This window comes from Setaria viridis, chromosome 7 (assembly GCF_005286985.2).
Source record: "Setaria viridis chromosome 7, Setaria_viridis_v4.0, whole genome shotgun sequence".
Taxonomy (NCBI): domain Eukaryota; kingdom Viridiplantae; phylum Streptophyta; class Magnoliopsida; order Poales; family Poaceae; genus Setaria; species Setaria viridis.
In genome coordinates, this window is record NC_048269.2 from 1,946,964 (window position 1) to 2,019,052 (window position 72,089).

At 46.9% G+C, this 72,089-nt stretch overlaps 2 protein-coding genes and 1 non-coding gene across 3 annotated transcripts; 1 reads left to right on the plus strand and 2 right to left on the minus strand.

The window, feature by feature from the left end:
• The first annotated feature begins 7,070 nt into the window (after window positions 1-7,070).
• LOC117864216 (uncharacterized) lies at window positions 7,071-13,999 on the plus strand. The gene is made up of 7 exons (XM_034748241.2): window positions 7,071-7,409; window positions 8,357-8,594; window positions 9,368-9,486; window positions 9,869-9,968; window positions 11,325-11,765; window positions 12,456-12,793; window positions 13,578-13,999. Exons 2-7 carry the CDS (start codon window positions 8,441-8,443, stop codon window positions 13,776-13,778), a joined length of 1,353 nt encoding a protein of 450 aa, XP_034604132.1. The 5' UTR covers window positions 7,071-7,409; window positions 8,357-8,440; the 3' UTR covers window positions 13,779-13,999.
• Window positions 14,000-28,113: 14,114 nt separating this feature from the next.
• On the minus strand, window positions 28,114-30,452 carry LOC117864986 (desmethyl-deoxy-podophyllotoxin synthase). Its single transcript, XM_034749050.2, has 2 exons — window positions 29,489-30,452; window positions 28,114-28,988 (listed from the first exon to the last, which is right to left on the minus strand). The coding sequence occupies exons 1-2, from the start codon at window positions 30,395-30,397 to the stop codon at window positions 28,362-28,364; spliced, it is 1,536 nt and encodes a 511-aa protein (XP_034604941.1). The 5' UTR covers window positions 30,398-30,452; the 3' UTR covers window positions 28,114-28,361.
• An 8,100-nt stretch (window positions 30,453-38,552) lies between these two features.
• On the minus strand, window positions 38,553-38,658 carry LOC117866060 (small nucleolar RNA R71). The gene has a single exon (XR_004642754.1). It is a non-coding gene; the product is annotated as a small nucleolar RNA R71 (small nucleolar RNA).
• Window positions 38,659-72,089: the final 33,431 nt, after the last annotated feature.

Here is a 72,089-nt window from a genome sequence, read left to right on the forward strand (position 1 = left end):
CGGTCATATCGGTCACTTCTGCTCCCCAGACGATCATGTACTGGAGGGCGCCGGTCTTCTTGGTCGCGCCAGTTCCTGCTGATCGGCTCTGATTTCCCATCTCTGGAGCGAGACCTTCTGAACGACCGATTGTTACGATACGGGCCGTTGCACTCAGGGCAATTATCGGCCGATGGCAACCTGAGGTTGCTTTCCCAACAGTGGATGAAGAACGGACATCGCCAGTGATCTTCATTTCGCCGCATCGCCTCTTCCCGGGATCTCGAGCGTTCATGTTGCCGCCGATACTTATTGAGCAGAAATTTGGAAGTGATGGGCTTACATGGTCCTCCCATTCCATCATCAACATCTTCCATTCGCCGTTTTCCCTTGACGTCTTCAGGTGTTGCTTGATTCCTAGGGTCCACGGCGCCGCTTTGCTTAGCCGATTCGGACGTCAGTACCTTTGTTTGAAGCGAATTCCTCCCCATATCAACCATGTTGGTGGGGAAGGGGTGCTGGTCGATCTTCATCGGCTTGGCTGGTTTTGTTGGAACTTCAAATTTGAGTCTGCCTTGCTCGATGGCCGACTGTATCTGCTGCCGGAAGATTTTGCATTCATTCGTATCATGGGAGGTGGCGTTATGCCACTTGCAATATTTCATCTTCTTCAGCTGTTCGGCAGACGGAATCGTATGGTACGGCGAGAGTTTAATCTGTCCTTCCTGGAGGAGAAGATCGAAGATTTTATCGGCCTTTGACGTGTCAAATCCGAACGTTTCCGGCTCCTTCTTTCCGAATGGACACGATATCGGCTTTTTCCCTTTAATCCATTCTGCAAGGCCGATCTCTGTTTCTTCTTCCATTTCAAACTCTTCTAAGTATGCCACCTTCTTCTGGAAGTTCCTCCGTGGATCAAAAGGGCGTACTTCTTGACCAGAAAGTCGATGGACGATTTGGCTTAAGCTCTCAAACTCTTGCGAAGCGTACTTTTCTTTGATATGAGGCAGGAGACCCTGGAAGGCTATATCGGCCAATTGCGCATCGGTCAGGGCTAGGGAGTAGCATTTGTTCTTGATTTCCCTGAACCTTTGCACATATGAGGAAATCGGCTCGTCGCTTCTCTGTCTGAGGCTGGTTAAATCGGACAGCTTCATCTCATGTATTCCGACGTAGAAGTATTTATGAAATTGCCTTTCCAGATCGGCCCATGTAATTATCGAGTTGGGCGGTAATGTGGTGAACCACTGAAAGGCCGACCCAGATAGGGATGACGAGAAAAGGCGCACCCGTAGAGCATCTTGCGCCGCGGCTTCCCCGCATTGGATGATGAATCTGTTCACGTGTTCCACAATTGAAGTGTCATCCAGCCCCAAGAACTTAGTGAAATCGGGAACTTTATACCGATGGGGAAACAGCAGTGAGTCATATGTAGGCGGGTACGGTGTCCTGTATGTGTAAGTCTGCACCTTCGGTTTTAAGCCGAATTGCTCTTGAATCACCTCTGCTATGCGTGCCGACCAGTCCGTCTGTTGCTGGTGTACCGTCGGCTGGGGAACTGGTACATGCTGGTATATTGGCGGCGGGATGACTTGATGACGAGTGAAAGCGTGTGGCATCTGGTGTGTCATAGCCGGCTGCGTAGTCAGGGTTGGCTGTTTGAATAAGCCGCCTGCTTCGTCATACAGTACGAGCGGCGTAACGCCCCGAAGTACTTCCGTTGATTCTGCCGCCCTGCTCATCTCCGGTGCGACAGGCTGATACTGCGGCATGATTGGCCTAGCGGCCGCCTGGAAAGATGCCTGGAGTTGAGGACTTCCATGGTTGGCCGGTTGATCCTGGGCGGCCGTCACTGATGGTGCCCCCCAAGGCGCTGGATTTAACGAAGGAAACTGCGAGGAGGACAACTGAATGGGACGCGGCTGGAGATATTGCGCGCCATTAAACCCCATAGGGATCAATGATAAGGAAGCGCCAGAACCTCCAACTGGAATTTGGGTCAGCTGATAAGCCGAATAAGGTGTATTTGAATAACTCTTGTTCGGAGCCGTAATTGGCGGAGCATATGCCGGCCCCTGGTACCCTTGAGATACGCCGCTAGCTAAGGAGCTGATGACGGCATTGTATACCGTATTAGAAATCACCGGGGATTGATCGATGAAAGCTTGATATACAGATTGTTGAACCATCTCGGACATCTTGTCCGAGTCCTCGGTGATTGTGATCTAGCAGGGAGTTGGAAACGGAGTCTTTTTGACAGTCTCTCCGCTCCTGGTGCGACTGAAGGACTGCAGACATGTCTTGCGGTAGTATGCCGTCTGCTTCTCTAATTCTTCCCTCTGGTCGTCCCTGAGGTCTGCTTCTGTCACCTCGATGATATTATCTTCCGAGACTTCAGCAGCTTTCAACATAGTGGTGGTTGTATTTGTCCCACTGGGCGTGCCAAAAGTGTGTTGGCGCTAGAAATCGGCTGATCGAATTCTCAGCGTCGGACACACGACCCGGGAGAATCTGCTTAGCTCCTGTTCGGGTGATCGCCCTGGTGCGGTTCGCGCGGCGTGCCAGCCAATCTGACCTGTTGATTGGCAAGGAAAGAAACGTGTCAGCTCCCAAAGGTTGCGATCGGCTAAGGTTCCAATCTCGAGATAGCTTATCAGCGAATCGGCCGATTTGCTGTGATAAAGAAATCGGCTATAATGCAGCCGATTACCGAGCAGCGTTAATAAAGAAGACTGCTGGAATAATCTAAACAACGCTACAGTAACAACACTAGGAACAGATCTAAATCGGCTATGCATGAAACGAATAGATTGAATACAAGAAAGCCGAAAGTTCCAATTCCTAGCTGGATAACTGGTGATAAAACTAGAACAACAGGTAAAACCTAGAATTCTAGTGAATATCGATAACTTGTGAATAAATCTAAACGAAACGACAGCGATGTGCCCGAAGTTAAAGCTTAGATATTACTCGATAAACGGAACTTACAGAGATCGGCTGGAGATCAAGTTGATGCAGCCCCGCCAACCCGTATGAACTCGTGAAAAGAAGAAAAGTATTGGCGAAGTCGCCTGCTTGAAAGTAAGTACGAGGAAATAGTAGTTTGTTGTATTGATTTGATGATGATTACAGATCTACAAGGGTGGCTATTTATAGCCCATTACAAACGACTTCTTATCCGATTAGAACTCTATCCCTAAATTTAAACAGAAAATGAATATTTACAAGTACGATTCGTACTAGGTCGATTATCGCGCTCTTCATGGGCTGATTCCCTCTTCGTCTTCACAATCCTCTTTAGGCCCAACCGGCTCAATTATTCCAGCCTCCTAATCGGCCGATTTCTATTCACCTCATCGGCAAGGGACAACCGATTAGGACCCACGTGTCGAGGGCTCAGACTACTCCGACCCTGGGATCTAAGGTCGGGCGAGGCGGAGATCCTCCCTTGGAGGGTTGGGCGCATCCGATCCCAGTCCTCAGGGGTCGGGCAAGGCGGAACTCCAAAGGTCAATCGGCCGATCCATAACTGTAGCACCAATCGGCCGATTTCTAACCGCCATCCCTGTGTCTCGCCGTTTCTTCCTATTTCTTCTTTCCCTGACGCCGATTATACACGTGTCAAAATCTGGCGTCAATAGGCTCGTAACACTTCTGGTGTGCGGGTTTTCAAATTAAACCGCAAGTTAATGTGCTTGATGTCGTTACATTTAATTACAAATTTGGCGGTTGTTGTTGGAAAATTAGGCAATTCTGTGATTAAATACCGAACTATATTTCTCATAAAAAGAATTAAACCTAGAATGCAAGACTCTAACATACTAGGCAACACCAAGAACGACATCATGTTCTCATAAAACATGCTGAAATTATAGATCAAATCACATCATACGTACTGAGCGGGCGCAGCCGTGATGGGAAGCGGTGCCGACGGAACGACGATGGTGTTGCGGATGGAGCGCAGTAGACGACGCTGAAGACAACGAGCCGTCGTAACGCCGGACTAGTACGGAAGACGAGCCGTGGTGAAGACCTTGAGCAGTCGCGCAGAGAGCTTCCCAAAAACCTTATTCGCCCTCTCCCGGTGCAGGATCACAAGAGCAAGAGGTTCCGAAGACCTACTCTCCCGTTCGCCGGTGCACGCCGACGCTCGAGATGGAGTAGATTACGGTAGCGGCGCAATAGCGAGAAGAGACAAAAACCTAACTCGTACAGACCACCTTAGGAATACCCTAACTTGGGTCCTTCCCGTATAGTAGTCTATATAGCGTCTGTTCTATGAGGGAGGTGGTCCATATATATAGGGAGGAAAAGCCACAACACCCTCATCTATTAGCAATATGGGACTAATAGATGGTGTACCCCCTCTTACACTAATGGACCTTTGAGATTTATTCACAATTATCATTTATATGAGCCAAGTCCATATATTTAACAGTTGAACCATTAAGATGGCCAAGGGTAAGTTAATCGCAAGTTCCCCTAATCAACCACTAATCAGCTTCTAGACATGCTAGTGACTTTCCATATCCTAAATGTTGAATCAATCTCGAAGGATGGGCGCCTCATAGCAATGATAGACGGTTTCACTTGCGACCGTGCTACAGATCGCGACGAGGTGCCAACGTCTTTGACCCGCCGCCCGTGAGGTTAAGAGTTGTCGACTGGCCCCGTTTGGTACAGCTCTAGCTCGATGAAAAAACAGCTCTGGTTCTGGCTCGTATGGAAAAGCAGCTTTTTCTGGCTCTGGCTTATTTTGTACGAAACCATTTGGCAAAACAGCTTCTCCTAGTGTAAAGAAGATGTCAAATGTCCAAAATACCCTTATATTTTTTTCTCTTTTCTTTTTCTTTTTTCTCTTCATTTTTCTTTTCTTTTTCTTTCCTTTATTTTTTTCTTTCCTTATCCCCTTCTTTTCTTTTTCCTTCCCGTCTCCTTATCCGATCGGACACTCCTCTCCTATCCACTCACCCGCTCCCCCAACCCTCTCCCTCTCTCTCGGGCGGAGCAGGAGGCTAGCCGTGGAGCTGGCGGGGTGGCATAGGAGGCTGCCGGTGGGGCGGAGCCAGAGGCCGGCGGGGCGGAGCAGGGAGTCTAGCTGCCCCGATCGCGCCTGCGCGCCGCTGCGCTGCAGTTGCCCCGACCGCACCTGGCCCCATGGCCGCCACCGCATTGCGCCGTCTGCGGCAGTTGCTGCCCCACAACGGCGCCGTCCACTACTCCTCCTCCCGGGACAAAGATGAAAAATGAGCTGTTGGGATGAGGAGAAGCCGGTATGAGCCGCTATTTTTAGCTTCTCCCCGATGGAGATATGTAGAGATCGAGATTTTAGAGGCTTTTGCCGGCTTCCTCTTGTGAGCCGTTTTGGTTTTATCCGTTTGGCACGGCTTCATCAAAAGCCGCTCGAGAAGTTGCTCGATGAGCCGTGCCAAAGGAGCCTAAGTGATTGGTGCCGTCTCGCCATCTCATCGAGTACGGAGTAAGTCATGCCTTCCTGCGCTCTCAATCTCTCATCTTATAATTTCTCATTTTGTCAGTTGAGGTTTGGCCATAGGCAGAGCTCCCCATACAGCAGGATGGGGCAGCTGCCCCAGCAGCTCAAAACTCCTATTTCCCCTTCTTATCCATGGCGTCCTGTAGCTCACGGGTACATAACGGATGGTACCTGCACCGTCCCTTCCATTAAGGCGAGGTAAGGAGGTTGCCCCTGCCGACATGGAGATCCCCCACCCAACCTGCTAGCCACCCTGTCGCCCTAGCGAGTGAATCCCAGTCACAAGCAGGTAGGCGGCGGACAGCCATGGTTGAGTCGAAGAAGCTGGCAGCTGTGACGATTTCATGATTTGGAGAAGACGACTAGAGAGATACGGGCCTACAAAGGCCGAGATAGTTATGTTTTGGGCCATTCATTCGGAGAAAAAAGCCCAAGAAGCTATATACCCATTTTCCTTTTCCTTTCTTTGGAGATTGTATATAAGTGTATACTTCTACGTGTATACGGAGTATTTGGAAGACGCTCTGCAGCTGATGTAGCGTCGGCAGGCACGATCGCTACTGGCCGTTCTGCCCCACCAATTTTGGTCCAGCTCCGCCATTGGGTTTGGCATGGTGTGTTAGTGTGCAAGTGGATCCATGGATGCTTGATCATCGGTTTTATTAAACCTGGTCATTGTATTTCACAAGAGGTGTTTGGATCCCCGGGCTAAATTTTAGGAGTATTAAATATAGGCTAATTACAAAACCAATTTCACAACCCCTAGACTAAATTGCGAGTCGAATCTATTAAACCTAATTAGTCCATGATTTGACAATATGGTGCTACAGTAAACATTCGCTAATGATGGATTAATTAGGCTTAATAGATTCGTCTCGCGATTTAGCCTAGGGGTTCTGCAATTAGTTTTGTAATTACCTTATGTTTAGTCCTTTTAATTAGCATCCGAATATCCGATGTGACACGGACTAAACTTTAGCGCCAGTATCCAAACACCCCCTAAGATTTGTTCATAAGAAAATAATCTTCATTTATCGATTACCATAACCTTCATATAGAGGCTCATTTTACGTTTCACACAGCCTCAAAAACTTTTGCGCAGCCCTGGTAATCACCGATGAATGCCGAGATGACGTGTTGTGAAGGAGTAGGCAGTAAAGAGGAAATGTCACCGAAGATGGCGACGGCGAGAACGGAGAAAAATAAAAGCTGGGAGAGGAAAATAAAGAAGGCAGGCGCGGCACTTTTTAAACCCTCTTTCTTCATGCTGTTTGTCCTCGTAAATCTTTTCTATGAGAAAAAATAATTCGTGGGTATAAATAAAAAGCGACCGGGCTTCGTTTCAAGAAACGAAAAGAAAGTCAAGACATTCAAAACAGGATTGCGCCATTGTGGAAGGATGATCCGGACACGTCAGCGGTGCCCGACCCACGCAGCAGAACGCGTGTCCCCCACCGTCCTTGAGACCTCCACGTGGGTCCCACCAGTCAGTGAGAACCGCCGGCTGGTATGGTAAGCTGGTTGGCACTGAATGACCTGGGCAGTGGGCGAGTGAGCGTGCACTCCTCCCTCTGATTCCTCGCCCTCCCCTCCCCCGCAAAACCCCCCCGCGTCGGCCATGTCTCTCTCCGGAGGCGACCGCTAGGGTTTCAATCCCCCCATCTCCCCCTGGGACTCGCCGCACCTCGAGCTCCCCCCCCGCCGCACCGGATCCCGGCACCCGCGCTCCGCCCACAGCCTTCGCCGCCTCGCCCCGGTCGCCGACGCCGCTCTCCGCCGCCCGGCACCTCCTCCCCCGTCGCCTGCAGCTCCGCGTCGGCGCCGGATTGGTTAGGGTTTGGGTTTTCGGCGGTCGGCGCCGAGCCCCCCCTCTCCGCAGGGCTCGCGCCGGAGGGTACGAGCTCGCGGGGCTCCCCTCCTCCTTCGCCGCTCCAGGGTAAGAGAGGCTCCCCTCCCCGTTCCTGGAGACCGCGCTCTCCTCGATTCGGTCCGTTTCCCCCGATTTGTTTGGTGGTCTCGAGCAATGCTGCTGGTTTAGGGGTTGCTCCTTCCCGTATTTTCTCTTGTCCCCCATGCGCGATTTCAGCTGTGCTGGGGGGCGCGGGTTGGGAGATTGAAATGGTGAGCTGCTTTGAGGGGTGCGCGCGTCGGTGCGGCGGATTTTGTGGGAATCGAGCATTTCGAGGTAGAAATGTTAGGGTTTTTTTTCACTAGTACAGTATGTTCCTTCTTGCACAAATGCCGCGTTCCGTGGTCTGCGTGAACGTCTAGTGCTGTACCTGGGAATTGGCTGAATTTTAGGCTCGTTTTTTGCATCGGGGCTTAGTGGGTGGTGTACAGCTTAAGAGAAAACGATGTCAGTGTCTATTCAGGGCTCGCCAATCGTGCACCACTGGATGCTTCTAGTGAGGCTTTGTTAGGTTTGTTCACCCCTCTATAGATCTCTGTTTGCTGTGCAGGGTACTTGCAATTTGTTGAGGGGTCTTGTTTAGGTGCCCATTTAGGCAAAATGATAAATTTCCAGTCCATTTCCTTGCTTCATGAGCATTCCAAGTTATGTGGGGTCAATCTGTCCTTGCAAATGTACTCAGTCCAAAATCAAGCCCTTGGTTTTTTTCCTGATTTCAGTTGCATGTCTGTTCCAAACAGAGACTGTTATGACTAAACTGTAGGGCATGTTGCCTCCATTTGAAATTTTTTATTATCAATTAATATTTTGTGTCTGATTTTCTGGTTTCATTATGCTTGTTGTTGACCATTAATTCTAGTCCTTTCTGTTACATCTGATGTTAGGACGCCACTAAATATGAAATTCATTTTCTTGCATTGGTGGTCCGAGGAAATTCCATGATTAACTTGTTTATACTCTCTTATTGGTTTCAGTTGGAAGTTGTCAAGGGAACTTGTTCTATAGTGTCTTTTCAGTGCATGAGTCAGTTGCTTCTGAGGTAGCGCTCATAGTTAACAATGCATACAAGAAAAAAGGGTGCTGCGAGATCTGCAGATGGGGATCATGCCAATCTTAAAACAAGCAGGGCATCACGAAGATCAACTCAGCCTCCAGTTGCTGAAAAGAAAGTAACAGATCTCATTACGTCTTCTTCCAGGAAGCAGAAGCCTGGTAAGGTTCCATCTTGCATGTGGAATTGCTAGCTAGGAACAAGCTTATTATCGTACTGTATAATGTGGACTGTAGAAACAATGGTTGCTATGTTTTATTCTCATTGTATTTGATTTGTAGGATGATATTGTTAACCTGATGAAATATCTTGTGTGCAAACTCTCCTTTTCTTTGTGAATCAACTTGTGTCCAAACTAAAGAAAGCCATTGTACAACAAGTACTCATTTATCCACTAAAATTATTTTGGCACTGCTTCGAGAAAAGGTTGTTTTTACTCATATCATTAGCTTGTTAGATGTAATTCTGCTTCCTCTCTGGTTGCAAATATATGCATTTGCACTGTTGCTTCTGATGTTCTATGATGTGCAAACTCTTCTGATGTTATATATCGTACTGTATAATGTGGACTGTAGAAACAATGGTTGCTATGTTTTATTCTCATTGTATTTGATTTGTAGGATGATATTGTTAACCTGATGAAATATCTTGTGTGCAAACTCTCCTTTTCTTTGTGAATCAACTTGTGTCCAAACTAAAGAAAGCCATTGTACAACAAGTACTCATTTATCCACTAAAATTATTTTGGCACTGCTTCGAGAAAAGGTTGTTTTTACTCATATCATTAGCTTGTTAGATGTAATTCTGCTTCCTCTCTGGTTGCAAATATATGCATTTGCACTGTTGCTTCTGATGTTCTATGATTAAGTTGATTAACTATTACGACGTGGGATTGGTTGAATTTGATTGCTACAATTGTACTGTTACCATGCAGTTGGCGTTACTTCCAAGAAACATTCTAAAGGAGGAAGGAAGCTCTTAGCTGCATGTGACAGCGCTGATACTGAAAATGATGCACCTCAAGTGGCCCCTAGTATTCCCGCTGATCAGCAGGTATGGTGCTTGGTTAAATTAAACTAACCTTTTAGCTGTACTCTCGTTACTTAATATCACTATTGTTAATTTCTGCCGAGCAAAACTGAAGGGTAGTGAAATGCTGATAATCTGATATGCACTAAGTTTGCTTACTTCTGTTAGGCAAGTGTTAGATAAGGATCGGCTAACTATGAATTGCTCACTTTGGGCCAACTGTTTAATTTGCTGTTGTGCATTGGTGTACACTGTACACCCTTTCTCTAGTAATAATTTTATATTAGCATGTACCTGCCAATGGTGTTAGGTATTTTTTTAACCAAGAAATAACAGAGGACAAACATTTCTCTTACGTTTTTATTAGCATGCATACTCATGATTTTGTATTTATTTCCTGGTCCAGCACTCTGATGGCGGTGGTGCAGATGATCGTCCGAACAATTCCATTTTCTCCCCTACATACCATCATCACAAGGATGGTGGTCTGAATAACCTCTCAAAAGGTATATAAATAGTAGATCAGATTCTTAGCTGCTTATCCTTTTCTGGTACAAGCTGACCATCTTAATGTCCTGTTATTTCTTTTGTTGAGATTAGATGTGTTTTTAGGCAGTGCCATCTTAAATACATTGCTAACTTTTTCATTTAAAAAGTTGATGCCCGTACCATTGTAGGATTTTACATAGTTTTTCTTTGTTTAACTTATGGGTCTTTTAGGCAGTGACTTAAGTATACATCAGGCTGTCAACATCTTCCATAAAATGCTTTCAATTTAATATCAAAATAAATAGTTCTTTCTGTTATCGACAATGTTGTGAGTTTTCATTCATTAAATTGAGGATGACAAACATACTGTGATAATTTTGTATTACCTGGCAGCTCACACCACTTCAAAACTGTTGCTGTTGGATCCTGTTCTGTTTTTTCTTTTAGCCTTTTAGAAGTTTCAAGTTGTTCGAGTTGTTTTACTTTAATTCTATTATGAAGTTAAATATTAAAATTATATCTTTTGCAATCTGTTTCTGAACTGGTTTGCAAAGTTGGGGATCAACTTTACGAATGATTTATTTTCAAGGGAATAATTTGATATCCAGCTTTTGTCATAGGAGATTTATAACTGGGCTGCCATGGGCATACTTTAGATGACCCTTAACCCAAAAATACATGACCATGCTGATGAACAGCGGCCACACCACAAGGCAGGATAGAGGGAGATAGGAATTCTTGTTCTATTTCTTGCTTAATCAAAAGAGATACTAATCCCATCCGTATATAAATGAAAGGCTTGACCGTTATGAAACTAATCTCTAGAATTAAGGAAACAAACCAATCTAATCATGTCTCTAAATAACAACCAAACCCTGAGGCTACTATTCCGTGTGAATAGTGCGTCGACTTTAGGGAATCCTGGTTCTGTTGCTCCCTCTCATGCTCCCCTAATGAGTTGCAATTTCAATCTTATCTGTTCATTGAACAATTGGATATCTCAATCTCCCTCGAACTGGAAGTCTGTGTCTACATAGGATCACTTTGAAATAATTCAGAATATCAACTTTTAAGTTGGTTCTATAAAGTGCTGCTGTTTCGTTTTGAATAATTTAATGATTATGCATTCACTGGTGCTCCTTGATTTGTTCATGTCTTTGCGTGTTTAGTTTTTTCTTGTGTAACTGAGTTGCTGTGTTACTGAAGCCAGGTTTTATCTAGATAATTTTTGTAGTGTTGACACTTTATGCATCATGCTGTTTTGACACAATGGCACCCACATCTGTTATTCATATTCTTTTTCAGTCCGTGTTTCTTCATTACTTGATTGTTGATGCTTGGCTTAGATGATTAATGTGCTTCATTTGGTTCAGCCGGCTCATTAGAAGAACAGACAGCACCTGTTCATGGTTGTAACGAAGCTACCCAAAAATCCGGGTCAAACATTGCACGTAACACTTGTGATGGGGCAAGTGACCACTCATGCACGCTCAATTTGCAATCTACTGGGCAGAGCACATTGCTTGAAGTGGATGAGTACAGTGAACTGGGAAACCTTTCTTCAGAAGTGTCAGCAATATATCTTGCTATGCAGCAGTCTAAGCTGGAGTGCATTGATGAACAGAGTCAAGATTCTACCTCAACGGAAGGTTATTGTGATGCTGAGGAGACTGAGGAGTATGATGAGTTTGATCCATATTCTTTTATCAAAGATTTACCTGATTTATCTATGGTGGTTCCCAAGTTTCGCCCTGTTCTCCTTCCAAAGCAGACACGGAGTTGCCCAACAACTACACTTGTACTTGATCTGGATGGTAAGACCTACTGGCTATATAAGTACATACTTAACAATCTTCAATTCTGTGTTGGCAAAATATATTGGCAAAGAAAGCTGGTCATTGGTATTATTTTGTTGTTCAGAACTGCAAATTTCTGCTGACTCTAGTCTAGAATGCAAAATTTTAAAACGAGAAGTTAAGAATACTAATTAGCAAAAGAATGAAATTAGCAAGATCTGTCTGATGTTGTGTTGTAACTTGGAACAATTTTCTTGCAGCTAGGGTTTGGTGTGTGTGATAACAAGATGAATTCCAAATGTTTCTCTAAAAGTTCTGAATCTGGTAGACTATACCAGTATCATTGGCACTCTGATGAGTTTGTGCCATGATTATATCACCATCTAAATCTGGTAGAAAGCCATTAAAGTTATCATTTGCACACTGGTGAATTTGCACCATGCTTCTAGCACAATCAATCATTCAGAATTCAGGTTCAAATGTAGTCATAGATCTGGTTATTAGATTTAAATTGGCATGTTCATGCTGTGTGTCAGTAATCCTGCACTTAGTATAGTTGTTCCCTGAAACTTGCGTAAACCGTGCTTCAGACCAAAGCCATTTTGTTTTGCTTGCCTGTGCTGTGTTATGTCAATTGGACATAAGTCCGGAATTGTCATCCCTTTCCCAATTTGATGTTAATTTTGTGTTTGTCTTGCTAAAATGCAGAAACTCTTGTCCATTCAACTCTTGAACACTGTGAGGATGCTGATTTCACATTTCCAGTTCATTTTAACTTTAGAGAGCACACAATATATGTTCGATGCCGCCCCTATCTCAAAGAGTTCTTGGAGAGGGTTGCCAGCTTGTTTGAGACGATTATTTTCACTGCTAGTCAAAGCATTTATGCAGAGCAACTTCTCAATGTTCTTGATCCCAAAAGAAAGTTGTTCCGTCATCGTGTTTATCGCGAGTCTTGTGTTTATGTGGAGGGCAACTACCTAAAGGATCTGACAGTTCTTGGACGAGACTTAACCCGTGTAATGATTGTTGATAATTCTCCACAGGTATGCACAATCATCTCCTTTTCCTTTCTGCAGAGTTTTGTTTTTTCAATTCAATCTTCATTTCTGTAAGCATCTTATCCCAGTGATGGCCATTTGTTTTCACCACTGACATGTGTGTTTTATCCTTCCCATTAGCATCTGCATTTGCAACATCGTCCTTGCAAGATTCTGATTGAAACTGTTCACAATAGTATAGACTGATAGGAAATGCATGGTTAATGTAGTTTCCTGTGCATTGCATAGCTTCACAGAATTATGTGGAGTGCTGATATATGCTAATAATTAGAATCTTGTTGAACACATAAGTAAAATTTGTTTTACTGGTCCATGCTGCTATGGAGTTGTATCTAGTCCTTAGGAGCACTTGATAACAAATCATCCTCAGGACCTAAGAGGTGCTGAAAAGAGTGTAATACCTTTAGAGTAGCAGAAACCTTTGTTGTTCTGGGATTATCTTGTTGAACTAATGAGTAAAATTTGTCTTACTGGTCCGTGCTATTATAAGAATTGAAGCTAGCCCCTGGGAGCACTTGATAACAAATCATGTTCCGGACCTAAGGGATACTGTTGATGCTGAACAGAGTGTAGTGTATGTCTTTAGAGCAGCAGGATCCTTTGTAGTTCTGAGATTTATCCCATTTTTCCTTATTTTGGTTGATCATCAGTTATTATCGGTATATCTTATCTGCACTATTTATGTTGAATTAGCTTGCTTGCAACTGTTGCCTATTTTGGGACCTGGTAGGATTTGGATTTGAATCTTGAATTGCTTTCCTACTTTCAGGCCTTTGGGTTCCAGTTAGACAATGGCATTCCTATAGAGAGCTGGTTCGATGATCCCAATGATACTGAACTACTGAAATTACTCCCCTTCCTAGAAAGCTTGGTTGGCGTTGATGATGTCCGGCCTTATATAGCAAGGAAGTTCAACCTTCAGGAGAAGGTAGCCACTGCAGCTTCTCTCACAATGGACATGCAGATGTGATCCATCCACTGATGTGCCACCGCATCGTGGTGGCAGTGGTGATAAATGTAGAAGAGAAGCTGATATGGTGATTCTGTAGAATGTAGTAGTATATCAGGGTCCCTGCATGTGGCAATGTTGTATGTTTTCTCAGCTGCCATGTACAATTTGCTGAAGTTCAGCAGGTGTAAAACTGTACTTTCTAGGAATAAACCATCGTCATATGTGAAGGTCTTGTCGAAGGTCTTGTCGCGCATTCTGTCACCCTGTTAACACCATCTATGATGGTCAATATGTTATATCAGCAATTTGTGCAGGGAGTGAAGCAAATCGAAGTCCCTGCATTATCTGCAACATGTGAAAGCGAGGGAGCGACCCTGAGGCAGGTGCAGATGGCGCTTGAAGGCACTCAAGCAAAGGTACAATGATGCATGCTTCCGATGATGCCATGGCTGAGAATTTTGGTATTTGGTCAGAACTCAGAACAATATCAGAATGAACTTTTCATGAGTGAAGAAGCATGAAGGCCATGTCTAGTTTGGAAGAAGGGTTGCTGCTGGCCGAAAGGTAGTTTCGTTTATGTAAGCTAAACAGTTAAAATTGTCGTGATGTATGTGTATTTTTGCAGCCTCAGCGACAATGTGTCATGTTCTGCTGAAGAGTTGCCTTCTTTCGTGACAGTAATCTTGGACTAGGGAATTTCAAAATCACTTCCTAATATCATTTGGTTTAAGAGTGAAGATTAAAACTGAACATCACACTTGAACCGAGAAATTTACATCCTTCCATTCGTCATAAGAATATTTCGTGTCTATCCAACGAAACATACGGAGATTTGTGCATTTATATGACAAAACATCTCAAGCTTATGAAGTTTGAACAACAAATGTTCTAGACAATTTTGCTAGTAAGTTATTCTTTCAGTCAAGTGTACATCTATTTGGTATGTTGTCAATGAGCATCATCCTCTCATTGACATGACGGTCATCCATGATCTATGTACCTGTGGAGGTTCGTTGGCAAGGCTGTGACCGCATTGTAAAGATGGACTGCAGGCTGGCTGGGGCTGCCGGGCTGGTATTGCGGTTCTTCAGAAGATGGAGATTGATTCCCAAGGACTGATATTTGGACAAAGCACTACCATTACAATGTACGGCAGCCTATACAGGATGTAGATGGAAGAGGCTGTGTGGGTAGTGGCGATACTTGACCCCAAGTATTTGGAGCACATCGAGATCCTATCATTGATCACACATGTGGCGCAGCTGACTCGAAGTATGCTGCTCCGTTCTAGGTATTGAGTTCAATGCACCTTGAAGTGGATAGGAAAGCTTACGGTTTCCAGAAAAGAATGAAACTATTATTTGTATCGAAAGGCCTTGAAGGTGCCCAGCTCACTACACAAACTGTAGAGCAACCATCTATGAAATATATGGCCTCCAGTTCTTTCCACCGTACAAACACGAAATAATGTCTCAGAAACTTGGAGTGAAGATACTATTCTTTTATACTTCTGTAAAAGATGTCATTTGAAAATTGCAATTATGCTATTTTCCTGTATCAGAGTATTCAATTATTTTTCGTGAGATTTCACCGTACATATTTTAAATTTGGCAGTAGGCATAAGGCTTCCATTCTTGAATTTATATATGGTTTCATGACACATTGTTGGTTTAGTGTTGCTATATGCACAACCTTTGTACACGCAGGTTACAACCATGAGATCAAATGGTTAAAATTATCTGATTGTGATACATACTGTCAGCACCAAGGGAACTAGGGTCCCTAGTCACCGACCAATAGGTCTCAACAAACTTAACATGGCAAAACCCAAAGAGGAGGGGGCATGGGCCCTTGGGAGCATGCGAGCCCCTCTCGCGTGGCGAGCGAGGTTACTGTTAGCAGGGCGGTCAAGGCCCTGGGGCTCCTTGGGAAGGCCCCAGGGCACGGATCGCTGAGGAGAAGAAAACGCTGGTAAAAGGGCATTAAATAGCCATAGCAGAAAGGGGCAAAACTTATCCTAGCCATGCCTTCCTCGTAATACATCATGCTTACATGGGGACGAGATGGCACCGCCCACCAGAGAGAAGCCGATCGCCTCTCCCATCCCGTCACACGGTACATGAACGGCTGACATGGGGGGATGTGTTCACACGATCGATACGCATCTGGTGCAAGGATCGAGGGTAAGGTGGGCCCACGGGAGGAGACAGAGCCGTCCCGGGAAGAAGTCTTAGGCCTTGTTTAGTTACTCCAAAATCCCAATTTTGGCACTATGCAAAAAGAAGATTCCCCATCACATCAAACTTACGGTACATGCATGGAGTACTGAATGTAGACGAAATCAAAAACTAATTGCACAGTTTGGTTGTACTTTGCGAGACGAATCTTTTGAGCCTAATTAGTCAATATTTAGATAATAATTCACAAATACAAACGAAACGCTACAGTATGCTACAGTACTGGCGCAGTGATTTTGGTTGTCCAAAATCGGGCAACTAAACAGGCCCTCACATGGTGTGCGTGCCCAGGACCCTCGGGGTGTCAGCTAGGACCCTGGCAGCACGCGACCAGAATGCCTGAGGTGACACAACAGGAAGAGGGCGACAACGATCAGGCCGCTGCATTCACACATAATATACACTAATGGGTGGCGTGTGGTGCCATCACAACCTACTTCGTGGGTGCGGAGGAGGTAGCGTTGGCTGCAGCTTGCAGGCATCTAGTGCACTAATGTTGCAGTAATGCTGCTAGTGCCGGCTAGGGAAAATCTGGTGGCCTGCATGTCAGTGGCGGCTCTCCAGGATGCAGAAGATTTGGAGTTCTTGTCGGCTCAAATGCGCTTGAGAGGGGAGGCGATGGTGCATGTAGCGAGCAAGTACAAGGTACACCGTTGTCTCCTTCAGCGTGAAGGCCATCGGTGCTGCCCCCTACTATGGGGGCAACACCAGTGGCGGCAGCGGAGAGGGCGGCTCCATAGGTGTTGCGGCCCAGCTTAAGCGGGCCGCTGGGGGTAGGGTGCATGCTAGTAAGTGCATGCGTGGTCATAGTAATAGTCATATAGTGTATTTATGTTTTGGTGGATTTCTTTTGAGTTAGTATACTTCAAGTTTATTTCTACCTTTTTGTTTTGTTTTGTGCCAAACTGCCAATGATGAGATGAAACAAGTCTACATTTAAGTTTCGGCAAGAAGGATGCAGAAACCCAATGTATGCGCAGCTACTATGTTTCAAACATTGGATTCTACATCTTCCTCTTTGAAATTTAACATGCCATCTCTGCAATATCTAAATTTTGATTTGAGGCACACAATTACACAAAATTTTCAAAATTTTGTAAATATAAATGAATCTAAAACAATATAAAATTTTGTATTTTTTGGACCAACCGTAGATTAGTACCGATAAGGATATGTCTATTCAGCTACAAAAGTCTCGATCATTTTTGGACCTGAGACTAAAGAAGTTTTAGTCCCGAGTCAAATGGCCACCTCCGACGGGAGCTCTTTAGTCCCGATTAGTAATATCAACCGGGACTAAAGAGCCCCCTTTAGTCCTGGTTGTAACGGCTAGGAACGACGAGGGAATCGGGTGGGGCATTTAGTCCCGATTAGTAACACCAACCGGGACTAAAGGCCACTCATTTAGTCCCAATTGGTGGTTCTAACTGGGAATAAATGGTGTTGTTTAGTCCTGGTTGGTGTTACCAACCGCGACAAAACGCCCACCCTATAAAATCAGCTTCTTCCTCCCCGAGCTTGAGCCACTCAGACCGAGCTCAGTCTCCTTCTCCATGGCGACCAAGCAAGGTTAGGGAGGTGCTGCCCAATTTTTTCCCCTCAATTTCATGAGGATTTCACTCATCCAAAGTGTTGTAAAGATTAGCTACTTCATCCTCCCTTCATTTATTGTTATTATGCTTTGTTTTATGCTTTAGAGATAGAAAAAATTGAGTTTTCTAGAATGAGGGAGAATTGAGAGATTTTTTATTTATACATGCTTTTGAGCTACAATTTCATGGATAGCTTGATTGTTATATATGCTTCATATTAGATAAATAACTTGATCAATGTATGGGAAAAAATAAAGTAAATGTGTTTATAATATTTAGTCCTTCCAAATAAACATGAGGTAAATAAATTGTAGGTCAAAGAAATAGAATTTAGTCCCTGCTACAATTTTTTTGGATAGTTTATATGTTAAATTAGAGTGACATGAAAATTACACCGGTCAACCTTCGTATCATTCACTAGTTCGACAAAAAGAAAAATCGCATTTTTCTTTTTGTCGAACTAGTGAATGATATAAAGGTTGATTGGTGTAATTTTCATGTCACTCTAATTTAACAATAATTCTATTTCTTTGACCAATAATTTATTTATCTCATGTTTATTGCAAGGACTAAATATTATAAACATATTTACTCTATATTTTCCCCTACCTAATATTGATCAGGTTCTTTGTCTAATATGAAGCTCTATGTCTATTTTTCATGTAATACGATGCAGATGGATCGGGAATGGATGTACGACGCGGACAGACGCACCAAGGAGTTCGTTAATGGCTTGCATTATTTTCTCGAAGTAGCCAAAGCCAACGAGCCAAAAAAGGGATTTATATGTTGTCCATGCTTCCAATGCAGTAACAAGGACTACTCTTCCTGGCAGACTCTTCACAGCTACTTGTTTAGTTATGGTTTCATTCCTAACTATTTGGTTTGGACCAAGCACGGCGAAAGAGGAGTTATAATGGAATATGGCGAAGAAGAAGAGGATGCTAACTATATTCCGGCCTGGGCTGCAGGCCAGGCCTTTGCAGATACTACAATGAGCGAGGCTGACAAAGAAGAGTTTGCAGAAGACAGCCCTATTGATGATGTTGGTCAGGTGCTATGGGATACACAGAAAGACTGCAAAACTAAGAAGGAATCAGCAAAGTTGCAACGTATGATAGATGATCACAAAAAATTATTTTACCCATATTGCAAGCAGGGGCATAAAAAGCTAGGTACCACACTGGAAATGCTGCAATGGAAGGCAAAAAATGGTGTGTCTGATAAGGCATTTCAGGGGATATTGAAAATTGTAAAGAACATGCTTCCCGAGAATAATGAATTGCTGTCCACAACATATGAAGCAAAACATGTTGTTTTCCCTCTGCGATTGGAGTTTCAGAAGATACATGCATGTATTAATGACTGTATCCTCTATTATGGTGATGAATACGAGAATTTGGATGCTTGTCTTGTGTGCAGCATGATGCGGTATAAGATCAGGTAAGATGATCTTGGTAGTGTAGAGGGGCAGCCTCCCAAGAAGAGAGTTCCCGTGAAGGTGACGTGGTATTTCCCTGTAATATCATGTTTGAAGCATTTGTTCAGAAACAAGGTGAATGCTAAGTTGATGCGATGGCACAGAGAAGAACGTAAGCAAGATAACATGCTGAGACATCCCACTGATGGGGCCTAGTGGAGATCAAATAATAGAACATTCCCAAACTTTGAAAGGGATGCAAGGAACATAAGATTTGGTTTAAGTACGGATGGATTCAATCCATTCGGTGAGTTGAGTAGTGGTCATAGTACTTGGCCTGTGACCCTATGTATGTTCAACCTTCCTCCTTGGCTGTGCATGAAGTGGAAATTCATTATGATGCTGGTGCTTATCCAAGGCTCAAAACAACCCAGCAATGATATTGATGTGTATCTAAGACTATTGGTTGAAGAACTTTTACTACTCTGGAATGAAAAAGGTGTATGTATGTGGGATGAGGATAAACAAGAGAGTTTTGACCTATGAGCATTGTTGTTCGTAACCACAATGGTTGGTCTGCACTGAGTAACCTTTCAAGACTAACAAACAAGGGATATCGGACCTGCACCCACTGTTTAGATGACACAGACATCATTTATTTGAAACACTATAGGAAGGTCGTGTCTATGGGTCATCGTCGATTTCTTTCTGCTAACCACCCATTAAGAAAGAAAGGGATGTATTTCAAAGGGGTAGCAGACCATCATAAAAAGCTTGCACACCGTAATGAAAAGCGTGTATTTGAGATGATAAATGATGTAAGGGTAGTCTTTGGAAAGGGTCTTGGTAGTGAACTTGTTCCGAACAATGATAACGTACATATACCCATGTGGAAGAAGAAGTCTATATTTTTGGAGCTACCTTATTGGGAAATCCTAGAGGTTCGCAACGCAATTGACGTGATGCACCTGATGAAGAATCTTTGTGTGAATGTGCTAGGCTTCCTGGGTTGTTACGGGAACTCAAAAGATACATTGGAAGCATGACAGGACCTAAAACGTATAAAGCAATGAGATGACCTACATCCGAAAAAGAGAGATAAAGGGCAACACTACTTACGTCCTGCCAATTACATTCTGAGCAAGAAAGAGAAGGATAGCTTGTTTGATTGCATGAATAGTATCTAGGTTCCATCTGGGTACTCCTCAAATATAAAGGAAATAATAAATATGAAAGAAAAGAAGTTCACAAATCTAAAGGCCCGTGACTGCCACATGTTGATGACACAGTTGCTTCCAGTTGCACTGAGGGGTATTCTACGAGAGAATGTACGATTGACGCTTGTAAAGCTATGCACGTTTCTCAATGTGATTTCGCAGAAGGCAATTGATCCAATCAAGCTACTCTTGTCAGCATTGAGTTGGTATTTCCACCACCCTTCTTCAATATTAAGACTCACCTCCTGGTTCACCTAGTCAAAGGGATTACTATTCTCGGTCTAGTATTCCTGCACAATATGTGACCTTTTAAGAGGTTCATGTCAGTCCTAAAAAACTATGTTCTTAATGGTGCCCGTCTAGAAGGAAGCATCGCCAAGGGATATGGAACAGAGGAGGTCATTGAGTTTTGTGTTGATTTTATTAACTCAATTAATTCGATTGGGGGTTCCAGTACCATGTTTGAGCACTGATAGTGATTTGTTCCATAAAGCACACTTCATGGTTCTGCAACAATCATCCTTGATGGTTCCATATATTGAGGAACACAAGTAGATTCTATTTTCCCAATACTTGACGAAATCCGATGCCTGGGTTATATGTCATCACATGGATACTTTTCCTTCTTGGTTGCATCAACACCTTATGGGTAACTTCACGATTCACGAACTACTCGCTTGGTTAGTTAGGGGACCTTTTAGCACAATCGTGAAATCCAAGGTTACGAGATAAATGGTTATATATTTTACACGAGAGCCCAAGACCAAAATAGCACCAGCTAAAATAGTGGTGTCTGTATAGATGCCATAGATAGCAACGGGAGCAAGGACTCGTATTATGGTTTCATAGAGGAGATTGGAGAACTCGACTATGGATTGCTGAACAACCCGCTGTTTCGTTGCCAATGAGTGAAGCTGACTGGAGGTGGCGTAACGAAAGATTAGTATGGAATGACAATAGTGGACATGACAAAAACTGGATACAAAGATGAACCATTCGTCCTTGCTAATGATGTGCATCAGGTTTTCTATGTGGAGGACATGTTTAGCAAACCCAAGAAAAATTCAGAAGATACAGAAAAATCATGGGAGCCAAAGCGCCACATAGTACGTAAAAGAAAAATCATGGGAGTCAAGGACAAAACAGACCAGTCAGATGATTATAATCAGTTTGATGCCATGCCTCCATCACGGTAAAAGTTGACCCCACCTTTCTATTATATTTTAGTGATGTGTAAAACTCATTTATGTAATGGATTATATATGATCATCCTTTATGAGAATTTTTGGCTCATCACATGAGTACTCAATCAATATAAACAACATTAAAATAGTTCAAAAATATTATATGGTCAAAATATTAACTTAATCACATAAGCTAATAGGATATATTTTTTCATGTTTAAAACATTGATTTTTTCATTTTTTATTGATTATGTAAAAATATAAAATCAACTTAAAACATATTAAGAATTATAGTGTAGTACTATTTTTAAGTACATCTTAAAAATTGTAATCTAAAAACAATATTTCAACATCTCATCTACTCTGCTACATTTGCTACGCATTTATAAAATTTATTGCATTTTAATTAAACTAATTGTTGAAATAAAAGGGTGGAAATAATGGTTTGCACGGGGAAGGCAAAAGGGAGTGACCCTTTAATCTCGGATGGTATTACCAACTGGGACTAAAGGGGCACTATAAATATCCCATCCCTTCCCTCTCCTCAGGACTTAGCAATTTTCATGATCCGCGCCTCCTCGTCGCCTCCGTCACCCGGGTCACCACCGGCGCCGCTGTCATCTCCTCTGCGGGTGCCGCCATCACCTCCTCTGACATCTTCATCGCTCCCTGACCGCCGCACTGCCACCGTCTTCTCCACGCCCCATCTCCCTGGCTCCATTCCTCGGAGCGCCCCCGGCCGCCGCACCATCGCCGACCACCACCGTATTGTGTGCGCGCGGCTCGGCCGCCCCTCCACTTCCACGCCCCAGCTTTCCAACGGCGCCCTCTCGGCCCGGCACCCTCCTCCTTCCCTAGCCTGCTAGCCTCCCTTCCGCCGCACGGTACCGTGCGCAGAGCCTAGCCCGGACGACGCACGTGCGCCATCGCCGGCCTCCATCGTCGTCATCAATCTCCATCTTGTAGCACCGCCTGCCGTCCCTTGGCCCCACGCACCGGCATGTCGCCCCGCCGTTTGCTGCCACACGCCGCTCTGCCCCGACGCCGGCAGCCCGCTCCATGGCCGCAAGGTATGGGTGCGCCGCCCCCCAACCGTGGCTTGGTGACGCAAGCTGCATTTTTAAGTCAGTTTCATGTATAAATTACATAAATTATAATGAATCCTTAGAAAATTAGTATAAATTAGTTTAAATATTTAGAAAAATTGTATATATTAGTTTAAATACTTCAATTTTTTTATAAATTAGAATAAATCCTTAAAAAATTAGTATAAATTAAGTATAAGTGCTTAGAAAAATCCTCAATATACTCGAATTAAAATTAGTGCAAATGCTTCAAAAATAATTATATATTTATAGAAAATGTCGAACCTTGGAAATGTTTAGGAAATTAGTACAAATTAGTATAAATGCTTAGGAAAATTGTTAGAAATGCTTAGAAAATTAGTATAATTTATGAGAATAGAACTTTCTAGAAAATTAGTTTAAATGTGTATATATCATTCATGTGTATATAATTTAATGTATGGTTTCATGTGTATATTTCAATTCTACAAAATTTATTGTATATAATTTATTGTATATTTGAATTCATGTGTATAATTTAATATATGGTTTTGTGTGTATATTTTAATCATGTGTATATTTCATTCAATTCCATGTATAAGTTTCTTTTATTTCATGGTTATTTTATGATTTCATGTATATACATTTATTGTACTACTTGAGACAATCTTTAATTTATTTATCTATGGTTACATGTTTGTTTAACTAACATCATTATTAGTTGAGATGGGAGACGAAGAGGATGAAAGGTATATAATGGAGCAGATTATTGCTGGCGGTAGTGGCTCAAACATTCCAAAAACCTACATTGAGAATGAGAGTAGCCAGGTGGACATGTACCTCAACATGTCCGGTGATGGCAATGATTAGCACGAGCACGACGTTGATGACAATGCGGAACAAGACATTGCCAAAATGGAAGGTTCCGGCAAGGTATATCATTTTCATTGTTTTACCCCATCTAAAACTTCACATTCATTATTTATTTGTACTAATTAATGAATCTTGAAATTTTTTCCCTCTGGATCGATGACGCAAAAGAAGCCGTGAGGTCGTACAAACATAATAGAGGGAAGGCTTCAGATCACCGAAGTGATAGAAGAGGGCTAGCCAATTGCTCCTGCAAATTTCACTAGAAAGTTTGTGAGTCAATGCGTGGCTATTGTAAGGGACAACATGCCCATCAACATTAGAGAATGGAGGTACAATAAAAAATATGAGCAATACGTGCTCCCGCAGACACAAAAAGATATGTTGTGGGCAGATGTTTTGAAACACTTCACACTTCCTGAAGACGTCGATCAAAAAATTGTGAAAGACTAGACTCTAAAGAAGATGGCAACGCAATTTCAAATCTTCAAGAAGTACCTGGATACCAACTTTATCAAGAAGGGCCGACTTCCAAATTTTGATGACTGGCCAAAGTTAAAAGATCACTTGAACTCATTTTTGAAATACAAGATATCTGAAGCGAGTGCGAACAGGGTTCGTATCAACACAAGCCATGCCTGTCAGAAGAAGTACCATCATCATCTAGGGCAAGGTAACCACAAGAGTGCAATTCCCAGATGGAGAAAGATGGAGCAAGATCTAATCGATCGAGGTATCGTACCAATGACTATAGACTGGCCCGATCGATCAAAGAATTGGTATTGCGCTCACGGAGGTACCCTTAGCCCTGAGGATGGCACACTTGTTTTCAACAAAACTATACATGAGAAGGCCCTCAGGCTTATCAAAAACATTGAAGATGCGAAAGCGGGAATGTTCAAGCCTATTAGAGAGAACGATGAGCTGACTTTGGCGCTTAGGAATTCCGAACACCCAGGACGTTGCCAAGGCTACAGGGTGGTTCTGTGGAAGTATGCTTTCCGTAGGGACATCGACATGTACAGAAGCCGGAAGAGAAGAAAGCAACATAAAGAGGAGAAGTGGTGGTGCATGTTAGAAGCGAAAGTACATGAATGAGATGAAAGAATGCAGGAAGAAATTCAACGGCGAGTGGCCCTGGCAGTTACTGAGATGGCCCTATCTAAAACACTGCCTAATCCCAATGTCGTCAGCCCTTCTCAACGCCGAAGCAGCTGTGCTTTCATAGGGCTCCCTGATGAGGACACACCAAGCTTACCCGTGATTGGGTAGGACAACCAACGGTACCTCATGGATGACATCACTCAGTGCACCTCATGTGAGCTGTACAAACTATTTGGCAACCTCGCTATTAAGGTATGCATATATATAATATATATAATTATCTCAATTGGTCCACGCCTTAGGAATTTAATAACTTCTTTTCTCCCATATGTACAAGTGGCTTACGAAAGTGCTTTACAAATCCTACCAGGAAAGACAAGCCATGACATGGCGATTCCACCTGGCTACTCCATTGTTGGGGTGGAGAATATTTGTGATAGTAAATATGAAAGCCAAGAGCTGGACCTCCAGGGAGGTGATGGGGAACGGACACTAGGAGATGCACTTTACGATATCATTCTATGGCACAAATGTTACATCATCATCCTTAGTCCAATGTTACATCATCATCCCCAGTTAGGAGGCATCATTTCTTCCTATAGATCCCCCGCAGCAAATATCTCCTTAGAACTCAAGACTGTCATCTCCAGCACATCCACCTCCAGGACTGTTGTTACCACCAGGATCGTCGCATCCTGCTCGATCATTGTCTCCAGCACCATTGAATAATCCTGCAGGTGCAAGCGACGATGACCAAAACACCCCTCTTCGATCACTGTCTCCAGCACCGAGACTAAAGTATGGTGTGAGCCAACCACCACCTGTAGCACCTCTCAAGAAGTCGTGACCACCTTCGAAGCCAAGGCAGCCAAAGACGAAAGAACAGATGAAGACGAAACCAAAGAAGTATGAACCTATGAAGAAGCTAGCAGACGATATGACTTATGAGGAATGCGAATAGGTATCGTGAGCACAGGTAAGGGAGCACTTCAAACCGAGACCTCCTGAGAAGAAGACGCCAATAGATCCATCTGCGAAGGCATTTTTCATTGGCATGAGCAAAGAGGTCAAGAAAACATTCTATTGAACTACAATCACTCATTAGTTAAGTCTTTCCAGAAGAAAAATTGAGGAGAGTCGTCATCTAGTTGTACTATCCCCTAGCTGAGGCAGCAAGATCAACAAGATATAGCAACTTTGCCTTTAGAACAACAAATCAAGATCATTAAGTTTATGTCAGAGACAGGTGTCTCACTTGCTGAAGTTCTAGGGCAAGTCAAACCGCCACCTCCAGAAAAGGTTATACCTAAATGGCCCTTTGAGTTAAGCAATCCTCTAGTCAGGCCTAAATTGGTATGGAAGCTCTCAACTAAGATGTATGAATTCCATAAGTGGTACATGCAGCAGTCGGCCAAGGAAAGGACCATGTTCACTCTTCTTGTTAAACCGATTGATTATTTCGGTGATGGTGAGCAACTACTATAGTTGCAATTCAAGGATATTTATGAAGTGTACTATCAAGATGCCCTTGATGTCTCTCTTATCAATGTCTAGGTTCTGTAAGTGTGTGTTTATTAGATGTTTTGGTTCCGATGATTATTGTGTGTGTGTGTCATCCCACTAACTTTGTCTTTCATTTTATGTAGGATGCAAATTCAGAGGTGCTGCCGAGAATTGTACTTCAATGTTGGCTTCATGGACCCAACACTTATTAACCAACAGATGATACTGGATCAACCAAAGTCTACATTGGATCATATTATAAATTCTTGGAGCAACATAATTACAAGAATTACATACTATTGCCTTACAACTTTATGTAAGTGTGGGTACTGTCTATTTTCGATTTCCTTTCTTAACCTAATTAATGTTAGTTAGTTCTAATATGAACATTTATGTACACAATTTCCACTGGATTCTACTTATAATTATCATTGATAGAAGCAAGGTTATTGTCTTCGATTCATTGTGGAAACCAAAGATAGAGTACCAAAAAATTCAAGACTTTCTTAACTTGTAATAATGTTGGACCTTTATCTCTATGCAAAATTTGTTTCTTGAATTTTCACCTAACACTGTATCATTCATTATTTTAATTCGCAATGCATGGAAACGATTCTGGAAGACCAACCGTGGTGAATTCAAATAAACAGTTGAATTCAATACCAATTTTCCACTAAAATGGAGTTTGCACATTTTGTACATTTTGTAACACGAATATTTTATAACTTGTTTTTTTCCACTAAAGTGTTTGAGATAGGAACAAGGGAATAATTTATGTGGATACTATGCCTATGAGCACATGTACCATTTCATGAACGACAAGGTGCTATCGGAAGATATGAATGTATGTAAAATAAACCTATTAATAAATATTCATTGTCTAGCTCCTTATATTTTAATTGTTGGTTTAACTTTCACATATTTCCAAATTACAAATGATGGGGATTAAGGACGAACTCCTGCATTAGGATAGGATTTTGGCAATCCAAGAAGCACTCCTAGGATTTTTGGTGGATGAGGTGATAAATCTCCAAGGTAAATTTTATTATGATGGACATTCAATTGCTGTACCAGAAGACTCACCGTGGGGAGGATCCTAAGAATTAAGGGGATAATTATTGTATATATAATAATTGTATAAATATTAGTTTCATGTGTATAATATATACTAAGGATTGTATATATAGTAGTTAATTAATATTATGCATATACTATCATGAGATATATATACAACATGCATACAATGCAATACAAGTGTATACGTATAAGTAGTGTACGCTAAGGATGTATACATATACGTATATATATAAGTGAAACAACAATTAGCATTAACATGGAAAAGAATCTAGGGAAAAAAGAAAAAAAAGGTATTTAGTCTACCAACCGGGACTAAAGGGACCACGTGCATGCGCTTGTATGGCGGCCCCTTTAGTTCCGATTGGTATTACCTACCGGGACTAAAGAGATCCAGGACTAAAGAGGGGGACCTTTAGTCCCGAATGATTAGTTCTGGTTAGATATTCGAGAGATATGAGGCTTACCAAGCGGGACTACAGCTCAGTTTTCCACTACTACTCGGTCTCAGAAAACAACAGCAGCCATGTGATCAAATCCATACCGGTGCTAAAACAAGGACTCTAGGGATACATTGAGTACCCGTGCCGGCCTCAGATAACTATCCGTGCCTCCTTTGTAGTGCCGGTTCTGGAAACCGGCGCGAATGAGGATTAATCGCTGGTATGGATGAGGGTTTTGCGGTAGTGCCACCAGGGTTCAAGTTCAAGCCATACATGTGACATACTGAAGATTCTCTTATATCTTTTGAAACTAATAACTTTCTCTCACCTACACCACTGATTTTTTAACTCTTGGAGCTTGCGCACCTTCTACAAGCTGCTCTGTCACATTTAGAGCCACCATCTTTTCTACAAGTAGGCATCCGAGGCTATGTGTCACCATGAGACCACAAGCTATGTGGAGGGTTGGGTTAACGAAGATAATAAAAAGGCCTGCGAACATTCACACTTAATTACAATTTACTCCCTTTCTACTTTACCATTCCTTTGCTCACACAATAACTTAGGTTACCTGCCTGATCATGATACACCAGATCCAAGCTTTCCATATAATTCACATCATACATCACATATGACTATATATGATAGCGCAGATATAACGATATACATTGCTCATACTTTTGTTTTCTGAAAAGGATTTTTATCACTTTCAGTCTCTACACCAAGAAAGTTCAGTCTAAACATTATTATTACAATATTCCAAGCAACCACGTAGGTAAAACAAACGACGACAAAAAACAGCACAGGAACATCCTCCCTTATTATGAAAGATAGATGAGCAGCAAAATAATACAATGACAAGGGGCCTCAAGGTGTAACAAAGCCCTCAATACCTATGCAGCACTGGAGTGTACACATGGGATGGCTCTCAAATGCAGGTCCAACTTTTTGCTTACCCCCATCCCGTATTTCTCAGACATGTCCATCAACTCTGGGCTCAGTCCATCAGGAAGCATCCAGTCAAAGTGGTAGAGAAGGTTTGCCAATGCAACCTCCAAAGTGGATGTGCCAAACATTATCGCAGGGCACTGTCGTCGACCAGACCCAAAGGGCGTGAACTCAAAATTTGTTCCTTTGTAATCAATATTGCTGTTCTCAAACCTCTCTGGATTAAAAGCTTCAGGGTTGTCCCAGTATCTTGGATCCCGAGAAATCGCAAATGCATTGACAAGTACCTTGGTGCCTTTGGGAACGTAATAACCCAATATTTCACAATCCTCTCTTGACTCACGGGGAACAAGTAGAGGGTTGGGAGGATGCAACCTAAGAACCTCCTTGATAACCATACGCATGTAGCTCAGTCCAACAAGGTCAGTGTTAGTGATGACACCTCGTGATCCACCTAGAACTTTGCGAACCTCTTGTTGTGCCTTTTCCATGGCCTCCGGCTTTTTCATGAGCTCCGACATAGCCCACTCCAAAGTGGATCCTATGGTGGTTGTGGCACCTCCAAAAATATCCTGGAAAATAATTGTTAGGTAGGTATGGTTTGTAAAGATAGAAAAAAATATATCTGTTGATACAAGTGTTCATCTAATCGGCCATCTAAATGGTGTTTAGATGGTCAACTAGGCCAATCATTATGGTTTAGGTTGTAAACATTCCATTGAACATAGTGGTAAAAAAGAGGGAAGAAAAGATTTAAATGACCTAATCGGAATGGAGATAAACATGACAAGACGGGCAATTTGTGTAGCCCGTCTAGTCACGTTTATATCCGTTTTGTATTAATATGACTATAGCAATGTTGGTTTAATAATCTAATTTTCTTAGGCCATCATCTCAAGCAGAGTCGATATATATACATCTCAACAGATGCCAGACCATTAAATAATTTCATTGTACATATATATGATTTTTTGATGGAATTTGATTAGTTGAAGCCGTGCAAATTGCAAAGGCAAGCTAGTAATTAATTTTCAAAACATAAACAGTACGGAAGGTTAAAAATAATACTCACAAACATGACAGCGCCTATAATCTCCGAGGTTAGAGGGAAAGTAAGTGAATCATCCTCCTGCAGCCTGAGCATCACGCCCAGCAGATCCTCTTGATCGGGGCTGCAGGCCCCATTTTTGGCAGCTTTGCGGCTCTCGATGGTACTCGCAATGATGCGCTGGATGCGGCCGTAGCTCCTCACGAGGCGGCGCTCGCCGATGCTCAGCCACCGCACCAGCCTTGAGGACGGGAAGAAGTCCACAGGGAAGAATCCGGACACCAGTTTGCTGACTTCGTCATACTGGATGACGAAGTCGGACTTCTCCGCGCACTTGCCGCCGAACATGGCCATGGCTACGAGGTCTGGTGCTAGCGCTTTCACCTCCTCGCTGATGTTCACGACACCGGCTCTGGATCCGGCGGCGACTGATCGGAGGAGGCGGCCGACCTCCTCAGCCCTGATGGACTCGATGCGCTTCACCTGCGCGGCGCAAAGAAGCTCCATGACGACAATCTTCTTCATGTGACGCCAGCGGTCGCCGTAGGGGGCGAAGCCGATTCCCTTCCCTTTGCAGCCGACGATGTCGATGGTGACGCTGGTCGTCGGCCGAGAGCAGAAGGCGAGGTCGTGGGTCTTCATCACCAGCTCCGCCGCCTCGGCGCTGGATACCACAAGGGTGGGAACCTCCCCAAGCCTGAGGAACATCAGGGGGCCATGGCGGCGAGACAGCTCCATCATTGTGCGGTGTCCGAGGCCGCCCATGACGTGGTGAATGCTGCCGATGATCGGAAGGGTCCATGGCCCAGGCGGCAGTCGCTTCTTGGGCTTGCTTTTGTCGCCGGTATTGGATCTCACTCCAGGCTTTTGAAACCAAATGAGTACAAGAATTACTGTGGCTAGAGAAACAGCATACAAGGTTAAAAGCTCCATGGAACTCAGTGTTAACCAACACGTTGTCTTTCAGCTTAGTGATATGTTATATAGTACCTAGATAGCAAGATCGGATGTGCTGATCATTTGGTAGCTCAATCGTTGATTATTAGGTACTCCCCATTGCCGGCACCGACAGGATGGCTGACATCCACATGCAAAATAAAAATATGCAACATGATTAAGGCCATGTGTGCTTGGAGGAAATCAAAACATAGGAATACTACAAAACAAAGGGATTGGGTAAGGGCCTTGGGGTATGTGCTAAAACAAAAGGATTGGGGAATCAATTTGACCATCATTGACGAGAGCTCATCTTCTACGGCTCCGGCACCCCTTCTGCTGCCACTGCTTATCTCTGGTGGCACCACTACTGCCAAAGCCACAGCTCCCTTGCTAATCTGGCTGAATCATGACGCCCGAGGAGGCAGCAGCCTGTTCTACTGTTGTCCTCCGCCACAGCTGCGGGTGGCCTATCTTAGCCAAAAGCCACCCCCACCCCCACAATACTGAACCCCCAATACCCAAACCCTAAGCCCTGATAATCCAAACCAAGTTTCATTGGTGTTGGCTATCGCAGTTGAAGGACGCATGAATCTCCAATTGGTTCTACACTTAAATCATTTGGCAGATGAATAGCATATGCAAAACAGCTTCGCATGTACAGATGCTATTTTTATCTTGTAGAGACATTTTATGTTGTTTCTATGGAGTCATAGAGTCATTTTTCAATATGTTAGCTCTTTGAATTATGTGACATTTTTGAAGTATCCCTACATTTTCTAAGACAACTTGCAATAGCACAATATTGTGTCTCTATTGTTTAGATGAACTAGAAATATATTATAAAAATGTGGTAATTTTGTAGTGATAGATCTTCGAACTCAAGACCTCAAGCTCACACCAATTATTGCATATTTATTTAGTATAATTCTTATGAGTAGTGCCTCAATAATCTAAACAGTATCTCAAACTATGTTTTTATCGGGGTAAGGTCAAATTTTTAAGTGTCACAAATATGTCTCTAATATTCTATATTGGTATTTTACAATATGACTTAAGAAAATATCCCTATGATTGAAATGCCTAGAGTAGTTTCTCAATACATATGACACTTTCAAAAGTGTCACAAAATACGTTAAGGCATATTCATAAGGGCAAATCATAGAATGTCTATACAAAAGTGTCTCTAATTGAGGTTTAATTCAATCAGAATTAGACATTTGAAGTTTGCAAATAATAAAATATCATAAGCCAAATATGCATTGGTGCATATACAATTCTAGATTAAAGCATGGTGTGCCCCCAGTGGAAAAGGTCTTAGAAAAAATTAAAGAAGATTCTAAGAAGCAGGACTATGACCTTTGCCATCCCTAGCAAATCGCTACAAGAGAATGGAGACCTCCAGAGCCAAATCCTAGCCCACAAAACTTCGATGCTGTGTTGCCATTATTGGACACTACTACAAAAATGATTTGTAGGAGCACCCTGATTTTTTCTAACCGTGAGCGAAATTGCCACCCGCACCTACAAAACGGGGTTACTGTAGCATCCGACCCGTCCTTGGAGAACAATTTGCAGGGGCGGCCCATGGGCTGACCCACCCCTAGAAATGGGCCCTTTGGAAAAGCCCTTTTCGGGGGCGGGTGACGCTGTCACCTGTCCTTGAAAATGGCCCCATTTCTAGGGGCGGGTCACAGGGCTCGCCCCTGCAAATTCTTCCCATGCAAATGATGAATAATTATATTTCAGTTTTTTTTCTAAGATTTCTATATTTTCATTTTTTATACAAGATATTAGCATATTTATAAGATATTACATCGACGAAACACTTAGATGCACCACAATCTGATGAGCTGTAACTCTAGCTCTTAGAGGCAGAACACATCATGGATGTCTCGAAAATTGAAGATGATATTAGCATCCTCATTGAATGGAGGTCCGAACACATCCGGTGAGTACCGTGCCCGTATGGTTTTGAGCCCAAGTCTACATGCCCTCGTGTACCAACTGTGCATCCTTAGCATTTTACCTGAAACCAATGTGATTTCCCAATCCCGTATGACTCGAGGCACTACATGCGGGTCCACCTGTTGTTGTTGTGGCTGCTCTGGTAGGTCCACTTGTTATTGTTGTGGTTGCTCTGGCGGGTCCACTTGTTTATTAGGAAATACTACATGTGTAATTATATATTTAGTGTTCATTTAACATTTATGATAGTTTTAATTAAGTTGGCATGAATGATATATATTTTCATTAGGAAATACCTCAATCGGCGATGTCGCCCTACCCAACCAAGCAAATGACGGAGCCGCCGCTGACGCAGTGATCATGCTCTCGCATGTAACTTCGAAACGTCAAAGCAACCCCCATCGAGCTGGAATGGTAGCTACAAAATCCAGAAACAAGAATGAATCAGTTAATCGCGTACTAATTGAAACCAGCATTTTGTCATGGACAGGATACACGAACGCGAATGCTCCAGCCCAGTTCCTCGATGGCATCTGGGATCCGAAAAAAATGGGTCGCCTCCCTGACCAAAGAATGACGGGAATAGGATGGATTTATCACGTAACGGGTCAAAAAAACGAGAACCATACCCGTTACTAACTCTATACTGTGCGGATAGTGGAAAACATCGTGAGAAAGGAGGTGGGACTAACTACACGCGCATGTAGAAAGGATTTTCCATATATATATATTTTTCATTTTGTGAAATTTTATTTGCTATTCAGAGAGATGGATAGGACATGGATGTACCAAGCATGAAGAACGGATGCCTATCTTCTACAAGTACTTGTCGTGTTGGCTGGACTTTTGGCCTTAGGGTCCACCATGCTATCGATGATATGCAACTAAGAAGAATGTATTTGGTAACACAATTAGTCTCTTCCTAAAGACATCTTCCAAGACAAAGGATACCCTGAAGTCTAGCTATGAAGATAAGATAAGATTTTTACCCTATCGATGAGGGGAATGGAAGATATGAACTACCCCAGTTATGGTTACTTCTTCAACAAAATTTCTTAAAAGGTTATCGACGAAGAGGAATTGAAACACCTCCAAGAATTTATTGGGGAGACTATAGTGCAGCTAGAGATGTGCTTCCCTCCGAGATTTTTCAATATAAGGAACATCTCATGACTCACATGGTCGATTAGATACGACACTGGGTCCAATTTACCTACACTAAATGTGGATGTATGAGCATTTCATGTCAATTCTGCACAGTTGGAGGGAAAACCTTCATCGACAAGGATTTCAAAGATGTGCAACAAGCACACATTATAGCATCTTGCAACACCTCACAATAATATCATCTTTAGTCGGTCAACACTTGAGTGTGATTCGTGTTGAAAGTAATGGCTGCTCGGAAGATTGGATCATGAGGGAGCACAAGCGTCGATTGATTGCATGGTTGAAGGAATCTACTAAATAGGGAAACCATGGAAGATCAAATGATCAAAAGATTGGAAGCTGACCCATGGTTCCAATATACAGATCCTAGTCATTTGGTGTCGTTCGGTCAAACACCCAAAGGGTGTTGAAGTGGACGGCTATGGGCTCACAATTATCTCATGTAGTATGTAGTTTGAATCAATTATCTCATGTAACTGAAGCCATACTTTAAAGTTTCTACTTTCTTAACCCTTATATGTACTAAAATACTCTTGGCTTATTTTTTCCATGACCTATAGTTCATTATAACCTTAGTGTGGGAGTTTAATTTTTTTGTGGTGTTTTCTATTTTCCATGTTTTAAATGAATTTTTGAGAACAAAATGAAAATAATTTGTAGGGATGGTGTCACCCGCCTTGCTAATGCCACCCTATATAGGCAGTCCGCGCTAGGGACTTCGCCAAATTTTCAGAGAAGCGTGCGGGATGTCGTTAAGCTGCCGAAATTTCACCTCCCTCCCCCGCTCCGGCATTGCTCCCTTCCCCTACGGGCTACACTGCCGCAGCACCTCCCTGTGGTGCCTCCACTGCCGGCCGCAGCGCCATGCCTCCTCCCCTCCTCCCGCGGTGCCTTCCCATCGTGGCGCCTCCCCGTGCCACCTCCACCGCCGGGGCCGTGCCCCTCCCATCGCTGGTGCCACTCCTCTCCCCCGCAGGCTCCGCCACTGCAGTGCCTCCCTACGCCGCCTCCACCACCGGGCCGCAGTGCCGTGCCTCCTCCCCTCCTCCCACGGTGCCTTCCCATTGCGGTGCCTCTGGCCATTCCCCTCCCCTCGCAGCGGCACCTCCACCACCGGGGCTGGGCCCCTCTCCTTCGATGCGCGGGTCGCTCTCCCATCCCCGCGGTGCCTCCCCTCCCCGCGCCACTCCATCGCCAGCTGGGCCCTCATCTCCTCGCCGCCTCCATCTAGTACACCATCCGTTTTCTTTAATTTTCTTTTCTTTTCTTCATTTTGTACTTAGTGAATTGTGAAATTGTGAAATTGGAATTATGAATTGTACTTAGTAAATTTTGAAATTGTACTTAGTGAACTGTGAACTGTGAACTGTGAATTGTACTTAGTAAATTTTGAAATTGCACTTAGTGAATTGTGAAATTGTGAGTTGTACTTCGTAAAATGTGAAATTGTACTTAGTGAATTGTGAAATAGTGAATTTTTCCTTTTCTTTAATTTTTTTCATTGTGAAATGTGAATTGTGAAATTGGGAATGTCAATTCAATTTTAAATTTTGAAATTTGAATTCTCAATAGGGATGCATGCATGTGAATTGTGTGGCAAATTTAATTTTCAAATTGTATATTGTAAATAGTTGAAATTATTACATGTGAAATGGTAAATTGTATAATGCATGAGAAATAGTACATACAACTCCATGTGGAATTCTTTATATATTTATCACCTTTTAATTTATATGTAGAACACGTAAATGGATTCCTTGCCATTTATACACCAAAGGGTTGCATCGAATGATGGTGATGTGTCCCAAAATGAAATGGACCAAATTGCATCCCAGATGCCATCATGGGACGAAGCAAACATTCGTGGTTGGATCTGGGGATGAAGCTAATGTTGTAACTGAGATAGGAGCAGGGGCGTGGGTAGATGGCGTGTGGTAAGATCCTCTAGATCCACACCCTTGGCCTCCAAGAGAAGGCCATTCAATGGTGGATTTTGATTCGGATTACAATCTAAATCAAGTGAAGTAATGCTGAATATAATTGCCACCCAATATTTAGTGCACATTTTCATGTACTAAGTGCAATAACTTTTATTTGCTTAACCTTATGATTTGTGTAGATGGCTCCCATAGGAAGGATTAAACACTGCCACCGACCCCCTACCCCCCAAAGGAAGAACTTGAAGACAATGACAGCTTGGCTCCCGAAGCTAATACTACAACCTCTGGCAGTCAAAGTAAAAAAAATACGGTCAGCAAGGAAGAAACCAATACCCTGAAGGCCAATGGAGAGTCAATGTTGTCAGCCCAGCAGGAGAGCCCATAGACCCTTGGTGCGTTCATAGTTTTGGAACATAATATGAGCAATAATTAGAACAAAGGAGATTTTGGATCCCTTGATCTTTGATTGGTTATTGGTTCCTGAGGGAAGGAAAGAAGCGATGTGAAAGCATTTGAAACAAACATTTATTTTGCCTAAATCAAAGGAGCTCAGGAAACGCGTAAAGCATTATGCCAGGAAGCAGCTCGGTGAAAGTTTCCACCGATGGAGGGGTGAGCTGAATGACAAGTATGTCCAGAAGGGCCTAACCCCCTTTAATGGACACGGGAGCATCACACAAGCCCAATGGGATGAGTTCATAAGGCAAAAGACCTCTCTAGAAGCTTTAGCCCTAAGCTAGAGGAATAGAGAATTTGTGCTGAGCAACATACATAATGTTCGCCTTGGGCTAGGTGGGTACCGATGGAAGATCGATATTGAGACTCGTTATTGACACACTTTTACCCCTGTTTATCTTCAATAATGACATGAATTTAATACGTAAACTATTGATCACACCTAATAAACAGATCATTTTCACATGTGCAACATATTTTGGAGGATATTCTATTTTTGCAGGAAATTGGACCTAAAGGTATATTTTTGGATAAAGCCTGAAATAAGGAACGAACCAGACGAAGACGAAGGCCAACGGCCCCAGGAAGGGCCTAGGCTAATCGGCCTATAGGGTCCCAAGCCAATCAGCCTAGGGTCTCCTAGCCCCCGCTCGAGCTCGTTTTTGGCAAGCAATCCTCCAAGATGACTTAAGTGCTAAGTTTGTGAAGATATTGCAAGAATCAATTCGGGATCAAAGAGGATCCAGCAGAGATTTGGAAAGTTATCAAGGATCAATCTCATCCCGAAAGCTATCGATGTGCCAGGCCCACATGCAAGTGAAAATAAGACTCCAGAGCATCTAAGAAGACTTGGGATGAAGCAGGACACAAGAGGGCAAAAGGAAGGCCTAGGGCAATCGGCTTGGGGGTTTTCTTTTCCCCCTCACCTTCCAATTTTTGCCACGTGCTCCCCAGACTATAAATACCTTGAAAATCCTCCGAGCCCCATATCAAAGATGACGTACTCAACGTGAAGCAGCAGAGAAGCAGAAGGAGCTTGTGTCACAGCTCTTCGGATAGCTGAGGGCCGTGCAAGTTTTGAGGGTTAGCGTAGCCGAGCCCTTACTGGCATGATCACCCTACGAGGAAGATCACCCTAGAGTTCTAGAGCTAGGAGTCATCAAGATCAAGGTAGGATCCCGGTGGTGATCTCATGATGTACAATCATTCATGGTGAAATAATGGATATCTTCATGTTCTTCCCAATCTAAATATCTTCTTCTATGGTTTTATGCTCTTTCAGGTTTGCTTGCTTTTCAATCTATGAATCTATGATAGATTGCTTATGGTGTTCTTGTGGTCGTGGTTACTAGATTTGCATGCCTGATCTACCGATAAGTACATGTTCGTATGATCATGCCCTTAACCTGCTTGCACTGATAGAGAGGAACGTGATAGGATCTGGCTTGTGTAAGGATGGGTGTTTCGGGAGCTGGACCGGAGGTGTAGATTTAAAGATGCTTTTTACTAGGATCATATCTATGTTGCTTTCTATCCATGCTCAGAATTACAACATATGCATAGCCTAAGTTGCTGTTGATTGGTTATCTCTGCTCTATCTATTATCTTCTTGTACATGCTTAGTAGATTGGATGAATCTCTCATTAACACTAAGTTCATACTAACAATGCTAGTTGAAGTAGATCTTGTGCTATAAGGTCCACAGATTGATAAACCTGGGCGGAGTATTCTAAGGGAAGAGCTACAACTGATCCGTGCGCTTGCGGTTCACAAATTGGTATGCTAACTGCCGCCAACAAGATTTTTTGGCGCCTTTGCTAGGGAACTAATAGTCAAGTTCTAGTTTAACTATGCATTTGCAGATATAACTTTTTGTTCATGATTTTTCAATCTTTTCTTTTTAATCCTTTTCTTTTATTCAATCTAAATCAAAAGTTCAATCTAGTTCTTGTATATATGTGTTTGCTTTCAGTAACGCTAATAGGAGATGGATGGCTACCTCTGCAACAAACTAGAAAATTTTGTGGATGATTCAGAAAAACTTTACAGGCAAAGGAGACGTTTGGCACAAACAAGAAAGATGGAGATTGCTAAAGCTTCAGCTGTCAAGGAAGAATTGGAAGTGTCGGAAACATCATCATCATCATCATCATCATCATCATCTACTCCAAAGTTGACACCACCAGCAAGTCCAAGAGGAGTGCCAGTTGTGCTAGTCGCGCCAGTAGCATTGGAAGCACCTGCAATGGGAGATCAACCTGAACCAGAGCGTATCATCAGAGAGCTGTGCATCCCAAATATCACTAATTTACCTATCCATGACTGGGATGGCATTGGGCAACCATTCGTGATCCAAACTTCAACACTAAGGATGGTGCAGAGTTCACCTTTCACTAGCGAGGAGGATGCTAATCTTTATCTACAAGCGTTTATTCAGCTATGCAACACCTTCGATATGGCTAGAAGTTAACAAAGATCAACTTACAGCAAGGTTGTTTCCCTACTCTCTACTTGAAAGATTGCTTCAATGGTTTTATTCTCTACTGCCAGCAACAATTCAGAATTGGGATGAGTTGATGAAAGCCTTCATAGCAGAATACTATTCACCAGCCAAGACTTAGAACCTGAGAAGCAGGATAGCTACCTTTGTCAGTATGCTACTGAGAATATTGCTGAAGCTTGCGAGTGCTTCAATGACTACGTCTGCATAGTTCCACATCATATGTTCCCGAGGGACGATCTAGTCCATAAATTCTATCAAGGATTGACACCTACATCAAGGGTAATCATCAACGCATTGGCTGGAGGATTGATCATCGACCTCACCCCAACCCAAGCTTTCAAGTTATTGAAGAAGGTTGCAGATAACGATGCGTGGGTATCATCTGGGCGCCTATTCCTAGTTCAACCAGCTGTAAATTCTCAAGGTGTGTTGTAAGTTAGGAATGATCAACTACTTGAAGGAAATATCGACTCGCTGATGAGGAGACTGGAGAAGATGGAGGTAAAGGAAGATCAAGCTATAGACCTGAAGGCAGCTGAAGCAAGATCAACATGTGAAGAGTGTGGCAACTACAGCCATGTCGGGAAGAACTATCGAGGAAGCAAAGTTGCTAGACTACATGAAGAAGGGAGAGTGGTTTCTACCATCCAACTATTGGTATGGATAGAATAGGCCTCAATTCAATGCAAGCTCATCCATCCAGAACATAGTGCCTCTACGCATTTAGCTGAAGGAGTTCATGGAGGAGGAAGGCAAGATTAACAAAGACACTATCACTAAGTTCAAGGCTATGGACAAGGTTATGGAAAATATTGATAGCAAGGTGACGGAGGTCAGGAGTTCGAACCACCAAGTGATGAACATGATGAAGATGCTGGAAACTCAAGTTATGCAATTAGCTGGGCATTTTACAAGCAATGAAGGGAAGTTGCTGGGACAACCAAGGAATCTAGAGACAGCTAAAGCTATTCAAACTCGCTCAGGCAAAGAAATAGAAGATCCAGAATGTCCATCGGGAGCTAGGAAGCCTAAACCAGCTGCTGAAGTAGAGATGACTTCAAAGGAGAAGATACCTAACCTAGCTCCGAAGATTGAAACAAAAGAGTTGGAGTTTGAGATGGTTGATCAAGATGATGCCAAGATTTTGCCAGGAAAGCCACGCCATCGTCTAGGTAAAACTAACGAATAGTTTGAAAAAATTATTGAAGTTGTGCGCAGGTTGAACATCAATATACCATTGTTGGATGCATTACAAGTTCCAACCTATGCTCGCTACTTCAAGGATATACTGAAAAACAAGGAAGAGATCCCGCATATCACTACAGACCACATCAAGATGATAGAGGAGTGTAGTGCTACGATCGCTAATCAAGCTACTAAGAAGAAAAGAGACCCAGGATGTCCAACCATCTCATGTTCAATTGGAGCGTTGATGTTTGAAAGAGCATTATGTGATCTTGGCACAAGTGTAAGTGTCATGCCTAAAGCTGCATTCGAAATGCTACACCTGCTAGAGTCGGAACCAACTGCTATGTGTCTGGAGTTGGTGGACAACAACGTTCGCTACCCTGAAGGCATCGCTCAAGACGTACCTATGAAGATCGGGAATCACTTTGTCCCTATTGACTTTGTGATACTTGAGATGGGAGGAGGAGCTAAATCTGCACTCAGCCTGGGAAAGCCATTCCTGAAGACCGCAAGAGGAAACATAGACGATGGGAAGGACGAGATCAAGGTCAATATTAATGGCACGCTAAGCGCATTCAAGTTTTGTCCACGCTTTGAGGTGTGCAACATGATTTCTAGCAAGTATATACCACCACATCGCCGTGTGAAGTAGGAGGAGAAGAACAAGAAGGCAGAAGAAAGGAAGCCAGCGCAAGTTGTTGCTATTATCTAGAAGAAGGAAGAACACAAGCCTATAAAGACCAAAAAGATAGCCAAGACTATGCCTGCACTGAAGCCCAAGATGGTGTAGAAGTGGGTGCCAAAGACTGCAATGCTGACATCGAGCACTGGTTCGAAGTGAAGAATTGAGGAGTTTAGCTATGGACTATAAATGAAGCGCTTTGCGAGAGGCAACCTGATCATCAAGTCAAGAATAAGCTACTGGGAGGACAACCCAAAGTCATTTGAATTTTCAAGTAAGTTGCTGATTTTGCTACATCATACCTAGTAAACATTTAATAAGTGCAACCTTCGGTCAAGACAATTTTTGGAATTTTATTCGCTTAGTCATTTCTGTTCCTCTCTTTCTCAAAAACCAATTCCATGAGCCATCCAAAGTTTTATTTGATTTTTTGGAAAACCAGAACCAAATATCCACATCCTATCAGACTTTACATTGTGACCATGATGTTTAGCGTGACTTGTTCTTCATGATAAAACACACAAGTAGAGTTCACATTGTTCTTACTTTGTAAATGTTGATGCATGCTAGGACTCGTGTAACCCCAAGATTTTGGTTTGCTTAAACTTGAAAAATTATCAGTTTTCCTAGATTTAGAATTTTCTTGGCCATCTTTGATTTATTTCATTCAAAATTCCTCTCACTTTTAGCCAAAATTAGAACCTAAACCCACTAACCCGCAGTTGAAATCGAAATTGCTTCATCTCAACTCATGAGAATGAACGATACCGGTGCAACCAAAATTCATATTGTCGAAAATCTTTTCGACATACATTTGTTTTTGATACTTCAAAACTCCTCTAAAATATATTTGAACTAATTGTTAGCTCTAAGTTAATTTTTAAGTTTCAAAATTAGAGGAGGATTAAGCATTTAAACATGATTTGGAGGGTTTATGAGCATCATTAACACTAATACTTTGATTTAAGATCATGGGAATCATTATGGAGACAATCCTACCTACCACCACATGCAAAAGAGTACAAAGGAGTAGGAATCCATGCCTCTTTGTGCAGGTCACAAGACAAGATGATGGGCATAATTGAAGACAGGACACACCTATGACACATATGTACCAAATAATGAGCAAGTTGACAATGTTTTCAATCCAATGGAGTGGAGGATGTTGTTTTGGCGGTGCCATTCACATGAAGACCTGAAAATTCAGTGCTATAATGGACAAAAAATCATGTGAAGAAAGAAGACAATGAAAGAAGGGGGGAAGGCACCAGGCCGATCGGCCTGGTGAGGCTCTGGCCGATTGGCTTGACCTCTTTTTAAGCCTCACGGCGTCCCCCATTGGTAGGTACCCCCCTCTCTCACTTGTTCATCATATTTTTTGTCCACAACACTAAACACACCAACACATAGGATCTAAAAAATTTGAGAACCAAAACTCCATAAAAAATTCCAGCCACTAAAAATTTCAGCAAACACCTCTTGCTAGTTCCTGCTCTTGTGCATATTTTTGGTCGGCAAGAAACCCCGACGGAGTGGTTTTCTTGAAGTGTGCAGCAATGAAGAGCATTGGAAGGCTTTTCTGGAGGCCGAGCAAGTCACGTTCATCAGCTGAGGCTTCATCCACGTCGAGCACTTCGCAGCAGCACTCAGTCTCTGAGTCACTGTGGGGCAACGACGTTGACATGGCACCACCCCAGAGTGACCGAATGCTCCTCGACGGAATGCGGGAAACTAGAAGCTCTTCGATGCAGTTTGATGAACTGCATGGAATACCCGAAGCCACACCACAAACTTCAAGGAGAGCAACTCACTCTCAAAGTGGTTTCACCAAGAAGAAGTCGGAGTACGGCTTCACAATAAAAGGAAGGATGAAGAGAAGAGGCTAAAGAAATTGAAGGAAGAATTGTTTCCAGCCACAACTTCGATGATGATTTTCTTTAGAAGATTGGGTTTCATAATGATATATAGAATTAAGCTTCTGAGCAACATTGGGTGGATGCAACATCGGTCTTGTCAACGTGTAGCTGGACGTGGCATGTGAGATGTTCATGACCATGAAAAAGGTCATGAGGTGGAACAAAGAAGGGGATGCACAAATTCCATGTCTATCCTTTAGAATAAAGGATGAAGAGAAGATTATCACATATGAAGGCATCACAAGATTGCTGGGTTTTAGTCCATAGGCCCCAGAATTTGGAGAAGTAGTAGAAGAAGACTTGTAGGAGTTTTGGAAGAACATTTCCAAGGAGGATAATAGGCAAAGGAAAAATATTTGCAACCCCATCCTGCAGATATTTCACTTCTGGATGTGCCATTGTATCTCGGGGAGGATGAAGGAAACCAAGACTATTGATTACGAGATCAACTAGCTTTATTGTGTAGTAGTGGGGCAGCAAGTAATTGACCCTTCTTACTTGATGATCAACAGATGGCTTGCCGAAGCTACGTCTGGAACCGGAACTGTTAGTTAGGGATGCTACCTCACAATTATAGCATCAAGTTCGAAGCCGGATATTGAAAGGACCTCCAAGTGGTTAATAAAAGCGGTAAGTATTGATGCCACGACCATGAAAAATGCGCACTTGATTGGCGATGATGAAGAAAAATGCTATATAGTTGGGGTCACCAATGTTAAATTGCCTGACAGAAGACTGAGAATATATCATATGGGCAAAACCAACTGGCGTGAAGTGGGAATATTAATTCCCGCAAAGAAAGACAAAAGAGGACAAAGAATTGAAGAAGGCTCATCTTCCCAAGCAGCTCTAGAAGTACCAGTACCGCCACCTAGCTCAAGCTACTGGCAAACTGAGTTTTAGAATGCTTCTAGTTGCGAGGGAGTCCCGGAGGGGTGACAGCAGCAGCAGTGGCTGGAAGAACCAGCAAAGGCATGGGTGCAAGGCCCATTTACACAACATGGTTTTCAACAACCAGCATATAACCTACGACCAGCATATCCGCAACCAGCGCAACCACCACCGCCACCACCACATGCATACAAGGCTACCTACCACCTCCTTTTCATGGACGTCCACCATATGCTCCACTATCTTCTCAGTTTAGCCACCTGCTGTCGTTGTCAAGAATTGCGGATCAAGACTACGGCAAGTGAATTTATTTTATGCATGTAAGGCTCGGATGGTTGCGTGAGAGGACATGGGGGTTATCCTGGTTTGGGCAGGAATAGCCCTACATCCAGTGTCAGCGGCTGCTCGTGTTACTCACACAGAGTTTGCAGTAAGGGTTACAAACGGGCAAGAGAGGGAGCTGGTCCCAAGTCTCTTGGGTGTACACTGAGGTTCGTGAGGAGAGGGTGTGAGTTCAGTTGGCTTGAGAGTCATCCCTTGCTCGGTTCCCCCGATCTTCCTTTTATAGCGCAAGGAAGAGGCCAGGGTTACAGTTGAGCCGAGAGTCAGGGGAAGTAAAAGAGATAAGCAGGTAAAGTAAAGCACAGGGGGAAGGACCGAGTCCCCGGGGTCGCCGCCTTCCCCTCCGGTCTCTGTCTCCAGTCAGCGTGGCCATCGGAGGAGGGCGACTCTCATTGCCGAGCGTGCGAGATGTGTGTGGCGTCCGACTGCTGTTGCTATGCATGATGACGACGATGTCCGGGTGCGGCAGTTGTGCACGTTGTGGAGGACGGCCAACCCCTTTAGCCATGCGTGCTGACCGGGAGGTGTGGCCGTCATGTCTCTGTCGCCGGACCGAGCGCGAAATCGGGCGGCGCTCCCTCCTATGCTAGGGGGCGCAGGTAATGAGTGCCCTATGCTGAACAGGGGAGGCAGTGGACTAGGACGGTGCCGCTGTAGCCTATGCAGTCGTGGCTACAGTGTACCGACCGAATACTGTGGCGAGTCACGTCAAGGAGCGTGGGCGCCTTTCTGCGCTCCAGAGCCGCATTGCATTTATGGCGAGGTTGGTGGGGGCCCACGAGATCTGCGCTCTCATTCGCTAGTTTGCGCCCGCCCTTGGGCGAGGCAGATCCTTGTTTTGTGGGCTCGGAAGCGTCCGACCCCCTTCACCCGGGGTCAGGCGAGGCGGAGCCTTGCGGCGAGGGGTCGGGTGAGTCCGACTCTAAGACCATGGGTCGGGCGAGGCGGAGTGGAATAATCCCTGTCCATGCCGAGTCGGCGGAGGTCACTATCGCCGTAGGTGGGTCCGAGCTGTTATGACCTTTGTTTAAGGGGCATTAGGGGGTTGTTAATATTTCCCCCCAACAGTAGCCCCTGAGCCTTTGGTGGAGCAAGAATGCTCCTCCAGAGGCTGCATTTGTTGTTCGTTGGGGTTCCTTGTTTGTCCCGCAACCTGCATTTGATCAGGGAGGAAAAGTTTCGCTCGTTCGGCTTGGCCGGGGAGTTTATTTTGGCGGGATGTTCTGAGGATGGCTCGGCGCGAGAAGATTCCCTATTGTTTCGCCGACCACTCCTGCTCCAAGACTCCAAATCACAACCACACGTGCGGTCATTGGTTGCGATGCTAGCCCCCGAGCCCCAGCGCGTTGCAGGAGACCGATCGGGAGGCTAGATCGACTTTTGATCGTTACCCCTCAGGCGTCCGTTCGCTGGGACGGAGGGGGTGAGCCATACCATGCTATCCTCGTCGGACAAACCATGGTGCTCGTTGAGTTGCGAACGGGTCGGTTCGAGTGGAGTCCCGGTCCCCATTCGGGGGGGTCCGGCTCAGGCCAAGCTGGTGGCGTATCCCAGATTCCGGCTGGCCAGTTCTTATAGTTCCCGAGTCCGTTCGATTGGATCCTGGGGCTCGTTGCCTTTCTTTGGGAAAAACCATAAACTTTGATGCCAGTCCGGACTCGAACATGAGGTCGGGATGCCCTTGGCTTTCGCTCGCCTGGGTGATGGCTGCTAGCGGACTCGCCCCTTCTGACCCCTTGCTCGGGGGTGTCCTGGGGCGACTGTCAAACCCGTGGTGGGCCAGCCTTCGAACCCCTGGACCATAATGGGCTGTAGGAGCATTTTTAGCTCCTTATCCCTTTTTACCTGTTGGTGGGCCCTGGACCGTATGTGGAGGATGTCACGCGCGTTCGCTTCCTAGGAGGCAAAATGGCGGAGAGTACGAGGCCCGTGAAACGAGGGAGGGGGAGATGTTCTGTGGCGGAACCGCCCAAATTAACCTGATTAAAATGCATTGAAGTCGCCTGACACACGATTATGCACTTTAAGCAAGTCAACTTGGTCGACCGTCGGATTTCCTCCGATAAACCACATAACAGGATCGAGAAGCATTGCTCACACGAAGGTGAGTAGCACAGAGATTACAACATTCCATCATGACAATATAGTTCCACAATCTATTACATCAGAGTTTTTGAAATCCAAACCGAAATTTTGCAAGGTTTGAAGTCAAATAAAACTAGCGGAAGCTAAACGTCGATACATGACATCATGACGGAGCCGATCATGACATCAAAAACTCCTTCCCTCGCCATCCGAGGAAGGATCCCACTCGACGGTCCAGCCTGGGGGAAGCTGGGTCGGCCAAGTGGTACCAACACCCAAGCTATTGACATTACCTGAAAAAGATTAGCCACAACAAGGTTGAGCAACTAGTACTCAGCAAGACTGACCCGTCGGAAAGACACGACCGAGACCTAGACATGCAAGGCTTTCTGGCTCTGGAGTTTTCTTTGCCAAAAGCGTCTAAGTCAGTCCTTACTTTCAACATTTTAGCTCATGTTCTATGTTCTTTATCCATTCTAGATTAGCAACTTATACTAAACAAACATGGTTTCCAAGCAATTACTGAACAAGCATCAAGATTAAAATCATCATCATGTTCCATCTTTACTTAGTGCGGAATAGTGATCAAGTAGTCCCAATCTGTGAGAGGCAGACGAATCGATTCGAATTTTCTTAACCATGCATGGCAAACCTAATCTCACGACATCCGCGCACCACGAAGGGTCGCTTCATTTGTCAGCCGTCCCCATCGATCCCTTAGGCATGTGTCAGGGCCAACTTTCTTTGGCATGCAATGCTCCATAGTCCCGGCCTATTGCTGCACTGTGACCGCACTTGCACCCACATGATGCACCATGGGAACGACGTTCCAAGGACAGCCGGAAGGTATGCCACGCCCCAGTTCAATCAGGTACTAGGCTTCGCCATCCCATACTAGGTATGAGATTAGTACTTTCAAACACTTGATCACGAACGCCGACACGTTTCGACCTTAGTTCATTTTCATTTAGACAGACGGGGCAATCCACCAAGTATCGAACACAAGCTTGACCCCGTCCGTCGTCCTTATAGTTGCGACAAAACTGAAACATTCAACTCGTATAACTCGCGAGTGACAGGAAATCACTCGACTTTTACCGAAACCTATTAAGCATGGCACTACTCGACCTTAGCAACTAGTATTCAGACAAGGTACTAAGTTTATGCATCTAAGGTTTCATTACAACTCCTCGAAACGTAAATGCGCAATCAAGTAATCAATAATATTGCATGAACTCAAGATAGGAATTTATGCTCTGGGGCTTGCCTTCAGGAAAAGCTTGCAGGTCCTCGGGGTCTTGCTCCGGTTCGGGCTCTCCTTCGCAGGGATGCAGTTCCTCGGCGGGGTCTTCTTGCGGTGCTGGATGAAGCTCGTACGTTCCGTCGGCGAGATTCAACTCTACACGGAAATGCAATGCAGGGGTTAAACATTTTAGATGGTTATTTCAACACACTATGTTTTAACGCGGACACTTGTAGCAAAGCTACAGGAAAGGTGGGGGAGTTCAACTTCTATTGGTGGAGAGCAAGATGAGAGGGTCGGATTGGGGAGAACTTAGGGTCTGACCCTCAGGTTTAAGAAAAACCATACCGAGGTCCTCAGACTCAACACAGAGGAATCCCCGAAAATATTTCACCGATACCCTCGGGTCAAAGAAAAAGCTACAACCGAGCCCTCGGGCGAGGCGGAGAAAGGGTCGGCGAAACTTGGCAGGGTCGGGCGAGGCGAACGGGAAAAGGTCGGGCGAGACGAAAAGAAAAGGGGTCGGGCGAACCGAAACAAAGGGGTCGGGTGAAACGAAAAAGGACAGGGGTCGGGCGAAACGAAAAAGGACAGGGGTCGGGCGAGATGAAAAGGACAGGGAGGTTAAGCACTCAACTCGAGAAGGCTGAGATAGGGGATCAGGGACTCGGATTAAGATTAACTCGAGAGATTTGGGGTCAGTCGTCACAGCCTACCCCCCTTAAAAAGAATCTCATCCCGAGATTCGGATGTAAGAGTAACTAGTGGGGGCGTGTAGTCCTTACCTCCTTGGTTGGAAAGGAAGCCTTGGAAGTGCTTGTTCAAGTACTCTTCTGTTTCCCATGTTGCTTCATCCTCGGTGTGGTTACTCCATAGGATCTTGTACATTTTCACCACTTGGCGTCGGGTGCGCCTTTCCTTGTGGTCGAGGATTCTGGCCGGGTACTCAGCATAGGTCAAGTCGGGCTCGATTTGAAGTTGCTCTTGCTCTAAGATCTCGGCTGGGACTTGTACACATTTCTTCAGTTGAGATACATGGAAAACATCATGTATGCCCGAGAGTTGTTCCGGGAGTCGGATCCGATAAGCGACTGGTCCACAGATTTCCACAATCTCATAAGGGCCAATGTAACGGGGAGCCAATTTCCCTTTTACTCCAAACCGTTGCACTCCTTTGGTCGGGGAGACTCGAAGATACACATGATCACCAATGTCAAACTGCAGGGGTCTTCTCCTCCTGTCGGAGTAACTCTTCTGCCGAGATTGGGCAGCCTTAAGATTTGCTTGAAGTACCTTCACTTGCTCTTCGGCTTCTACCACTAGATCAGGACCATAGGTTTGTCTTTCTCCAGTTTGTGACCAATTTAATGGTGTCCGATATCTCCGGCCATATAAGGCTTCAAACGGTGCCATCTTCAAACTGTTCTGGTAGCTGTTGTTGTAGGAGAATTCTGCCAAGGGCAAGCACTTGTCCCAATTTCTGTCATAATAGATGACACAAGCTCTCAACATGTCTTCAAGAATCTGATTAACTCTTTCGGTCTGACCGTTGGTTTGAGGATGATAGGTTGAGCTACGGAGGAGCTTGGTGCCCATGGATGCGTGTAGCTGTTCCCAAAAGCGTGCTACAAATTGAACTCCTCGATCCGAGATGATCGTCCTAGGCACACCGTGTAGGGAAACAATGCGGTCAAGATACAACTCCGCATACTTCTTGGCCGTGTAAGTGGTGTGTACAGGAAGGAAGTGGGCAGACTTGGTCAGGCGGTCCACTATAACCCAGATGGAGTCATGTCGCTGTGATGTAAGGGGCAGTCCAACTATGAAGTCCATGCTGACGTCTTCCCATTTCCAAGAGGGAATAGGTAGGGGCTGCAGGGTACTGGCTACCTTTAGATGGTTGGCTTTGACACGTTGACAGGTGTCACATTCTGAAACATACTGGGCAATCTCCGGCTTCATTCCACTCCACCAGAAGGTTTGACGGAGATCATGGTACATCTTATTGCTGCCAGGATGGATTGAGAACTTGGAGAGATGAGCTTCATCTAGGATTTGCTTCCTAAGGTTGGGGTCGGATGGTACAACAAGCCGGTCTCCATAATACACCTTCCCAGTCTCATCCTGTTGGAAATGCTTATACCCTTCATCCTTCAGTGAAATCTTCCTGGTGATCTGCCTTACTTCCTCATCCTCTAACTGGGCTGACCCAATTTGGTCTTCTAGAATAGACTCAAGAGATATGTGGCCGAGGGTTCCATGGGAAACAATTTCCAAACTGAGTTTTCCCATCTCATGACATAGAGTCTCGGTGAAGGTTGTTGCCGACAAGCAGTTGCAAACGGTCTTGCGACTAAGAGCATCGGCCACCACGTTGGCCTTGCCGGGGTGATAGTGCACTTCCAAATCATAGTCTTTTATCAACTCCAACCATCTTCTTTGGCGCATGTTGAGATCGGCTTGAGTGAAGATGTACTTGAGGCTCTTGTGGTCGGTGTAGATGTTGCAGTGAGTGCCCACCAGATAGTGTCTCCATATTTTTAAGGTATGAATCACTGCTGCCAACTCAAGATCATGGGTCGGGTAGTTCGGCTCATGAGGTCATAACGCCCATGAGGCATAGGCAATGACTCGGTTGTCTTGCATAAGAACACACCCAAGTCCAGTGCCAGAGGTGTCACAGTATATGTCATACGGCCTAGAGGGGTCGGGTTGGGCCAAAACCGGGGCTGTGGTCAGCAAGTGCTTCAGGGTGTTGAAGGCTTCCTCACACTTGTCGCTCCACACAAATCTGACCTCTTTCTTTAGCAGCTCTGTCATCGGCTTAGCTATCTTGGAGAAGTCGGGTATGAAACGCCGATAGTAGCCTGCTAGTCCAAGGAAACTTCGGATCTGGTGCACTGAGGTGGGCGGCTTCCAGTCCATGACTTCCTGTACCTTGCTGTGATCGACGGCTATGCCATTCTGAGAGATAGTGTGTCCCAAGAACTTGACACTATCTAACCAAAATTCACACTTGGAGAACTTGGCATAGAGCTGGTGATCTCTCAACCGTTGGAGAACTACATGGAGATGATTGGCGTGTTCTTCTTCGTCCTTCGAGTACACTAGGATATCATCAATGAACACCACCACAAACTTGTCCAACTCAGGCATGAACACTGAATTCATGAGATACATGAAATAGGCGGGTGCATTGGTGAGTCCAAAAGATATGACTAAGTACTCATAGAGTCCATATCTTGTGGAGAAGGCAGTCTTGGGGATGTCGCAGGGTCGGATCTTGATCTGGTGATAATCTGAACGAAGATTGATTCTGGAGAACACTCTAGCTCCAGCTAACTGATCAAACAAGACATCAATGCGGGGGAGTGGGTACTTGTTCTTGACAGTCACCGCATTGAGGGGTCGGTAGTCTACACACATATGTAGACTCCCGTCCTTCTTCTTCACAAACAGGGCTGGGCAACCCCAAGGTGAAGTACTTGGTCGGATGAAGCCTTTGTCCAACAGATCATGTAACTGGGTCTTCAACTCGGCTAGCTCAGCAGGTGGCATCCGATAGGCTCTCTTGAATACCGGGGCGGTGCCAGGGATTAACTCTATAGAAAACTCCACATCTCTATCGGGTGGCATGCCGGGCAAGTCCTCTGGGAACACATCCGGGTACTCACAGACAACAGGGAGGCTTTCTAGCCGGGCTTGCGATAGAGGGTACGCACAGGGAAGTGCGGACTCAGGATGTTTCAAGGATAGGGTGGAACTGCCATGGAAGGGTGAGTTGATGTAGAGAGTTCGGGTAGCTGTATCTAGGACCACTTGGTGTCTGGTCATCCAATCCATCCCAAGGATGATATCTATTCCTTCCAGGTCAAGGATTATAAGATTTTCCTTGAAAAGAGTTTGGCCTATCTGGAGAGGTACAAGAGTAACGATCTGGTCTGAGGCTATCTTCCTTCCCGGAGTGGAGATCACATATGATCCTTGAGTGTGACCGATACTCAGCTCACATCTTTCTCTAGTCTTACTTCCGATGAAGCTATGGGAGGCTCCCGAATCAAACAAGACAACAACAGTTTGATTTAAAACAAAGAAAGTACCCGTCATCACTGGCGCACCTTCGGGGAGTTCGGTCAAGCTGGTGTAGTTGAGCCGTCCTTGGTGAATTTGCACCTTGGGCCTTCTTCCTCTGTTCATCGTGGAGTTCTGGCCAGGCTGCTGATTTTTGTTCCTGGGGTAGTCCTTAGCAAAATGCCCTTCATTGCCGCAGGTGAAGCAATGGTTACCAGTTGCAGGTCGGGGTGGTGGCGGTAAGGTCGGCCGGGGCGCCTGTGGTTGGAAACCAGGAAAACGGGGCATTGCTGCTGGCGGGGGTCGATCAACCCATCTTCCCGATGGCTGGGGTCAGCTGGGCGCTTGTGGAGGAACCATCCGGAACCGTCGAGTGGGCTGGCTCGGAAATGCCATGGAGGCCTTTCTCTTCTGGTCGGCTTTGAGAGCCTGCATGCAATCCTCTTGCGAGATGGCCAAGTTGACCAGCTCGTTATAGGTGTCCACCTTAATGGGGTTCAACCTTTCTCTGAGCTCCAGACTTAACCCTCTGCAGAATCTATCCTGCTTCTTTTCATCTGTGTCCGCATGATAGGTGGCATAACGGCACAAGTCATTGAAAGCTTGGGCGTAGTGCAGGACATCACGGCTTCCTTGGGTGAGGGCCAAGAACTCGTTGAGCTTGTGCTCTAGGAGACCTTCCAGAATGTGATGCGCTCTGAACGCGGTCTTGAACTCGTTCCAGCTGACAACATGGTCGGCTGGCAACATAGCATGGTAGTGATCCCACCAGAGTCGGGCGGAACCACGTAGCTGTTGAGCCGCAAATCGGGCTTTGTTGTGGTCGGGGCACTGGGTGGTGAGAAGCTCAAACTTGGATTCGATTGTGCGAACCCAGGCGTCGGCGTCGAGCGGGTCTTGCGTCTTTTGGAACAAAGGGGGCTGCGTCCCCAAGAAGTCCTCATAGCGAGCAACATGAGGCTGCTGCTGAGCCCTTCCCCCATGGGGCTGCTGTTGTTGTCCTTGTACAAGATGCCTCAGCAGCTCGATTTGAGCCGCTAAGATCGCCTCCAGCGGAGACGGAGGTGGGGCCGGGGGAAGATCCTACCTTTGCTCACTGCTGCTGGGCACAGAGCCGGATCTGGTGCGATGCGCCATCTGCAAGAATCACCGTTCCATTAATTTCGTAACCTCAGAAGTACTCCAAGCAGATGGGAACGCACATGTTAAATCCTCAATGCGACTCTTGCCGACAATGCAAAACACAACTTATAAAGGAGACACACACTTCCTCTTGCCATCTTAGCCAGCAACTCTCTTAGTTCCGCACATGACCTCAGGCGAACCATAACCAGATTCCAGGAATTCCATTATATCCGATCTTAGGCCAAGGGGTCGACTAGACGATACAGCACAGGAAGGGATCGGCGAAGCGAACCGCGCAAGAAAAGGGTCGGTCGAGGCGGAGAAGCGCCTCGAGGGGTTGGGCGCATCCGACCTCGTGACCCGAGGTCAGCCAACTTGAACCAAGAACCGAACAACATGAGATAGAACTCTAAGAAGAGAAGGGGTCGGACAGAAAAAGCATCCGGATTTTAACCGAACACAAGCTGGAAGAAAACTAGAAGTCCTTAGAACCAAAGGAGAGCCTTTCCAAGCAAGGTTGCTTTTGGGGAGGGTGACTTTACAGATTTTAGCTTATGTCGCATGCACGGCCTACCTCGTTCTTAACCAAAACAACTGCCAGAACTTTGGTCTTACGCAGTTAGTGCCGGTGGCAAGGCAACAGTTACGTCTCTCCCTATAATAGCTAGTCGGTTCTAGCAACGTCTCCTAAGCGAACGCGGTTAGTGTACCTGCAGAAAACACAACCTCATGAACCTTTCATGCCAGCACCCACGAAAGCGTCCCCAAACATTACCGTTCACTATAGGAACGGCACCCATGTGTTCAAGGCTGCATGGACAGCACAACAACCGTGGAAATATGTCCCCTTTAAATGGAACCATATAACCCTTCGCATACTCGTGATGCGGAATCAGCGCACGTATAATAGATGTGGGCGAACAACCGTGATGATAGGCTCGTTGGAATCGAACCATACCACCCTTCGTATGATTTAACATACGGAACCGGCGCACGTATGATAAACGTGGGCGAAACAATCGCGATGATAGGGTCCTTTGAATAGAACTCCCTATCAACCCTCGTATACTCGTGATGCAGAATCAGCGCACGTATGATACACGTGGTGAAGTGCTGGAAGTTAGCAAGATAACCAATAAGTATTAGCCACCTAAAACAACCCCAAAATCCCCTAGGGCCTCTCGTACTAAGTCATCCTTAACGATCGTACGAGATTTTTCCAAAACTTTCTTTGCGACTTTTAATTAAAAGAAGTGATTAGGGCCTATTGTGTTCTCTGTCTTGCTAAACCTGTTCTGGCACCAGCTGTGGTGGAACCGCCCAAATTAACCTGACTAAAATGCATTGAAGTCGCCTGACACGCGATTATGCACTTTAAGCAAGTCAACTTGGTCGACCGTCGGATTTCCTCCAATAAACCACATAACAGGATCGAGAAGCATTGCTCACGCGAAGGTGAGTAGCACAGAGATTACAACATTCCATCATGACAACATAGTTCCACAATTTATTACATCAGAGTTTTTGAAATCCAAACCGAAATTTTGCAAGGTTCGAAGTCAAATAAAACTAGTGGAAGCTAAACGTCGATACATGACATCATGACGGAGCCGATCATGACATCAAAAACTCCTTCCCTCGCCGTCCGAGGAAGGATCCCACTCAACGGTCCAGCCTGGGGGAAGCTGGGTCGGCCAAGTGGTACCAACACCCAAGCTATTGACATTACCTGAAAAAGATTAGCCACAACAAGGCTGAGCAACTAGTACTTAGCAAGACTGACCCGTCGGAAAGACACGACCGAGACCTAGACATGCAAGGATTTCTGGCTCTAGGGTTTTCTTTGCCAAAAGCGTCTAAGTCAGTCCTTACTTTCAACATTTTAGCTCATGTTCTATGTTCTTTATCCATTCTAGATTAGCAACTTATACTAAACAAACATGGTTTCCAAGCAATTACTGAACAAGCATCAAGATTAAAATCATCATCATGTTCCATCTTTACTCAGTGCGGAATAGTGATCAAGTAGTCCCAATCTGTGAGAGGCAGACGAATCGATTCGAATTTTCTTAACCATGCATGGCAAACCTAATCTCATGACATCCACGCACCACGAAGGGTTGCTTCATTTGTCAGCCGTTCCCATCGATCCCTTAGGCACGTGTCAGGGCCAACTTCCTTTGGCATGCAATGCTCCACAGTCCCGGCCTATTGCTGCACTGTGACCGCACTTGCACCCACATGATGCACCATGGGAACGACGTTCCAAGGACAGCCGGAAGGTATGCCACGCCCAGTTCAATCAGGTACTAGGCTTCCCCATCCCATACTAGGTATGAGATTAGTACTTTCAAACACTTGATCACGAAGGCCGACACGTTTCGACCTTAGTTCATTTTCATTTAGACAGACGGGGCAATCCACCAAGTATTGAACACAAGCCTGACCCCATCCGTCGTCCTTATAGTTGCGACAACACTGAAACATTCAACTCGTATAACTCGCGAGTGACAGGAAATCACTCGACTTTTACCGAAACCTATTAAGCATGGCACTACTCGACCTTAGCAACTAGTATTCAGACAAGGTACTAAGTTTATGCATCTAAGGTTTCATTACAACTCCTCGAAACGTAAATGCGCAATCAAGTAATCAATAATAGTGCATGAACTCAAGATAGGAATTTATGCTCCGAGGCTTGCCTTCAGGAAAAGCTTGCGGCTCCTTGGGGTCTTGCTCTGGTTCGGGCTCTCCTTCGCAGGGATGCAGTTCCTCGGCGGGGTCTTCTTGTGGTGCTGGATGAAGCTCGTACGTTCCGTGGGCGAGATTCAACTCTACACGGAAATGCAATGCAGGGGTTAAACATTTTAGATGGTTATTTCAACACACTCATGTTTTAACGCGGACACTTGTAGCAAAGCTACAGGAAAGGTGGGGGAGTTCAACTTCTGTTGGTGGAGAGCAAGATGAGAGGGTCGGATTGGGGAGAACTTAGGGTCTGACCCTCAGGTTTAAGGAAAACCGACCGAGGTCCTCAGACTCAACACAAAGGAATCCCCGAAAATATTTCACCGATACCCTCGGGTCAAAGAAAAAGCTACAACCGAGCCCTCGGGCAAGGCGGAGAAACGGTCAGGCGAGGCGAACGGGAAAAGGTCGGGCGAGACGAAAAGAAAAGGGGTCGGGCGAACCGAAACAAAGGGGTCGGGAGAAACGAAAAAGGACAGGGGTCGGGCGAAACGAAAAAGGACAGGGGTCAGGCGAGACGAAAAAGACTGGGAGGTTAAGCACTCAACTCGGGAAGGCTGAGATAGGGGATCAGGGACTCGGATTAAGATTAACTCGAGAGATTTGGGGTCAGTCGTCACATGTTCCCTGCAGCAGATCATGCGTACGGTTTCCCAAAAAGGAGAGGGTGATGGGGCATACCTGGCGTCGCAATAACTGTGATGGGACTGCCCCATTCGCTTCCCGCTCGCCCGCCTATAAGACGAGGGAGTCCGCCTCGCCGGTTCTGCCCGCACCCGTTCTCTAGCCTTTTCACCTTCTCATGCACCTTTCGCCTTCCTTCGCTCAGCGCAGCAGCTTTCTTCACCCTCCGCCGTCGAGCCTTCCACCCCCTAGCAATGGAGTCCTGGACTCGCTCGAGCTTCGGCACCTCGCGCGCCGACGACCTCGTGAAGAAGGGCCTCCTTTGCAAGAGGACCACAAGGGACGAGTGGCGGTTGCCTGGGAGGGAAGATGCACTGAAGCCGGATGGCGGCTACATCATCTCGTTCGCGCACTTCCATGGGAGGGGTTTCGCGGCTCCGCCGAGCCTCTTCTTTCGTGGGTTGTTGCACTACTACGGGCTCGAGCTGCAGCATCTCAATCCCAACGGGATCCAGCACATCACATCGTTCGTCACGCTGTGTGAGGGGTACCTGGGAATCAAGCCCAACATCTCGCTTTGGAAGTACTTCTTCATGGTTAGCCTGTATCAAAAGACCGAGAAGAGGGGCACCTAGACGCGGACAATTCCGGTGCCGATGGGGTACGCTGGTATCCACCTTTGCCAGAACCGTGCCAAGGAATACATGGCGATGAAGATCGCGGTGTCCCACAAGGGGTGGCACCAGCAGTGGTTCTATGTGAAGAACTACTCTAAGTCCCCCTTGCCGGAGTTTACCGAACGCGTCATTGAGGCGACGCCGGACCAATGGTCGTATGGTTCGGTCGAGAAGGAGGAAGAAGCAGATCGCTGGTCTTCTTCAAGCCATCGACCACCTGAAGGAGAAGGGCCTGACCGGGGCTGGAGTTATTAGGGCGTACCACGCTCAGCGGGTGGCGCCGCTGATGCTCCGCGATCGCTCGCTCGACGACATGGCTCCCGGCACGCCGACCGAGGGCACTATCCTTGCGACGGGCGTACTTGCCGAAGCCGAGGTCGAGCAGCGCGTCCGGGAGGCGCTGGAGGACAAGGACCTCATTTACTCGGTGCCCGATCACCCTCCGATGCGCCCGAACGAGGATTTCGTCCAGCTGGTGCGGATTTCGCACTCGTCGTTCTTTCCTGCGTTTCTTGGTTGTCGTTCTGACACGGAGTCCTTGTATCTACTGGGCAATATGACCCAGGTCGTGGCCTCACGCCCGTCGGTGCCAGAGGATGCAAAGCGGCGGTGGCAGAACCGCCTCCTCGTCGAGAAGCAGAAAAAATGGAAGGACAAAGAGACAGCGAGGAAGAAGAAGAGGGCCGCAAAGGAGCTCCAAAGGCGGCGGCGGGGCGCGGTCGTGTTGGACGACGACAACGATGACGAGGATGAGGAGGAAGAGACCGAGGAGGAGGAAGAGGAGGAGTATGTTCTAGCCCCCCGGCCGGGTGCGCTCGTCATTCGGAAGTAGCACCCTCAACCGGCCGCGGGGGACAGGTCCAGCGGACCGCCCACCCAGGGCCCGACCCCGCAGGACTCTGGGACTGCGCCCCAGGGGTCGGCGAGGGGCGCGCCTCAGGGGTCGATGAAGCTAACCCCTGACTAGCGGCAAGCAGCCGCTGCCGGATGCCCTGGGGTCGGCGTCGAGCTCGGAGGCGAAGCGTGCTCGTTGCCTTCGCGCCGAGGCGAGGTAAGTGGAAAGTTCTTGCATGCTTTATTCCTTTCCTGGTATCGAGCTGCTTTTGATGAAGTTGTCATCGTTTTGTAGTGCCACTCCTTGGGATTTCGTCCTGCCGCTGGCGCTGAAGAAGGCGCTCCAGGTGCCGACCGCCTCCGCAGGTCGAACCGTGACCCCACTGGCGGCGGGCGGCGGCGTTGCTAGAGAGGCCGCGGGGCTTCCCGCGGAGGCAGCCTCTGCGGCGGCGACCGGAGGAAGGGTTCCGCAGTTGGGCACGGAGCAGGGGCTGACCCCTGTTCCGCCTTCTGCCGCCGCACCCGACCCTGCGGGACAAGACACTATCCCTAGGGTTCCTCTGCCCGGCGAGGTGATAAACCTTGACGACGAGGCGGAGGATGAACCGGTGGGGGATGCGCCAGTGTCCGAGGCTCCGGCCGCGGGGGCGGTGATGGAGACGGTGGTGCCTACTCCGGCGGTGACGACGGAGATAGCAGCGGCAGAGATGGCGGCGGCGGCGGAGACGAGGGCACCCGCCCCAGCGACCGCGACGGAGTCGGCGGTGGCGGTGGAGACAGCGGGGCGTGCGCTGGCGGCGACGACGGCTGTGGTGACGGCGATGGAGGCAGTGGCACGTGCGTCGGCGTCGTCGATGGGGCCGACGGCATTAGGGGTGGTGGCACCTAGCCCGGCAGCGACGTCAGGGACCGCGGCGTCGGGGTCGGCCGGAAGGGCCTCCCGTCCCCCGGTGGCGACACCAGGGACGGCGGCGTCGGGGTCGGCCGGAACGGCCTCCCGTGCCCTTGTCCCGGTTGGTCTCGACCCCAATGCGTGGGGTGGGCCGACCTTGAGCTGGAGGTCCTGTGAGGACCCGCAGAGGCACCGCTTCGTGCTGGACGATGCCGAGGAGTGGAGTAGGTGGCAAGCGATGCAGGGCGGGCTTGCAAACATCCGCGCCACCCTGTCTTCCGCGATGGGGGAGTTGGATAGCGTTGTTGTCCCCGGTGGTCAGGTACGGTGTTCTCTTTGGTGGTTATTCTCCTTTTATTTCTCCGTCCCCCCTTTCTGTGACGGTTCCTGAACGTAAATCGTTTTGTATGCCCTCTAGGTATGCAGCCGGGGGAAGTCCAAGTTCCTCTGGTGCTAGCGGGGACTTTGGGAGCGCTTCGCCATGGAAATGTGGTGGACCGGGGAGCTAACCGGGCAGCTCACCGCTGCCCAGTAGAACGTTGCTGACCTGCGAGCGCGCGAGCAGGAGGTGTAGGAGGGCCTGCAGCGGGTGGAGGCTAAGTTCTAGGCCGTCGTCGAGAAGGCTCGCCTTGATGTTGAGGAGTTCTAGGCCATTGCCGAGAAGGCTCGCCGTGATGCCGAGGAGCTCGCATGGTTGAAGGAGGATCATGAGGCCCTTGAGAAAACCATCGATCGTATCCGGCACGAGCGGCACACGGCTTGGCGGGAGCGCGACCTCGAGGCGGGCCGGAAGGCTAAGGCTGAGAAGATGGCGGCCGACCTTGGGGCGGATGTCAGTCGGCTGCATGTGCAGATGCAGGGGCTTCAGACCGCCGTATCCCAGGGGCACGACTGGGAATGTCTGCTGAAAGCTCAATCTGAGGGTAAGGTTTTCGTTGTTCCTTTGTTTTGCGGCGTTGCGGTGGTTTCTGACTTGGCGGGCTTTTCCGGACATGCCTTGAAGACGACCTCACCCGGCTGAGAGACGACATCGATGCAGAGCGCACCGAGCACGCCAACCTACAGGACGCGGTCTGCATCATCTGCGATGACCTCAGTGTGGTCTAGGAGGAGGGGACGAGCTCGTTGGTGGCTCGTGTCCTTGGGGCGTACCGGCGGGCCCGTGAGATTGCTCAGGAGGCGCTTCACGTCGGTGTGAGGCGGGCCTTGGCATCTTCGGCTCCTACTACTCCGGCATCAACTTTGCTGCGATGAGCGGGGGGTACGCCTCCGGCTACTCCGAGGCCGAGTTGGACGAGATCGACGCGTCGGTGCTCAATCCAGCGGAGGCCTTGGCGAAGCTCCTGGAGGATGAGGTGATCTTGTTGGAGGACCCGGGGATGAGTTAGCTGTATCGGGCCCAGACGCCCAAGAATGTGTAAATATGTTAATTAACTTTGAACTCGCTTTTGCGATGGCCATACAGGCCTTTGTGTAATTTGTCGAAATTTTTTTTCGATCCTCTTTCTGTTTTTTGGGTTTGGAAAGATTAGAGCACGAGTCGGACGCGTCAGCAAGCGTTGATGAGCAAAGGCACCATAGCCACTGGGGCGTAGGTTTCTCGCGGTCCGATCAGCCTTGCCCGAGCGTCGTTCATGCACTCTTTTCTTTTCACACCCAAACGTTTAGGAAGAGGGTCAGTTTGGAAAAATGGTGTTTCGAGAAGACGCCATGTGTCTTGGGAAAGAGCCCCTGATAGCCCCCGAGGGATATGCGATCCTCGGGCAGAGCCAGGGTCGGATATCCCTAAGCTTAGGCCGAAACTCTAGCGAAGGCAACTCAAAACCCCCCCTTTTTCACAAACTAAAAGATAATAGAAGTATGTATGTACAAACTTGGAAGCAACGGCTAAGGGTAGAAGCATCTTAGCTGCTCGATGTTCCAAGCGTTGGTGAAGACCTACCCATCGGGGGTCGCCAGGTTGTACGTGCCCGGCCGCAGTACTTGCACGACAATGAAAGGTCCTTCCCACGGAGGCGTCAGCTTGTGCCGACCTCTGTTGTCTTGGACGAGGTGAAGCACCAGGTTGCCGATGTTGAAGGCTCAGCCCCGTACCTTACGACTGTGATACCGTCGCAAAGCTTGCTGGTACTTGGCCGAGTGCAACAGGGCCACGTCGCGCACTTCGTCGAGTTGGTCTTGTGTGTCCTCGAGAGATGCTTGGTTCCCTCGTTCGCCGTACGCCCTAACCCTCGACGACCCGTACTCCAGGTCGGTGGGGAGGATTGCCTCGGACCCGTAGACTATGAAGAACGGGGTGAAGCCGGTTGCCCTACTGGGGGTCGTCCTCAGACTCCATAGGACCCACCGGCCGCCAAACTTATTGAGGTGGTCGAAGACCCGCGGCTTGAGACCCTGGAGTATCATGCCGTTGGCCCATTCGACCTGTCCATTCGTGCGGGGGTGCGCCACGGCTGACCAGTCCACTCGGATGTGGTGGTCGTCGCAGAACTTGAGGAACTTCTTCCCGGTGAACTGCGTGCCGTTGTCCGTGATGATGGAGTTGGGGACTTCGAAGTGATGGATAATGTCAGTGAAGAATTGTACCACCTGCTCGGACTTGATCTGCACAACTGGTCGTGCCTCGATCCACTTTGAGAATTTGTCGATGGCGACAAGCAGGTGGGTGAAGCCCCCGGGCACTTTCTTGAAGGGCCCGACGAGGTCCAGTCCCCAGACCACGAAGGGCCATGTGATGGGGATGGTCTGGTGCACTTGGGCGGGTAGATGGGTTTGCCGCGTGAAGAACTGGCACCCTTCGCAGGTGCGCACCGTGCGGGTAGCGTCAGCCACCGCCGTCGGCCAATAGAAGCCCTGTCGGAAGGCGTTTCTGACGAGGGTTCTTGGTGCGGCGTGGTGGCTGCAGGCTCCGGCATGGATCTCCTGTATCAACGCCTTTCCCTGCTTGATCGGAATGCAGCGCTGCAGGATGACGGTGTGGCTCTGCTTGTAGAGCTCTTGGTCGACGATGACGAAGGATTTGGCACGGCGGGCAATCCTTCGCGCCTCTATCTTGTTCGTCGGAAGCGACTCACAGATGAGGTAGTCAAGATACGGGGCTCTCCAGTCAGGCGGGGGGTCGGGCTACTAGGTTCATGTCGATCTCCATGACCTCAGGGTCAGAGGGATCGGCCTCTAAGTCTAGGGCAAGTGGCATGTCGCCGACCTCTCCCGGGTCGGCTCCCGAGTTCGGGCCAAGTGGCGCGTCCCCGACCCCTCCTAGCTCCTTGTAACGGATTGAGGGCTTGTATTGGTGGTTGATGAAGACACCGTCGGGGATGGGCTTTCGGTCGGACGCCACCTTCGCCAGCTTGTCGGCTGCCTCGTTGAAACATCTTGCGACATGGTTGAGTTCCAGACCGTCGAACTTGTCTTCGAGCTTACGGACTTCATTGTAGTATGCCGCCATCTTGGGGTCGTGGTAGCTCCACTCCTTCATGACTTGCTCAACGACTAGTTGAGAGTCGCCCTGGATGTCCAGCCGTCGGATGCCCAGCTCGATGGCGATGTGGACCCCATTGAGGAGAGCCTCGTACTCAGCGACATTGTTAGATGCGGGAAAGTGGAGGCAGATCATGTACCTCATGCGCACGCCGAGGGGAGAGACGAAGACCAGATCCGCTCCGGCGCGAGCTTTCATTAACGACCCATCGAAGTACATCATCCAATACTCTTGCTTCTCTGGCACTGATGGCATCTGGATCTCCGTCCATTCTGTGACAAAGTCGGTGAGTACCTGGGACTTGATGGACGTCCGGGGGGTGTAGGTGATGACCTGGTCCATAAGCTCGAGTGCCCACTTCGCGATTCGCCCCGTGGTGTCTTGATTCCAGATCACTTCGCTGAGAGGGAATGACGACACGACCGTCACGGGGTGGGAGGTGAAGTAATGGCGCAGCTTCCTCTTTGTGATGAGGACTACGTATATGAGCTTATGGATCTGAGGGTAGCGGGCCTTGGACTCGGACAAGACCTCGCTGATGAAGTACACCGGGCGCTGCACCTTGAGGGCGTGTCCCTCCTCTTGCTCCACCACTAGAGCCACGCTAACCACCTGGGTGGTCGCCGCGACGTAGAACAGGAGTGGCTCCCCGTCAGTTGGTGGGACCAGGATCGTGGCCATCGTCAGGAGGTGCTTGAGTCGGTCAAGCGCCTCCTGGGGCTCGGCGATCCACACAAAGCGGTCGGTCTTCGTTCGCCGAGGCACGAGATGAAGCGGCTTAGGGCCGCAAGGCATCCCGTGACGCGTTGAACTCCCTTCAGGTTTCAGATTGGCCCCATGTCGTTGATGGCGGATATCTTCTCTGGGTTGGCTTCGATGCTGTGCACGGAGACGATGAAGCCGAGCAGCATGCCCCTCGGGACCCCAAAAATGCACTTTTCGGGGTTGAGTTTGATGCGCTTGTCTCTTAGCCTTTCGAAGGCTAGCTCGAGGTCGGGGATGAGTTGGTCACCTTTCCTGGACTTGACCACGATGTCATCTACGTAGGCCTCAACGGTTCGCCCAATGAGGTCCCCGAAACACTTGAGCATACATCGCTGAAATGTAGCCCCTGTGTTTTTTAGGCTGGACGGCATCTTGATGTAGTAGTAGGGCCCGAAAGGGGTTATGAAAGAGGTCGCGATCTGGTGGTAGCCAGAATACGCATCAAGGAAGCTAAGGGTTCGCACCCTGTGGTGGAGTCAACTATCTGATCTATGCCCAGCAAAGGAAACGGGTCCTTTGGACACACCATGTTGAGACCTGTATAATCAACACACATTCTCTATTTCCTATTCTTTTTTCGTACAAGAACAGGATTGGCTAACCACTCAGGGTGGTACACTTGATTAATCCGGCCACCAAATGCTTCTGGAGCTCCTCGCCGATGGCCTTGCGCCTCTCCTCGTCAAAGCGGCACAAGCCTTGTTTCACCGGTTTGGAGCTGGCCTTGATGTTCAAGGAGTGCTCGGCAACTTCCCTCGGGATGCCTGGCATGTCCGAGGGTTTCCACGCGAAAACATCGTTGTTCACGCGGAGGAAGTTGACGAGCGCACTTTCCTATTTGGGAGATAGGGTAGCACCTATCCGCACCGTCCTGCCATCGGTGCTGCTGGGGTCGAGGGGGACCTCCTTGACGCCTTCCGTAGCTTCGAAGGAGGTGGCAAGCTGCTTGGAGTTGGGCGGGTCCTCGGCGCTCCCCGCAAGCTGGACCGCGGGGTCCTCCGTGCAGGTGATGGTCGTGGCGTACTCGCAGCACTCTACGTCATACACGTACGCCTTCTCGAACGACGTGCCGACGGTCATGACCCCATTGGGCCCCGATAGCTTGAGCTTGAGGTAGGTGTAGTTGGGGATGGCCATGAACTTGGCGTGGCATGGCCGCCCCAAGATGGCGTGGTAGGTTCTGCGGAAGCCCACCACCTCAAAGGTGAGGGTCTCCTTCCTGTAGTTGGAAGGAGTCCCAAAAGTGACGGGCAGGTCGATCTGCCCGAGAGGCATCGCCCGTTTCCCTGGCACGATGCCATGGAACGGCGCCTCGTTGGGATGGAGGCGGGAGCGGTCGATCCCCATGGCGTTGAGAGTCTCAACGTAGAGGATGTTGAGGCTGCTGCCTCCATCCATGAGCACCTTGGTGAGGCGCTTTGTGCTGACGATGGGGTCGATGACGATCGGGTAGCGTCCTGGCTGCAGGACACGCTCCGGGTGGTCGAACTGGTCGAAGGTGATGGTGGATCTCGACCAGTCGAGGAAAGTTGGGGTAGCGGGTTTGGCTGTGTAGACCTCACGGTGCTCTAGCCTCCAGCGGTGCTTGGAGTCGTAGGCCGCCAGCCCGCCGAAGATCATGGAGCAGCCATCCACGTTGGGGAAGCCATCTTCCTTCTCCTCGCCATCCTTTTTCTCCTCTTCGGGCTTCCGCTTCCGGTCGCCCTTCACTTGATTGCCCACAAAGTACCTCTTCATGAGGTTGTAGTCCTTGTAGGCGTGCTTGGCGGGGAACTTGTGGTTCGGGCACGGTCCCTCGAGCAGCTTGTCGAAGAAGCCGGGGGTGCCCTCAGGGGGTGGCTGTCCCCGTTTACACTCAGCTACAGCCACAAGGGGAGCCTCGCGCCGCTGCTTGTTCTTCTTCTTCTGTTGGTGGTTGGAGGTGCCCTCGTTGGCGTCCTCCTCCTACTTCGCCTTGCCCTTGGAGCAGTCAAAGATCACCCCAATGGCCTCTTCACCTGAGGCGAAGCTGGTGGCAATGTTGGGGAGGTCCTCAGTCGTCCGCGGGCCCCTACGTCCTAGCTCATGGACTAGGGGCAAGAAAGCTCTGATGACGTTGGCATCCACGACGTTGGAGAGCTCGGTGCGCTTCCTGGAGAAGCACCGGATGTAGTCCCGGAGGGACTCGTCCGACCCCTGTTGGCAGCTCCGGAGATCCCAGGAGTTTCCGGGGTGCATGTACGTGCCCTAGAAGTTCCCTACGAAGATTTCCTTCAGATCGTTCCAGTTACAGATCCGACTCGAGGGAATGTGCTCCAGCTAGGCTCGCGCCGAGTCAGCTAGGAACAGCAGGAGATTGCGAATGATGAACAGGTCATCATCCGCCCCACCAGCCTTACAAGCAAGCCGGTAGTCGCTGAGCCAAAGCCTGGGGTTCGTCTCCCCGGAGTACTTGGCCACATTGGTGGGCTGCCTAAAGAGCGCTGGGAACGACGCGTTCAGGATGTGCGCGGAGAAGGCCCTGGACCCCGCTGGGTCAGGGCTCGGGCTGCAATCATCTTCGCTATTGTAGCGGCCACCACAGTGGTCGTGGTAGCCACAGTCCGCCCCATCCTTCCTGTCCACGCGGGATCACCTCCACGCGTCCAGGGTGTCACGGGCGTCGCGGACTGGACCGACGCGCCGGTGGACGGATGGTGCTCCACCAGCTGCGGGTGGTGGGGTCCGTCGAGCGAGCACGGCTCGGTTTCCACCAGGGGAAGGCTGGTGGACAAACTCCCCACGCCTTTCGGGAGGCACAGTGGGCGCTGCCCTGCTAGCAGTGTGCCCGCATCGCCAGGACACGGAGCTCTCCGCCTGCTGGACCGCGGTGCACTCTAGCAAGTTGCGCACCTCCTGGTGGGCCTGTCGCTCCTCGGGCGTCGCTGGCTCAAGGAGTCGTCGGAGTAGGGCCACGCTGTAGCGATGTTCTGGCTGGTGCAGACGAAGAGTTGAGGGCGATCCTCGTCCTCGCAGATGCGCCGTTGGACATCGCACGCCCGTTGTCGTGCCCCGCCTTAGTTGCAAGGGTGCTCGACCTCCTGATAGGGCACCAGGCACACCTCTGGCAGACGTGGCCGCTCCGGGACCCTAGCGAGGGCCCCGGTTGTAGCTGCGGCGCACGGTGGGGGAGTGCGCTGCCTCCCTTCAGCACCGTTGTCATTGGACCCCTCGGGATGCATGTCGGCCATGAAGCACTCGCGCGAGGGGTGGTGGCTCCCATTGTCGGAGCCAACGTCAGAGGTTGTCCCCACCACGCCCGCGAACTCGTTGTTCATGGGTGGCACGATCATGGACCGTGCCCGGAGACATCCGGAGGTTGCCGCTGCGTTGCGCAAGCTAAGGGGCCACTTGGTTCGGGCATGAATAGCCCTACGTCCAGTGTCAGTGGCTGCTCGTGTTACTCACATGGAGTTTGCAGTAAGGGTTACAAACGGGCGAGAGAGGGAGCTGGTCCTAAGTCTCTTGGGTGTACACTGAGGTTCGTGAGGAGAGGGTGTGAGTTCGGTTGGATTGAGAGTCGTCCCCTGCTCGGTTCCCCTGGTCTTCCTTTTAAAGCGCAAGGAAGAGGCCAGGGTTACAGTTGAGCTGGGAGTCAGGGAAAGTAAAAGAGATAAGCAGGTAAAGTAAAGCATAGGGGGAAGGACCGAGACCCCGGGGTCACCGCCTTCCCCTCCGGTCTCTGTCTCCCGTCAGTGTGGCCATCAGAGGAGGGCGGCTGTCATTGCTGAGCGTGCGAGATGTGTGTGGCGTTCGACCGCTGTAGCTATGCATGATGACGACGATGTCTGGGCGTGGTAGCTGTGCACATCGTGGAGGACGACCGACCCCTGTAGCCATGCGTGCTGACCGGGAGGCATGGCCGTCATGTCTCTGCTGCCGGACCGAGCACGAAACCGGGCGGCGCTCCCTCCTGTGCTAGGGGGCGCGGGTAATGAGTGCCCTATGGTGAACTGGGGAGGCAGCGGACTAGGACGGTGCCGCTATAGCCTGTGCGGTTGTGGCTACAGTGTACCGCCCGAATACTGTGGCGAGTCACGTCAAGGAGCGCGGGCGCCTTTCGGTGCTCCTGAGCCGCATCGCATTTATGGCGAGGTTGGTGGGGGCCCATGAGATCTGCACCCTCATCCGCTGGTTTGCGCCCGCCCTCGGGTGAGGCGGATCCTTGTTTTGTGGACCCAAAAGCGTCCGACCCCCTACGCCTGGGGTTGGGCGAGGCAGAGCCTTGCGGTGAGCGGTTGGGCGTATCCGAACCTAGGACCGTGGGTCGGGCGAGGCGGAGCCTTGCGGCGAGGGATCGGGCGAGTCCGACCTTGGGACCATGGGTCCGGCGAGGCGGAGTGGAATGCTCCCTGTCCATGCCGAGTCGGCGGAGGTCACTGTCGCCGCAGGTGGGCCCGAGCCCTTATGACCTTTGTTTAAGGGGCATTAGGGCGTCGTTAATATTTCCCCCCAACACTTGCCATAGCCATAGAGAGGAGCGTGCACCATAGGCGCTAATGTGCAAAGAAATTTACAAGATACAAATACTATGAGGCAAGGTGCCGACAGGATCGAAGAAGGAAACATAAAGTTCTTTTTCTGTTGAAAGATGATGATCGTTGCCGCTTTGTTTACATTTTGTACTTGGTTATTGCACTGTTGAACTAATTCTCTCTCTAACACGATCTGAAATTTATATAAATACCAGCTTATCTTTTTATGGAGGTTATGATAATTTGGACCCATATATTTATTTATTGCTCTCTCTTTTTAGTGGATCAAATGCTCTTTTATTTTTGAATATCATTACATTGACCTTGTCAATAATACTTCTTGCAATTTCTCTACCCATCCAAAGCCAAATATTTATGTCATGATGAACCATAGATTGCAAGATTTATTTTTGGGTGAATTGATTCAGGATTTACTTCTGTGTATGAGACTTAGAAGCTGGTCATTCCTTTGTGTAACCTATTATCACTAGCCTTCTGTCCATGCATTGTGAATTTCTACACTAGAAATCCCACAAACCTCATAGGGCATCCTAACCTAAACCCAATTATATCATTTTTGTGACTACCTCCTTGACCACAACCTAATATGAGTATGGAAAATATTTCAACAGAGATTTAGGAGATTAATCGGTGCCTTTTCAAGAAATTCAAATCTTGGAGGCATCCACTAGTGCATGGAATAAAAAGTGAAAGAAACGGAGGTCAGAAAGGGCTGGGCTGATCGGCCTGGACAACCTCAGGCCAATCGGCCTGGGGTGTTTTCCCCTCTACCACCTCTGAAATTTAGCGTGGAAGTCCCTCTAATGGAATAAATTAATTTTTTTCCTAGAAGATTGATGATTTTATTACTTACGTCAGCATTTTATCTTTCTTCCTTTTCATGGTCAAGGACGAGCATCATCTAAGCATGGGGGGAGAGTCATCGCATTATCTCATGACCTTTTTGACAAGTCTTAGTAAGATCCATCAGAAGTCTTTCTTGTTTTGGCAATATCCTAATTATAATATTTTTTGCTAGGGCTAACCTTCCTAGAGATCCAGATAAAGCCTTACACATATTTTATGAGTGATGACAGGTTAGAAAAGTTCTAGAGGTTTGAGAGACTTGATGAGCTGAGAGAACATGAGCAATTGCATTGAAGTTTAAATTATTAATCTCAACTTAGTTTCTTTTTGAAAAAGTTTTATTGAAAATCTTCTAAGATTTGTTTAAAATTGACAGCAAGAGAATTAATTCATTGTGGGATGTGTGAATACTAATTGAAAAATCCTATGAGAGCATTATATTTTCTTGTGTGTGATCAAGTATAGGATTCTACACCTAAAGGCAGCTCTATTGAAGACTTACTCGAGGACGAGCAAGGTTTAAGCATGGGGGATTGTTGATGCTTTCTATTGATACACTTTTACCCCTATTTATCTTCAATAATGACATGAACTTAATACCTAAACTATTGGTCACACCTAGTAAACTAGTCATTTTCATATGTGCAACATATTTTGAAGGATATTCTTCTTTTGCAGGAAATTAGGCCTAAAATTATATTTTTGGATAAAGCCTGAAACAAGCAATGAGCCAGACGAAGATGAAGGCCAGCGGGCCAAGGAAGGGCCTAGCTTGATCGGCCTATAGGGGCTAAGGCCGATCGGCCCAGGGTCTCCTAGCCTCCTCTCGTGCTTGTTTTTTGCAAGCAATCCTCCAAGATGACTTAAGGGCTATGTTTGTGACAATATGGCAAGGTTCAATTCAGAATCAAAGAGGATCAAGCGGAGATTTGGAAATTTATCAAGGATCAATCTCATCATGAAAGCTATCGATGTGCTAGACCCATATGCAATTGAAAATAAGAGTCCAGAGCATCTAAGAAGACTTGGAGACAAAGTAGAACATGAGAGGGCAAAAGGAAGGCCCAGCCTAGACCCTCCCAGGCCAATTGGCCTAGGGGTTTCCTTTGCCCCCTCATTGTTGATGGCTCGTAAGTGCCAAATCTATGCTGTCAACTCCTGCATAAACACGTAAAAGATGAGCATCAACAGTAGTAGTAGGAGTTATTACTAACAAATTCCACAAGTGTTGGTGAATATTTGTATGCAGGTCCATTAGAGGATAAAACACACCTCAAGGAAGGAAACACACTATCAACTAATTAGGAGCAAGCATATGATTGAAGGGCCCACAAACGGGAGTAAACCAACTAGATACACCACCAAAACACCCTGTACCCAAGTGTGGACCCACCTGGCAACCACCCAGCGAAAGGCGGTTACTAGGGGTTGGCCAAACCCTGGTGGGCCCGCTAACCTCCAACCACCACGTGTTGCCAGATACCGACCTTGCAATGGCAGTTAGGGAAGATTCGTAGAATATTCCCCTCGAGAACCGAACCCAAGTGCCTATAAATGCAAGAAGGGGGGGTCTCATTTCAAGACACACCACCAACACCATCCAAAGGAATTTAGAGCCTCATTGGAAAGGTGAAGCCTTGCCTAGCTTGTGCTTAGATGAGGGAGAGAGTGAGGGGTAGTTTGGGAGGAGTGCTGAGGTGTTGGCACTCTCCTCCTAGCTTGTGCCTCTATGGATGCTGGCTACCTTATGAGTAAAGTAAGTTAGTGTTCATGATTCCTTCCTATAGTGTTATACTTATTTCTTATATGCGTGAGTAGTCTCATATCCTTGCTATGTTTATATGCTTGGTTTATATGCTCGTATGCTAGTCATATACCCTTGCTATCATAGTATAGGCTTGTATGCTCTCATGTATACCTTTAGACCTTGATATATTACACAATAGTAGTATCTAAATCCGAGTGAGATCAATTCTCTTACTCGCGGGTTCGTCGCTCTATATTTATACAGAGTGTTGTAGTCTGCTATGGGGATCCACACGTAGTTAGGCTGCAGTAGTAATAAATAGCATAGACGTGGTGTCTAGGCTAAGGTTAATCCTTCATTAGCCATATATCCCATGGGCTGCAAAGGTAGGCCATAGGTGATGACAATCCTATATGGTGGAGCTGTTGGCCAAAGGCACCTGACTCATTCAGGGTAAGACAGTGCCCGAAGCGAGTATTCTGATTAGAGATATTGACCTTTAACTCACCTATAGTACTACCTTAGGAATCTCCGCTACCCTCGCCACGTATCTTGGTGTGTCCTTGGACCGACTAGACTAAAAGTTAGTACACACACACGTTTGCTTGGATTTGATACCCTTGGAATACTCTTAGGTGAAAGCTACAATGGTATCCGTGCGCTTGCGGATTTATTCGCATTCCAATTTTTGCCACGCACTCTCTAGACTATAAATACCCAAAAATACACCGAGCTCCATATCAAATATGACGTACTCAATGTGAAGCAATAGAGAAGTAGAAGGAGCTTGAGGGACACCTCTTCGGAGAGACGATGGTTGTGCAGTTGTTGGGGGTTAGCATAGCCGAGCCCCTGCCAATGTGATCACCTTGCGAGGAAGATCATGCTGAAGTTCTAGAGTTAGGAGTCATCAAGATCAAGATAGGATCCCGGTGGTGATCTTGTGATGTACAATCATTCATGGAGAAGTAATAGATGTGTTCATGTTCTTAGCGATCTAAGTATCTCCTTCTATGGTTTTATGCTCTTTCAGGTTTGCTTGCTTTTCAATCTATGAATCGATGATAGATTTCTTAGGGTGTTCTTGTGGTTGTGGTGACCGGATTTTCATGCCTGATCTACCGATGAGTACAACATGTTCGTATGATCATGCCCTTAACCTGCTTGTGTTGATGGAGAGGATCATGATAGGATCTGACTTGTGTAAGGTGGGGGGTTTCAGGAGCTGGACCGGAGGTGTAGATTTAAAGATGCTTTTTACTAGGATCATATCTATGTTTCTTTGCTATCCATGCTCAGAATTATAACATATGCATAGTGTAGGTTGCTCTGGATTGGTTACCTCTGCTCTATCTGTTATCTATCTGTACATGATTAGAAGATTGGATCTGAATCTCATCAACACTAAGTTCATACTAACAATGCTAGTTGAAGTAGATCTTGTCCTATAAGTTCCACGAATTGATAAACCTTAGGGGAGTACTCTGATGGAAGAGTTACAACTGATCCGTGCGCTTGCGATTCACAAATTGGCATGCTAACTACTGTCAACAATCGACAAGTGGCTGCAGGATAGGGAGGCAGGAATAGCCACAGAGCAACCTGGCCCCTATGAAGGCTTGGATGAGCGTGGATGGCAGTGGCTTCAAGCAAGGGAGCCTACAATAGTAGATGATAAACCTACATTTTCACAACCCAAAACCAGTTAGGTGGCAGAAAGGATAAACAAGCTTTCCAAGCTTCAAACGAAAGGACAATTCAATCCAAATAAGGACAAAGATGTCCTTAGTTCGGACCTTGGGATGAAAGGGCATGGAGGTCACGTCAGAGGGGTTTCCTCAAAGTTGACCATCAAGGATGGGTTCAAGAGGGATTGGGCTAGCTATAGGAGCCACTCCCATTACAAGGACGATCTAAGAGAGGAGGCAGAGAAAGCACTAGAAGCAAGGTTTAAGGACTTTTTGGTGGAAACACTTGCGGAGCAGCAACAAAGCGGTTAGGACAATATACAGATGCTGATGCTCATGATGCCACCTCCGCTATTGGGCTAAGCGATTACAGTTTATGCTCCGAGTAGCATCGGCTCTATGACAGCACAACCATATCCGATAGATTCTATATCCATCAGTACTCCTTGCTCATTGCACATTCAAGTTAGCAGAGGTAGCAAGACAAAGGCGGTTGCCAAGGGCCTTGCAATTACAGTTGGCGGTTTGCTTGAGGGAAAACCTGAAACCTATCCCACTCCTATATGCATGCATAACTATGCTTGAAATTAATTCAAACTGTGATGATCACGAGATAAACATTCCCACTGCATTGGACAAAGCATCGGCAATACCATACTATGGCATAAACGAGATATCATATTGTCTTCGGTTCCTTCAGAGCATGCACTAGTGGACTCGACACCACAGGCTCTAGAATCGCAACAACAACGGGTGGCCACAGCACTGGCTCCAACATTAGAAGAACAATGGGTGTCCATGCCACCGGCTCTAGCATCAGAACAACAATGGGTGGCCACACCACCAGCACCAGTATCATACGAACAATGGGTGGCCACAACACTAGCTCCAGCATAACCACAACAAGAGCCGGTGGACTGGCCAAAAGACCATACAGCACCAGCTCTAGCATCACCACAACAATAATAGGTGGACCCACTAGAGCAGCCACAAAAACAATAGGTGGACCCGCCAAAGTAGCCACAACAACAACAACAGGTGGACCCGCATGTAGTGCCTTGAGTCATATAGGCTTATGAGAAGGAAGGATCCGACATTGCAGCAAGATGGCATGCGAGCAACATAGCAAACAAGCTGGTAGACAAGACGACAGACAAGTGGTAGACAAGATGCTAGACATCCGATGATTGGGATATTCCAAGCCCCGCACTGGCACAGAGTATGATGATCATTGGAGTAGATGATATACTAGATTTACCGAATTGTCCTCAAAAATTTGAGTATGGTAAACCGTTA

Bases quoted from the DNA above. Each gene is read 5' to 3' on its own strand.
- LOC117864216 (XM_034748241.2), top strand. From the start codon at position 8,441: ATGCATACAAGAAAAAAGGGTGCTGCGAGATCTGCAGATGGGGATCAT. The intron at 9,969-11,324 runs GTATATAAATAG...CATTTGGTTCAG, and splicing joins TCTGAATAACCTCTCAAAAG to CCGGCTCATTAGAAGAACAG. The intron at 11,766-12,455 runs GTAAGACCTACT...GCTAAAATGCAG, and splicing joins ACTTGTACTTGATCTGGATG to AAACTCTTGTCCATTCAACT.
- LOC117864986 (XM_034749050.2), bottom strand. From the start codon at position 30,397: ATGGAGCTTTTAACCTTGTATGCTGTTTCTCTAGCCACAGTAATTCTT. The intron at 28,989-29,488 runs GTGAGTATTATT...ATTATTTTCCAG, and splicing joins TTATAGGCGCTGTCATGTTT to GATATTTTTGGAGGTGCCAC.